Source organism: Perognathus longimembris, chromosome 1, assembly GCF_023159225.1.
Source record: "Perognathus longimembris pacificus isolate PPM17 chromosome 1, ASM2315922v1, whole genome shotgun sequence".
In the NCBI taxonomy this organism is placed as follows: domain Eukaryota; kingdom Metazoa; phylum Chordata; class Mammalia; order Rodentia; family Heteromyidae; genus Perognathus; species Perognathus longimembris.
Genome location: NC_063161.1, coordinates 5,474,635 through 5,527,161, shown reverse-complemented (window position 1 = coordinate 5,527,161; position 52,527 = coordinate 5,474,635). Strand labels below are relative to the sequence as shown.

General features: G+C 55.3%; 2 protein-coding genes across 4 annotated transcripts; one reads left to right on the top strand and one right to left on the bottom strand.

Moving 5' to 3' along the window:
- The first annotated feature begins 223 nt into the window (after positions 1 to 223).
- Positions 224 to 27,578, top strand: Tef (TEF transcription factor, PAR bZIP family member). Of its 2 annotated transcripts, none has more exons than XM_048354794.1 (4): positions 224 to 399; positions 14,729 to 15,046; positions 22,942 to 23,162; positions 24,497 to 27,578. In XM_048354794.1, the coding sequence occupies exons 1-4, from the start codon at positions 297 to 299 to the stop codon at positions 24,710 to 24,712; spliced, it is 858 nt and encodes a 285-aa protein (XP_048210751.1). In that variant the 5' UTR covers positions 224 to 296; the 3' UTR covers positions 24,713 to 27,578. The 2 variants fall into 2 exon arrangements, with proteins under 2 accessions (XP_048210751.1, XP_048210743.1); XM_048354786.1 differs by lacking the exon at positions 224 to 399 and adding an exon at positions 9,538 to 10,072.
- Positions 27,579 to 39,627: 12,049 nt separating this feature from the next.
- Positions 39,628 to 43,097, bottom strand: Tob2 (transducer of ERBB2, 2). 2 transcript variants are annotated; one of them, XM_048354733.1, is made up of 2 exons: positions 42,374 to 43,097; positions 39,628 to 42,331 (listed from the first exon to the last, which is right to left on the bottom strand). In XM_048354733.1, exons 1-2 carry the CDS (start codon positions 43,035 to 43,037, stop codon positions 41,934 to 41,936), a joined length of 1,062 nt encoding a protein of 353 aa, XP_048210690.1. In that variant the 5' UTR covers positions 43,038 to 43,097; the 3' UTR covers positions 39,628 to 41,933. The 2 variants fall into 2 exon arrangements, with proteins under 2 accessions (XP_048210690.1, XP_048210682.1); XM_048354725.1 differs by having other exon boundaries at positions 39,628 to 43,097.
- Positions 43,098 to 52,527: the final 9,430 nt, after the last annotated feature.

Below are 52,527 nucleotides of genomic sequence, written 5' to 3'. Positions count from 1 at the left end.
CAGGCTGGGAGCTCTGTCAGAGGATTGGAGCGGCGGCTCCACGTGCTGCGGCTGGCACGGGGCCAGGTCCGCCCTGCCAGGCAGCGGGAAGGGAAGGCCTGGCTGCAGCCGGGGAGCTGGCGGGAGGCCGAGCTGGGGGTGGACGGGCGGGCCGGGGCCGGGGCCGCCCATTGGCTGCCTCGGGGCTCCCACCCCGCCTGCCTCGCCTCGCGCTAGCCTGCGGCTCCCCAGCCAGCCCCGGCCCCGGCCGCTCCAGCTGCTTCCAAACTCCCAGAGCAAGCACCTCCTGCCGGGCCATGTCTAGCTGCGACCGGATCGGAGTGGCCCCTGCCATGGACATGCCCGAGGTCCTCAAGTCGCTGCTGGAGCACACTCTGCCTTGGCCAGAAAAGAGGGCAGGTAGGAGCGCAGGTGGTCTGCACCTGGCAAGCTGCCCAAGGGGTGGGGGCAGGCTCAGGGCAGTAGAGGCCGGGCTGGGCAGGGTCCCCCCCCCAGCAGGGGGTCGACCCATCCTGAATAGAGGAAGGGGTGCCCCGTGCAGAGACAAGGACACAGGCCAGTGTGTGGGTGTCACACCAACTCTGGGGCTTACCCCCCTAGGCCTGCTGGCTTTGGGGAGCGTGGTGGTGTGCAGCCGGTGACAGGTGCCGTGCGCGTGTGGGACAAGGACAGGACAAGAGTGCTTGTTGGAAGAATCCAGCGGTGCGCAGCTGGCTGGCCGAGTGCCCTCCCTCTTCCCGCCGGGGTGGGCAGCGGAGCGGCGGCGGCGGCGGGTTTGGAGAGGTTTTTCCCTGCTCGCCGCTCGCTGGCTGGCTTGCTGCTGGAGGGCTGAACTCAAGTCCCGGCCGGGCTGGGAGCTGTTATGTAACAGGACCACAAGGCTGGAAGCTGGTGTTCCTAGGATACCACAGCAAAGCAATGGAGGAGGGCGGGGAAGGAACGAGAGGCAGCCATCCTGCCTGGGGAGCCTGGGGGCCCAAACACTGCGTGTGAGGAATGCTCCTGCCAAGTCCTCATGGCTCAACGGCCTTCCTGCCTTTATCAAATGGGTGTTCTCTTCTGGTGGGGCTGGAGATGGAGTCCAGGCCTCGCCCGTGCCTCAGACAGAGCGAACCCTGGCCGCCTTGTTGCAGGAGGGGCCCAGCTGTTCTCGGCTGCCTAGGTGCGCCGGGGGGCTCAGGGACAGGGCTTCTCTCAGGACCCTTCCAGATCCCTGCCTCCTTTTGCTGTGCTGGTCCCTCGTAGAGCTCATCACTCGGTCCTCCCTCCCCGGGACCCTTAGCTCATTCCCAAACTTTGGAGCCAGAGGACAAGCTCTGGCCCCCCTCTTGGCAGGTCAGGAAAGGGGTGGCAGCGAGCTCTGCTCCCGAAGAGACACCCCACACCTGTGGTAGGGTACAGCGGGCTCGCACGGGCCTCAGGGCCCACAGCCCCCTGTGTTTTGTGTGTTTGTTTCCTCTCTTCCAGCTGAGGGCCTCATGCTTGTTAGGCAGGTGCTTTACCATTTGAACCATGCCCACCACCTTTTTATTGTTTTGGTTCTTCTTCAGGAAGGTTTTCAGTTTTCCCCCAGGTCTGGCTTCTGAGTGATTCTTTCACTAATGCCTGCTATGCAGCTGGGATCGGATGTGAGCCTGGCTTTTTGGTTAAGATGGGCTCTCGCTAACCTTTTGCCTGGCCTGACCTCAAGCTACAATAGTCCTGATCTCCATCTCCTGAGTAGCGAGGATTACAGACATGAGCATCACGACTGGTTTGCAGCTAGCTATAGTTTCCAATGCGGGGGCATTTCAGCGGCCCTTCCAGGCTGGCTCCCGAGGAACCGCCCCTCTAGCCCACGAGATAGATACCTCGCCAGCAGCCAGCACGTAAGACCCCAGCTGCTTACTGGGACAGGCCAGTCTTCTTGCGGTTGGCCCGCGGTACGAGCCCCTGCTAGAGTCCACGTCCATAAACTGGCCGTCTCGCTCTGACTTTTGTATCTCTGGGTGCCCAGGGCGGGCAGAGCCAGCTGGCAAGCTTTCCAAAAGTTAAGGTAGAGTATTCTCGTCCTGATCTAGGCATGGGGAAGGCGGGCACAGCTCCGTCCTGGCCCTCCCCCTGTGTCCCGGGACGCTCCCCGTGCTGCAGGCAGGGCCAGCGCCCAGCTGGGCAGGAAAGGGTTTCTGAGGGCGCCTTAGGGCACGGCTCCTCAGAGGAGGCTAGCGAGGGCTTGGAGGTATGCAGCAGCTGCTGGTCACTGGCTCCCCCCACCCCGCTGGTCTGCCGAGCCCTGGACAGCTGAAGAGTCCCTGCCCCTCACCACCCCCGGACAGCCAGGGCTCCGCGCGGAGGGAACCCGCCCAGGCTTTCAGGCTGAATGGTGCCAGCACCTGGACAGCCCTGTAGGTCAGAGGGACGCAGCGACGGTCTAAGGTCATCTCCCGTCCCTGCATCTAGTCACCCACTGCAGCCAACGCGAGAGAGGAGAGTGAGGGGAAGCGTGGGGAAGAGCCCAAGGCAGCTCGGGGCTCCCATCCACTTCCCGGCCCTCTGCACGATGCCTGCCTGGGGAGATAGCCGGAGTGGACTTACCATGCCCAGCCAGTTTTCTGAGCTGACCTGTGGCAAGCACTTCATATGCTTCGTTTTGTTTGGTGGTTATCTGGAGATAGGAGTCTCAAAGACTTTCTTGCCCCAGCTGGTCTCAAACCTTTGATCCTCAGAACTCAGTCTCCAGAATAGCTAGCATTTTTATTTTTTTTGCCAGCACTGACCCTGGCTTCTTTGTGCTCAAGGCTAGCACTCTGCCACTTGGGGCACAGCGCCACTTCTGGCTTTTTCTGTTTATGAGGTACTGAGGAATCGAACCCAGAGCTTTGTGCATACTAGACAAGCACTCTACCGCTAAGCCACATTCCCAGCCCTGCTCCAGGCATTTCACGTGTTCTTATACAGCTTCTCTCCCCACCAATCTGGTGTTGGCCTTGGTGGCGTTGGCCTGGGCAGCCCCGTTGCCCTGCGCCTCGGGGTAAGGAAGTGGGCTTTCCCCACGGACCTTGCAAACGTCCCCTTCTTTCTCCAGCACGGTTAGGTCATGTACAGGGAGTTTCTGGGCTCCGGTGGGAAGGAATTTCGGCGTGAGAAGTTCCAGGTGTGCTCCTGAGACGGCTCTCCCTACAGCCGCACGTTCCATTTTCTAGTTCTGAGACCTGTGCGGGTCCCCCATGTGGGGTCCCAGCCCCTCACCCCTCTAGCTGCTCCTGGGCCCTGCCCAAACCTCTGTCTCCTTCCTGTCCTTGGAAAAGCAGACTTCCTTTAGCAGCGCAGACCAGACCTAAGACCCACACTTAAGCTTCCTGGCGGCCCTCACCCTGGGCCGCAGAGCAACCAATCTCCCACGGCCAACGAACGAGTGGGTCTGGGCCCCGAGCCCTAGTGAGCTGTTTCCCTTCTCTGCTCTGGGCCCTGATCTCTAAAGCCTACTCTTATTATCACTGCGCCTGCATTTGCCCCAGTGTCCGTGCCAGGTGCGGGGATCTCTTCCCGTGCTCGCCCCATCCCCCCACTTCTTTCCCCCCCCCTCACCCCACTTCTGGAAAGGCCCTGCATCTCTGAACCCATGGGCTCTAAGCCACAAAGCCAGCAACCCCGCCCCTCCGATTTAAAGAACTGGAAGTTGGCGGGATGTGGTGGTCCGCCTCTGTAATGCCAGCTACTTTGGAGGCAGAGAATGGGAGGATAGCAGTTGGAGGCCAGCGTGAGCAAAAGGCTGGCGTCTTCATCTCTGTGAGTAGATGTGGTGGGGGTACACCTGTGATCCCATCCATGTGGGACGCCCAAGGTAGAAAGATTGAGGTGAGACCCCACTGAAAAATAACTAAGCCCCAAAAGGGGTTGTGGTTCAAGTGGCAGAATTCCTGCCTAGTGAGTGTAAGATCCTGAGTTCTAACCCCAGGACTGCCAAACAAACCCAAACAAAAACAGAAAGAAGTGGATGCCTGGCGGGCACTGGCGGCTCACACCTGTAATCCTAGCTACTCAGGAAGCTGAGATCTGAGGATCGCTGTTCAAAGCCAGCCTGGGCAGGAAAGTCTGGAAGGCTCTTGCCTTTCATGAACCCCCAAGGAATGAGAAGTGGCGCTGTGGCTCAGAGTGGTAGAGCGCTAGCCTTGAGAAAGAGCTCAGGGACAGTGCCCCAGCCCCGAGTTCAAGCCCCATGACCGACAAAAATTTCTTGGGGCATGGTATGGCGGCCTGGGGAACCCGTGCAGAAGTCACGTCTGCTTTCAGAGGGGAGGAAAGGGGCCCAGGCTGCCTGGGGGCCAGTGGGCTGTCTCCTTACTCCTCACTCCGGCCTGCTCAGGGATGGATTTGCTCCATTTGAACTCAGAGCTTGGTTTCCCTCGGGGGCCCCTGGGAAGGCCAGCCCCTTCTCCTCATGGCTACACCCCCACCCCACCCCACCCCCTGCCCCGTCTCAGGGGCCTAGTCCTCTCTACCTGTGCCGCTGGCTGCCTCCCAAGCGGGAACTTGGGAAGCCCACATTCACCAGCTGCCAGCTGCTGATGGCAAAGTCAAGAGCGGCCCTTCCACCCGGCTCCCGCCAGGCCAGACCCAAAGCTAGATGGCGAGAGGAACGAACGGCCTGTGCCGCGCGCTCGGCCTCGTGGGCCGGGGAGGCAGATGCGCAGAGACGGAGAGGCCGCGGGCGTCCTCCCTGGATGCTGTGCCTCTTGGTCATCCAGTCGTTTGTTATTGGTTAACTGAGCAGCTGCTACACTTGTGGCTGAAGCACCAATGCAACAAACGCTGCCCTTGACAGTCAGCAGTCAGGGAAGCAGGGCCAGGGGTGACATTTAAGCTGAAGCCCAGAGGGTGAGGAACAGACGGCTACACAGGGGACTTTCTGGCTAGGAGGGCAGTGCCTGCAAAGGCCTTGGTGTGATGCGGGAGAGAACTAATGTATCAGAGGAATAAGAGGCCGCTGGAGGACCGGGGGCGGGGAGCACGGTTCAGGCAACCCCAATGCCTTGGGTTCAAATCCCAGTTATCGTCAATCAAATTAAATAAATGTGAGATTACATAAAGTAACCTGGGTGCTGGTGGTTCACACCTGGAATCCTAGCTCCTCAGGAGGCTGAGATCTGAGGACAGTGGTTTGAAGCCAGCCTGCGCAGAAACATCTGTAATGGTCTTATCTCCAAATAACCAGCAAAACGCCAGAAGTGGCTCAACTGGTAAAGCATTAGCCTGCAGTGAAAAAGACAAACAAATAAGTAAGTTGGGTGCCAGTGGCTCATGACTGTAATCCTAGCTATTCAGGAGGTTGAGATCTGAGGATTACAGTTCAAAACCAGCCTAGGCAAGAAAGTCCATGAGACTCTTTTCTCCGATTAACTACCAAAGAGCTGGAGGCGGAGCAGTAGCTCAAGTAGTAGCGTGCTAGCCTTGAGCTAAGTCCTGAGTTCAAGCCCCAGGATCAGCACGGGAAAGGAAAAAGTAGCCAAGTAAGAGTGCAGGCCTAGATTCAAAGCTCTAATGCCAGCAGCACATGCACACACACACAGAGTAAATAAACAAGTAAACAAAGGCCAGGAAGAGTAAGGGGGGAGAGGCAGGGTTAAGGAGTCAATGGTTAGGAAGAATGAGGCGGAGACACCCCGGGTCCCTATTGAGGAACGGTGGGGAAGAAGAAGTTCCCGGAACAACCCGAAGTAGACTCATAGTAGGAGTTCACGTTAACTGAGCACCGGGCACTGTCCTCAGCACTGCCAAACTGACTTGGACTTCCCACACTCCGGTACGGAGATATAAGGAAGTGTGGCAGCAAGAACCCGGTGCTGCAGCTGGGCTCTGAGCCTGAGCCCCGCCCCCCCAGCCTCACCACCCGCACGGGCGGGAGGTGGCTGTACCTGCAGAGGCTGGGGAGGTGGAGGAGGTATCTGGAAATGGCACTCCTGGGCCAGCTCCTCTGTAATCCAAACCCTGAGAGTGCATGGGATGCGAGCCAAGCAGGAAGCTGGTACTCCAGAGAGTGCTGAAGAGATGGGCGAGAATTTACAAGGGGCCTCCACCCAGCACTTCTCCCCTGGAGCACGCTGACACCCAGGGACAAACCGCAGAGCCGGACTCAGGTATGCAGGCGAGAAAGGAGCGCGGCTGGCCAGGCCCAGTGCCCGGGAACTTGCCATAAGCACGGGTCATGCTTGTTATTCCGGATTCCGCGCGGAGTCCAACACAATAACTGTTATTTAGCGTTACCAATGCTCCAAATGTATGGGAGTTGGCTCTGAGGTTTTCTTAAGCCTTCTAGCAGCGCCAACCAAAACAAGCAAGCCAACAAATATTTACTGAGTTACTACTCTGAACAAAGCCTTGTGCTTGCCTGACCTCGGTACTGAAGGAGTTCACAGATGGCTGGGCTTCGTCAGAACTCAATGGCAGCCTTAATGTCATCTTGCTCTCAACATCCCAGGCTCAAGTCCCATTAGAGGCTGATGGTATAGCCAAAGGTATCATTGTGGGTTATCTGGTCAGTGACTCCCATGCGAGAGAAAAATCTGCATATGGTTACTTTAATCAAGTTTTTAGTTAGCAGATCTCTGGACTATAAAGTCAGCTCAGTTGTGCAAAATGGACATTTCTCAACCCATTCTGGCTTTAACTTCAGATTCTATAACCCATCCTTGGGTCCTCACACCCAAAAGAATCCAAGTCTTGATCCATCATCATAACCTGTAGCACCAAGGTGCCCACCTGCTCCATCCGGTGTAGTGCTGTTCTAGGCTGGCACCTGAGGCTGCTTATCTCAATCACTGCCACCTGGTGTAGTAGATGGCTTCACCTGTTTCCAAGAGGAAACTAGCTGAGGCTTGGATGTCATTTGCTCAAGTGCTTCAGGGCTGGTTAGCAGTGAAAGGAGACTCTCCCAGACTTGCATCCCAAGTCACACTGCCCCAGGACCCATCTGAGGTCTTAATCAAGCAATACCTTCTTCTTATGGTGTTTCTCTCTTTGGGGTGCTCATACACTGTAGAAATTAGCTAACTAGCCAGGCACTGGGGGCTCACGCCTGCAATCCTAGCTACTGAGGAGCCTTAGATAGGAGGATTGCAGTTTGAAATCAGTTGGGGCAGGAGAGTCTGTGAGACTCTTATTTCCAATTAACCACCAACAAGCCAGGAGTAGAGCTGTGGCTCAAGTGGTGGAGGACCACCCTTGAACCAAAAAAGCTCAGGGACAGCATCCAGGCCCTGCGTTCAAGCCCTAGGAACAGCACACCTGTGCGTGAACATACGTGTACACACATACACACAATTTAGCTAATTATTTCTCATAATTACTCCTCTCCTAAGAGAAGAGCCACAGAGTTACTCTTACATTACTGACACAAGGCAAGGATAGAGGGAAGACCCTGGAGATTCTTCTGGGGTCAGCTGGAGGAGGAAGAAAATCATGGCCCCACGAAAGTCTGGGTGTAGTTCTCTCTACAGCTGTGAGACACAAGAGGGAACATGTTCGTGATGTCTCCACACACCAGCCAGCCTTGGGTGATGCAGGGGAAAATCCCCTCTCAGCGGAGTGTCAGTACATGTTCAGTCTCCGACCCAAACTGCTAACTTCACATCTCCCCAGGGTCACTTGTTCTTTCAGTGATCTGCTCCAGGTGAATGGGTGGAATGGTGATTTTTGAGTGAATCTGCACCTTTACTTCCACTCCCTATAATCCACCTTTGTCATAAGACAAGTACCTTGCTATTCTCATGTTATCATTGATCCTCCTCCACTGGCTTCCAAATCATATTCTCTCTATCATATTAGCTAGGAAAGTGTGCATTTAACACAAGCCCAGAAAGCCCCATCATGGCCACATTTGCCATTATGAAAAAAAGAAAAGCTTCCTTAAGTCCCTTTGGAATGCCCTTTGCAATTTGTTTCTAGAAAGATCTAATTGAGTTTCTCCTAAAGGTACATTCATTTAGCCATGTATGGAATTCTCACCAACAATTTTGCAATCTGGGTTTTCTGTACACACAGATTTGCTCTTGCCAAGGTGGATTTGTGCATTTACACACATTGGTTCATGGAAACGCCACAAGGTAGATCCTGCCCTCTCTCCATCTGACCTAGGAAGAGGAGTCAGGATTTACCACATTCAGAGAAAGACCAAAGTTTAATTATTGCAGCAGGAAGAGCTTCAATTTTGGAGTCACACTCGAATTATCTCGTCCCTTTCATCATCCAGAGTCTTTCAAATATCTTGCTTTCTAGGCTTAGCAGCTATTCAACTTCTTTGTCTTCTACTCCTAGGAAAATTCTGATTCCAACTTTTGGGATTAAAACCAAGAGAGCTGAGTATTGTTAGGTTTTGAGGCAGAGTCTATTTGGTATTATAAGAGTTACAAACTTGTTTTTTGTCCCAGACCAGGACTCCAACTCGGTATTTGATGCTTTTACTCATTGGCTGGCACTCTTACCACCTGAGATGCAAACTTCTGACCACCCAGGGCAACTTCCATATGTGCACACTGCCATGTTTTCAAACCTAAGGAACAAACAGGGAGTGCGTAACTTTTAAGAGAAGGGGTGGTTCTCACACAAAACGTGAGGCTCCACGCCTGTAATCACAGCTGAATCCTGAGATGTGAACTCTTATCTCCAATTAACCAGAAAGCAGGAAGCCGAGCTGTAAGAGGGCCAGCCTTGAGCAGAAAAACCTCAGGGATGGCGCCTGGGGGGCCTTGTGTTCAAACCCCAAGGCGCCCCCCCACCCTGAAAAAAAGTGAGATTGGGGCCTTGTATAAAGGAGAATATATGTGTGTATATATATGTGTGTGTGTGTGTGTGTACATATGTATGTACGTTTATATGTATGTGTATGTATATATATATATGTATACATATTTCTAAGGAGGAGAATTCAGAGTTGTTTGGGGGCTGGCTGGAAAGCGGAGGACCCGGACTTTCCCAAGGTCGCTGGCTACAGTGGGGGCAGGGGGAGACGGAAATGTGGATCCGGGCTCCGAACCGCCCCCCCCCCCCCCCCCGCCCGTCCACGCCACTGTTGGCCCTGACAGCCGGGCCAGCTCCAGAGCCCGGGATCAGTGGGCAACCTGACACCGGCCGAGCCCGCTCCGGCCCTGGCCGCGACCCGGCCCAGCCGGCGGGCCTGCCCTCGGCCAACCTCTGGGGCGCGTGGGAGGAGAGCGGGCCGGGCCCGGTGTCCCCGTCCCACGACCTAGGGCAGAGTCCCCGGAACCAGAAGGCCCGCCCTCCCCCGGCGTACGCACGTGCGAAGCCTCGTGCCGGACGCTGGCCCCGCCCCCGCCCCCCATTGGCTGCCCCGCGCTTTTCCCCCCACCCCCTCCCCACTCGGCTAGACTCGGCTGCGGCTCCACGTGACCCGCGGGGCCCGCCGCCGCTCCCAGCTCCGCCTCCCTCTAGCGGCCGCGTCCCGGAGGGGCTGAGAGTGGGGCCAAAGGGAAAGGAGGCCTCGGGGGTCCGGAAAAAGCCGGGTTGGGAAGGGAGGCGAAAGGGGACGTCAGCCGGCTGCTGCCGCCGAGGAAGGCCTAGCGCCCACAAACCCAGCCCGGGCCAATCACGAGCCTAGCGCGGGCGGGGCCGCGCTCCTCACCTGGCTCCGCACGTGTCTCGCTCGCCCGGCTCCTGGGCCAATCCCGCCTCGCGGAACTGTGCCCGCCTCGCACAGAACGGACCAATCGGAAGCCACGCTCCGGGGCCGCCAGCCGGGCCTCATGAATAATGGACGCCCCGGAGCCAGTCAGCGGGCGGGGCGCGAAGGAAGCGAGGCGGGGGTGCGGCGGCGCGCTTGCGCAGTGCCGCTCGCGTCGGCAGCTGCGGCAGGTCGCTCGACTCCGGCCCGTCTCGGGGGGCGGGCGGGGGAGGCGAGGCGGGCGGGCGAGCCGGGCACGGGGCACGATGTCCGACGCGGGCGGCGGGAAGAAGCCGCCTGTGGAGCCGCAGGCGGGACCGGGCCCGGGGCGCTCAGCTGGGGATCGGGGCCTGCCAGGGTCCTTCCCTCTGGTCCTGAAGAAGCTGATGGAGAACCCCCCGCGCGAGGCGCGCCTGGGTGAGGCGGGGGTGGGGGTGGGGCGGCGGTCCGCGCGCGCCTGGGGGCGGGGCCTCCGCAGGGGCGGGGCCCGGAGGGCGGGGCGGGGCAGAGGTCTGGGTGGAGTGGTCCCGCCCGGAGGGGATGGGGGTCCGGGGGTGACGGGGGCGGTGGGTGGGGTGGGGCGGGCAGCCGACTAGACTTGGGGCTGGGGGTGAGGCAGTCGGGTGGGGGGGGCGAGCTGGAGTGAGCGGGTCAGGCGGGAGAGGATGGACCGGTGGCGTGAGGTGTTGCTGGGGGGTGGGGGGCTCTCGGGAGGAGGGGGGGGGAATCGGTGGAGCGGCCGCTTCCAGGGCTCCCCTCCTGGGGCTGCTGGCATCCGAATCCCCGGGATGCCTGGCTGGGCCCCACCCTGTCTGCGGATCCCGAGACTGGACGGTGCCTTTGAAGGAGCACCTGGCCTTCATTCCCCCCACCCCACCCCCCCTTTTGGTTTCAAAGTCCATCAAAGTTTGTGAGGCTCTGGCCTTGGGTAGCAGATGGGTTTTGGATGTGGCCTTGTCCTCAGCTAGGGGAGTGCGGTTCTGGCTCTCTGGATGCCAGGGATCCAGCTTCTAGGTCTGCGCTGGAGCTTTTTTTTTTTTTCTTTTTTGGAAATGTGTCTGGGCTGGTGCTTGAGGTGCATCTGGTGGGGGGGGGGCATGTTGGGCGAGGGATGGGAGTGCCCTTTAGGGAGATGGGTTCGGGCCAGGTCAGGTAGGAGGAAAGCAGGAAGGAGACTGCTGAAGCCCTTTCCCCGGCTGGTTTGGGCCACATTGACTGCACTGAACTTCATCGTACAGCCCAGGCCAAAGGGTCCCTGGGGCCTATGTGGAAAGCAGCTTTGGCTTTGGTGTTTGGCAGAGGAGATGAGGATCAGGCAGCAGCAGGAGTGCCACCTATTGTGGAGTTTGAGGTATACTGAGGTATACTGAGATCTGGGAATTTGCAGGAGCTGCCCTTTAACCCAAAGACTTGGGAAGGGATGGGCCTGCGAATTGTCTGGCCTGGGGGAGTTAATTTCTTTTTTTTTTCTTAATGCCATCTTCTTTTCCTGGTGTATTCTGAAGCTCCCATTGGTTGTTGCTGTGGGATTATAAATAGCTTCAACAATAAGGTGAGCAACAAGCTCCCCTCCTGCTTCAGGATCTCCTGTGCACAGACCTTCATTTGTTTTTTAAGGCGAAGCTTTGTCTCAAATATGAGACGAAGACCAGCTGCAAGTATTCACATTTGGCAGGTTCTTGGTTAAGATTATCGGCAAGTAGTATCCATAACAGTCATTCTGCCTTAAATTTGCAGGGTGTCACAAAGCATGTTCACATAATCTTATTTTATTTTGACTTCTACAACAGCCCTCTAGGATATTATCCCCACTCCTCAGCTGCGGAAAGTTAAGGGTCAGAGAACTTTTACAAGGTCACACATGTCAGCCTTATGGCTCTCAATTAGGTGCTCTTTCTAGTGTCACACTGGCACCACTAGACCTTGTGCTCTGAGTAATGAACAGGTCCTTGAGCTCTTAAAATTAAAACTGCACCTTACAGGGGCTGGGGATATGGCCTAGTGGGGCAAGAGTGCTTGCCTCATATACATGAAGCCCTGAGTTCAATTCCCCAGCCCCACATATATAGAAAATGGCCACAAGTGGCGCTGTGGCTCAAGTGGCACAGTGCTAGCCTTGAGCAAAAAGAAGCCAGGGACAGTGCTCAGGTCCTGAGTCCAAGGCCCAGGACTGGCAAAAAAAAAAAAAAAAAAAAAAAAAAAAACTGCACCTTACAAAAACATGGATCTTAAAAATATCTTTAAGGGCTTGGAAGATGGCTTAGTGGTAGAGTGCTTGCCTAGCATACATGAAGCCCTGGGTTCAGTTCCTCAGTACCACATAAACAGATAAGACTGGAAGTGCGCTGTGGCTCAAGTGGGAGAGCGCTAGCCTTGAACACAGGCTTAGGGACAGTGCTCAGGCCCTGAGTTCAAGCCTAGGAGAGGGAGGTGGGGCGGGAGGGCGAAATAACACAGCCTAATTGCTTAGTCCAGGTAATACCTGGAACTTATTTGTTGCTTGTCCTTGAGTATGGCTGCTTTTTTGTTCCCTCCCCTTCTGTTTCCTTTGAACACTGATGACCCCATCTAGCAAAGATCAGTTCATTTGGGAACAGAATGTGGAGTCTGGATGTCTTGGGAGTAGACCAAGAAGTCTATCTGACCTACAAAGCCCACAAACATGGCTTTTTAGTCCCCAGTGGTTTTTAAAGCCTGGTACAAAGTTAGCTATAGACTTCGTTTATTCCAGTTAGTCATGTCCAAGTTTTGTTGTCAAACCTCCCCCTTCTTTTTTTCTTTCTTTTTGGTGCTGGCACTGGGGCTTGAACTTAGTACCTGGGTACTGCTCCTTTAGCTGTTTTGTGCTCAAGGCTGGCACTCTCCCACTTGAGCTACAGCTCCGTTTCTGGCTTTTTGCTGGTTAATTGGAGATAGAGTCACAGACTTTCCTGTCCAGTCCTCAGATCTCAGCTTCCTGAATAGCTAAGGTTATAGGTGTGAGCACCTAGCTAAAACCTCTATCTTTTTTTTGATTGTTGTTATTGGTCCTGGGGCTTGGACCTCAGGGCTTGGGTGCTGTCCCTAAGGTCTTTTTCCTCAAGGCTAGAGCTCTACCACTTGGAGCCACATCTGGTTTTCTGGTGGTTAATTGGGAGATAAAAATCTTATAGACTGGGCTGGGAATATGGCCTAGTGGCAGGAGTGCTTGCCTCGTATACATGAAGCCCTAGGTTCGATTCCCCACATATATAGAAAAGACCAGAAGTGGAGCTGTGGCTCAAGTGGCAGAGTGCTCACCTTGAGCAAAAAGAAGCCAGGGGGGCTGGGGATATGGCCTAGTGGCAAGAGAGCTTGCCTCGTATACATGAGGCCCTGGGTTCAATTCCCCAGCACCACATATAGAGAAAACGGCCAGAAGTGGCGCTGTGGCTTAAGTGGCAGAGTGCTAGCCTTGAGCAAAAAGAAGCCAGGGACAGTGCTCAGGCCCTGAGTTCAAGGCCCAGGACTGGCCAAAAAAAAAAAAAAAAAAAGAAGAAGCCAGGGACAGTGCTCAGGCCCCGAGTTCAAGCCTCAGGAGTGGCAAAAAATAAACAACAACAAAAACATTATGAACTTGTCATGATCTTCCCTACCACTCCTCTGATTAGCATCCCTGTCACTCTGACACCCTTCCCATAGTGTCACATCTCTCAGTTGCCTTTTTTCTTCTTAATCACCCTTCCTTGGATATCCATGTCCATAACTTTTTGTATGTGTGTGCTGGGGCTGGGGCTTTAACTCAATGCTTGGGATTGGTCTGCCTGGGCTGGCCCTGAGTGGAGATCATCAGATGTCAGCTTCCTGAGCAGCTAGGATTCTAGGGCCAGCTAGGACAATAAGGTGGGCACCGGTCCTGGTTAATTGATAACTAATCACAACTTGCCTTGGAATTGGAGCATTCTTCAGCTCCACCCTTTCCTGCTTTCTGAAAAACTTGCCTTCACTTTTTTCCGTTGATTCAGGGAGAAAGGTTTTCTGAAGTGATGGCTCTGACCAGGGGCCTGGCTCCAGGTCTTCTCCACTACAGTCCACTACAGTGAAGCCGTTTGCAAATCCAGTGTGCTCTACTCATTCACATTTATTATCTTCCCACCTCTTTGATGTTCCCTGTGCTTTAGAAATGAATCAGACACAGAACTTGACCGCAGTATGCTTCCTTCCTAGTATGCACCAGCTCACTCTCAAATGGTCTCTGTGATCACAAAAGAGGTGGTTTTAGAAGTGGTGCTGTGGCCCAAGTGGTAGAGCACTAGCCTTGAGCTGAAGAGCTGAGGGACAAAGGCCACACCCAGAATTCAAGCCCCACAACTGATTAAAATAAAATAAATATTTTAAAAAAGCACCATTAGGGCTGGGAATATGGCCTAGTGGCAAGAGTGCTTGCCTCGAATACATGAAACCCTGGGTTCGATTCCTCAGCACCACATATATAGAAAAGGCCAGAAGTGGCGCTGTGGCTCAAGTGATAGAGTGCTAGCCTTGAGCAAAAAGAAGCCAGGGACAGTGCTCAGGCCCTGAGTTCAAAAAACAGGACTGGCAAAAAAAAAAAAAGGTGGTTTTATCCTTATTTACAATGAAAGACTGGAGCTCAGTTTAAGTAACAACTAATGACTAGCTGAGTGGAGATTGGACTGATAGTGGCAACCCTGGGTTGCTAAGGAGACGTCTAACTAGAGAGAATAAGACTGAAAACAACATTTCTTGGCCTGAGAACCTCACTCCTTTCTACACTAAGGTTTCAGGACAGATAACACGAATTCATTTTCCTTCTTGTAGCCCCTCTCCGGCAGGTGCGAACCCACAGCCTAGTCCACATTAGCCTGGAACCATATCAGGGTGCTAACCTGTGGCTAGAATTCGAGAAATACCAAGTATGGAAGGGCCCGCCAGTCAGCCTGTTGAAGCAGCAGCTTATTACCAGAGCACAGGGTCCGTGAGATGGGCATGGAATCAGGCCTCCACGAAAGCTGGGTCTGCCCTGAGGCTCACTGCCCACCTCCTGGGACAGAGTTCTGCTCTTGTGTGGTATCTCACCTGAGGTTTTGTTTGCAGATAAGGAAAAGGGGAAGGAAAAGCTGGAAGAGGACGAGGTGGCCGCAGCCAGCACCATGGCTGTCTCGGCCTCCCTCATGCCACCCATCTGGGACAAGACTATCCCCTACGATGGCGAGTCTTTCCACCTGGAGTACATGGACCTGGACGAGTTCCTGCTGGAGAATGGCATCCCTGCCAGCCCCACCCACCTGGCCCAGAACCTGCTGCTGCCTGTGGCCGAGCTAGAGGGGAAGGAGTCGGCCAGCTCTTCCGCAGCCTCGCCGCCATCCTCCTCCACCGCCATCTTTCAGTCCTCTGAAACCGTGTCCAGCACAGGTGGGTGGCAGGCCTTTGGGAAGGCCCACCTGTCCCATCCACAGACTCTGTTCCCCATCAAAGGTGGCCGTGTTCATTCTCCCAGTGAGCCCCTTCTCTAAGGGGAAGCCCCGGTGGGCTGCAGGTAGGGAACCCCTCAGCATAGTCCTCCGAGGCCAGAAGGTGGCATAGTAGTCACACGAGCCTTGCTGTCGTTGGCATGCTGCAGATCTGGTCTGCGGGGGAGAAATCCCATTCTCCAGTTGCTCCCTGCCGAGCTTTTACAAACCCCTCACCTGTATGTTGGGAAGAGTATTGGAAAGCTCAGGCAGTACTTACTAATGCCATTAGTACCGTTATTTCAAGTGCTTACATTTCCTTAGCACTTGTTTTGTGCCAGGATTTCATACCAATTCACCAAAATAACCTTATTAGATGAGTGCTGTTATACTTAGTGTGAAGTAAGGAAAATGAAGTACTGGAGTTGGAAGTATGACTCCATTGGTAGAGTACCAGTCAGTGAATGAAATCGTCGGGTACTGAGTTCAAGTCCAAGCCTCAGATCTAACAAAAGAAAAAGGAAAGGGAAGTACAGAGAAGTAATCTGTTTAGGTCACACAGCTGTAGGTACTGGAGAGAGCACCTGAGCCCAGGTGGTCTGTCTCCATGGTCAGGAGCTGCTACACACTGACATAGAGAAGGCAGTCCCACTGCCCAGAAGACATCTTCAAGATTTGACCTTTATCCTCTTTTTCTTTGTTTGCCTCTGTTGTTTGTTTGTTATCTGTTTTTGTGCCCCCCTAGACATTAACCTACCAGGGGAAACAGGAAACATGGCTTCTTTCTTAGCAGGCTCTGTAAAGCTTTGGGCAGGCTCAGAGTCCTAAAAAGCTAGTGTTTGCTGGTTTACCTCTCAACCTACACTTAAATAACTCTCATATAGTTCTCTCTCTCTCTCTCTCTCTCTCTCTCTCTCTCTCTCTGTGTGTGTGTGTGTGTGTGTGTGTGTGTGTGTGTATCTATCTCAGGATCAGGGTACTATCCCTTAGCTTTTCACTCAAGACTATCATTTTACCACTTGAACCATAGCTCCATGTGCACCTTTTTGATGTTTAATTAGAGATAAGTCTCATGAACTTTCCTGGACAGGCTTAGCCTACTGAGTAGTTAAGATTACAAGCATGAGCTACTGATGCCCAACTTTTTTTAAAAACTTTAATATAGGAAAAGTTTTAAGCAAAAACAAAAGTGCATGTTAATGGTAGACCATATAGAGGCTCTGGGTTCAAAAATATAAAACACCCTCTAGCCATCCCCCAGCTTATGCCAGCCATTATTCTTGTTTTGTTTTTATGTGCCACTTCCAGTTCTGGGGCTTGAACCCAGGGCCTGGGTGCTATTTCTTATCTTTTTCATTCAAGGCTGGCACTCTACCACTTGAGCCACCTGTCCACTTGAGCCACGGTTCCACTCCCACCTTTTGCTGGTTAATTGGAAATAAGAATCTCACAGAATTTCCTACCTAGGCTGACTTTGAGTTGCAATCCTCAAATCTCAGCCTCCTAAGTAGCTAAGGTTACAGATGTGAGTTACTAGCTCCTCGCTCAGCTTCTACAGTTCTTTTTTTCTTTTTTTTGGCCAGTCCTGGGCTTTGGACTCAGGGCCTGAGCACTGTCCCTGGCTTGTTTTTGCTCAAGGCTAGCACTCTGCCAATTGAGCCACAGCGCCACTTCTGGCCATTTTCTGTATATGTGGTGCTGGGGAATTGAACCTAGGACCTCCTGTATACGAGGCGAGCACTCTTGCCACTAGGCCATATCCCCAGCCCTTCTACAGTTCTTAATTCATAACTCAGTATTTTCCATCAAGCCTAGATGAAATCACATTTCATCTATAAACATTTGAATGTATATCTAAACTATAAGAGTCTTTTCTTTTAAAAAAAATCTGGTGCCATGGGTGTGTACCTGTAATCCTAGGGTATTCTGATTGCTGAGGAAGGAAGATCAGGAGTTCAAGGCCAGCCTATGCAGCATAGCAAGACTCCCATCTCAAATTAATCCAACAAACCATTTACATGTGAAATTGACAGTAAGTCCATCAATGTTCAAATGTCTAAAGTCTCATACATTTCACTGTTTTGCTGGGCACCGGTGGCTCGTACCTGTAATGCTAGCCACTTAGGAGGCTGAGATCTGAGGATTGTGGTTTGAAGCCATCCAGGGCAGAAAAGTCCACAAGACACCTATCTACTTAACCAGAAAAAAAACCCACAAAAATGGAGCTGTGACTCAAGTGGTAAAGCACCAACCTTGAGCAAAAAGCTAAGACACAGCACTTAGACCCTCAGTTCAATCCCTAGTACCAGTACACACACACACACACACACACACAAATAAATAAATAAAATAAATTGAAAAATAAACGTTATTGTCTTATATTTTGTTTGAATTAAGATCCATACAAAGCCCACAAATTGCATTTGGTTTATATGTTTCTTAAATTACTTGTAGTCCTTAGGCTCCCCTTTCCTTTTTGAATTATCAGTAACAATTTGTTAATGAAACAGAATCATATGTCCTCCAGAGTTTGAAAAGTAGATTTTGCCATTTAATATATTCCTATAGACTGGTTAGATATAGAAGCTTCAGTAAATTTCCAGAGTTCTTCCTTTTCTTTTGCAGCACTGGGGATTAAACTCAAGGCTTTGTGCATACTAAGCAACATTCTACCACTGGAACCACACCCTTGTCATTTATATTTTTGTTGGAGGCTGGCCTCAAACTCTGCCTTTTCTTGCCTCTACCCCTTGAGTGGCTGCAATTACAAGTGTACACCACCACACCCAGCCAGAATGCTCACTTTTGTGTGAATTGTCCTAGAAGGATGGTTCCATAGATAAGTAATAGAGCCAGTCTGTATCTTAGGCCACATGGGTGACACCTAATTTGGTTGGTTTTTTTTTTTGTTTTTTGTTTTGTGCTGATATTGGGGCTTGGACTCAGGGCCTGCTTACAGTCCCATAGTTTGTTTGCTCAAGGCTAACACTCTAGACTTTAAGCCACAGCTCTACATCTGGTTTTCTGGTGATTAATTGGAGAAGAGAGTCGCATGGAAGCCGCGCACCAGTGTCCTGTCATCCTAGCTACTCAGGACACAGATCCTCAAATCTCAGTTCAAAGCCAGCAAAGTCCATGAGCCTCTTATCTCCAATTAACCACCAGAAAACTGGAAGTGGTGCTGTGGCTCAAGTGGTAAGAGTGCTAGTCTTGAGCAAAGAAGCCAGGGACAGTGTTCAAGCCCTGAGTTCAAGCCCTAGGACTGGCAAAAGAAAAAAAAGAATCTTTTGGGTTTTTCTGTCCAGACTGGCGTCAAATCTCAATCCTTAAATAGCACCCTCCTGAGTACCCGGGCTTACAGGTGTGAGCTACCAGTGCCTGGCTGTATGTACTTTTTGTGTGTGTCTGGCTTCTTTTGCTCAACTTTTATTTGTGAAAATTATCCATGTTGATGCTTGTGGCAGTGATTAATTTATTTTCATTGCTGAATAGTATTCCACTGTGTGAGCATACCACCATTTATTAATTCTGCAGTGGAAGGGCAGTTTGGGTTATGAATACTGCTGCTGTGAACACTTACGTAGGTGTCTTAGCAAACGTGTACACGTTTTTCTTGGGTATTTAAGTAGGAATAGACTGCTGGGCTAGTGGACACGCATATGTTCACTTTTGCAGGTGCTTCCAAATAGTGTACAAAGTGCTTGTATCCACCAGCAAGATATGGGTATTCTACGTTGCTTGTGTTGGATCTGAATGTATTTTATTTTTTACTGATACCAGGGTTTAAACTTGGGCCTCACATTTATTCTGCACCCCTACCACTTGAGCTACACTCAGCCTGCCCTTTTTCTAGTTATTTTGGAGATAGAGTTTTGTGGACTTTTCTGCCTGGGCTAGGCTCAAACCCTGGTCCTCTGGATCTTAGCCTGGCTGCTTGGGAAAAGCTACGATTGCAGGTGTGGTTCACCAGTGCCCAACTTCGTTTATTTTTTGTGTGTTGGTACTGGGGCTTGAACTCAGGGTCTGGGTGCCGTCCCTTAGCTTTTTCACTCAAGGCTGGAGCTCTATCACTTGAACTCTGCTTTTAGTGGTTAGAGATAAGAGTCTTACAGACTTTTCCTGTCCAGATTGTCTTTGAACTGTGACTCCGGCATCTCAGTTCCTTGAGTAGCTAGGATTTCAGGCATGAGCCACCAGTGCCTGGCTCCAACTTAGTTTTCAATGTTTTGTCATGGCGGGGCTCAGAGTAGACTGTTTCAAGGCAAATTCAAGTAGACCTGGGACCCTTCTCTCTCCTTCCAGCAGTAATTTTAAGGTTTTATAGTAACTAGGAAGAATTTGTTCACAGAGCTATCCACAGGGAAGGAAAGTTCTTCAACATCCACGTTTTTTTTTTTTTTTTTTTTTTTTTTTTGGCCAGTCCTGGGCCTTGGACTCAGGGCCTGAGCACTGTCCCTGGCTTCTTCCCGCTCAAGGCTAGCACTCTGCCACTTGAGCCACAGCGCCGCTTCTGGCCGTTTTCTGTATATGTGGTGCTGGGGAATCGAACCTAGGGCCTCGTGTATCCGAGGCAGGCACTCTTGCCACTAGGCTATATCCCCAGCCCCAACATCCACGTTTTTATGCAGTCTTTGGCTGTTATCTTCTGTCATGTCGTTGGGCTCTCTCTTGTTCATGAAGCTTAATCACACATTGGCATTTGGTTGCTGCTGAGGGGCATCTAGACATGATGTCCTTGGGGCATAAGTTCCATGTAGTGGGGCTCTTGGCTGTTTGTCTGACAGATCAGAGGTTTGGGGGCCCCTGTGTTCCCACGGTTACCACATGGGTCCCTGTGTATTTGCACCTCTACCCCTTAGACCTCTGACTTCATCTCCTCTGTGACGGTTACCAAGAGTTTATGTGCATGACCTGGCGCAGAGACCTCCAGCGCTCGCTGCCCAAGAGAAAAGGCCAGATGAGCACCATCCAGACTTGAAGTAGATGACTTGTTGCTGTGTCTGGAGAAAGGTCTTTGTGTATCGTTTGTGTTGTAGGGTGTTGAGCGTCCTCCTTGGGCTCTAGCCGCCCGATGGCAGTAGCTCTTCCCCGCGGCCTGACACTTCCACACAGCCCCTCAGGATGGAACAGCCCCCGTGGAGAACCTTAGTTTTGTTGGGATTAAAGATGCAGCGTTTTCTGTTCCACACCCAGTTACTCCCCCACAGTTCACCCCCACCCCGCTCTGGCCTTGACAGTCACACTTCCTGAAAGGCCCCTCACCCGTGTATCTACATAGGATCTAACTTATCATAGATTTTTAAAAATTTGCACCGCGCGCTCACGCCCATCATCCTAGCTACTCAAGAGGCTGAGATCTGAGGATCATGGTTCTAAGCCATCCCAAGTAGGAAAGTCTGTGAAATTCTTCCATTAATCACAAAAAAGCCAAAAGTGGAGCTGTGGCTCAAGTGATAGAGCATCAGTCTTGAGCGGAAAAAGCTAAGGGACAGCGCCCAGGCCTTGACTTCAAGCCCTACTACTGACACACACAAAAACAAAATTAGTAAAAATGGGGGTTGGGAATATGGCCTGGTGGCAAGAGTGCTTGCCTCATATATATGAAGCCCTGGGTTCGATTCCTCAGCACCACATATACAGAAAAGGCCAGAAGCGGCGCTGAGGCTCAAGTAGTAGAGTGCTAGCCTTGAGCAAAAAGAAGCCAGAAACAGTGCTCAGGCCCTGAGTCCAAGCCCCAGGACTGGCAAAAAAAAAAAAAAAAGTAAAAATGTGTGTAATGCTGCCCACTAGGGAAGCATTCTGTGAAGGGGTGGGAGGGGTATTTGTCTGTTATACTGCGTGCCGTCAGTACTCAGTGAATGTTGGCTGAATGTTTTGTGTATTCCTATCAGGAACGTTGGACAAGGCCAAAGGTTCAGTTTTTAAAACATATAGCTCTTATGTTTAACGATATGCAACCTTTGAACTCTAAAATCGACTTTAATCCAGTGTTCACTGTAAAACGGCAAGGAAAAACAAAGAATAATCAACCAGACCAGGAGTCAGGTTGTAGTTCGGTCCTTTATCTGTGTGACCCTGGGAAACCGTTGCATTCTTCTGAGCCTTACTGTCCCTGTCTGTAAATAAATACCCCTCAGAGTTGTCCTAAAACTCAGCTGAACGCAGATACTGCAAAGCGATGAGCGTGTCTTAGGCACCCAACAGCAGAACTCAAAGCCAGGGTCCGATGGCTCTCACCTAAAATCCTAGCTGTGGGGGAGGCTGAAAACAGGAGGACTGGGGTTCAGAGCCATCCCAGGACGAAGGCGTCACCCCAACGCTGGCGTCGGTAGCATGTCCCTGTCTTCCGGTCTCCGTGCGTGGCTGGGGTGGGGACGTGATGATGCCAGGCCAGCCCAGGCAGACAGGCTTTTGGTTTTTTTTTCTTGTGCCTATCCTGGGGCTTGAACTCAGGGCCTAAGTGCTATCCTCTGAGTTTTTGTGCTGAAGGCTAGCCCTCTACCACTTGAGCCACAGCTCCATTTCTGGCTTCTTGGGTGGTTAATTGGAGATGAGAGTCTCATGGACTTTCCTGCCCAGGCTGGCTTTGAACCATGATCCTCAGATCTCGGCTTCCCGAGTAGCTAGGATTGCAAGTGTGAGCTGGCACCCAAACAGGCAGAAAGGTTTTGGAGACTGTCTCCATGATAGGGAAGCCGAACATGGTGGCACACCCCTGTGATCCCAGCTACAACATGAGGCCTAAAAGGAGGTAGATTGATGCTTAGGCACAAGCCATAGCAGGAAGTGAACTCAGTCCTAAAAATAACCAGTGTGTATGAGGGCGAGAGGAAACAGAGCTGGTAGCCAGTGCCGGTGGCTCAGGCCTGTAATCCTAGCTGCTCCAGAGGCTGAGAGCTGAGGATTGCAGTTTGAAGCCAGCCTGAGCAGACAAATCCAAGAAAACACTATCTCCAGTTAATGCACAAAAAGCCAGAACTGGGGCTGGGAATGTGATCTAGTGGCAAGAGTGCTCGCCTCGTATACATGAAGCCCTGGGTTCGATTCCTCAGCACCACATATATAGAAAAGGCCAGAAGTGGCGCTGTGGCTCAAGTGGCAGAGTGCTAGCCTTGAGCGGGAAGAAGCCAGGGACAGTGCTCAGGCCCTGAGTTCAAGCCCCTGGCAAAAAAGAAAAAAAGCCAGAACTGAAAAGGTAGTTCAAGTGGTGGAGTGCCAGCTATGGGCAAAAAAGCTAAGCGAGAGTAAGAGGCCCTGAGTTCAAGCCCCAGTTCTACCACACATAACACACACACACACACACACACACACACACACACACACACACAGAAAGAAAAAAAAAACCCACAGGGCTGGAGGTATGTCTCAGGGTTATGGCATCAACCTACCGACCACAAGGTTCTGAGTTCAAATCCCCAGTACTGGGAGGGAGGGAGGAGAGGGATCAGATCATGACATTTCTAAGTCCTGTCCTTAGCCCATTGAAGGCCAGAGATTGAGCTGTTTTTGATTAATTGCAGGCTTGAGACACAGGAAGCTAAGGAGTGTAAAGATTTAAGATTTTGCTTCACATTTCTGGGGAAGAAGAAGAGCACCTGGGAAACGGTTTTTATGGCCTTTGTTTCCAAGCATCCTTGGGCTCCGCGCCGTCGCTTCGCGGTGGGGCGCATGCTCTGTGTGCGCGCGGCACCAGCAAGTGAAGGCTCCCTCTGGTTATGGCCTTGAGCCATGGCGTGCTGCGCCTCTGTCCGCCTTAAGGACTGCACTGCTGTGGCAGGTTGAGCTTAAAGCCGGAGGCCGGTGACAGGGGTTTCCTCCGGCCTGTGAGCTGCTTCCAGAACCCTGTCTGTCTTTCAGAATCTTCCCTGGAGAAGGAGAGGGAGACTCCCAGTCCCATTGACCCCAACTGTGTGGAGGTGGATGTGAACTTCAATCCCGACCCTGCCGACCTGGTCCTCTCCAGCGTGCCCGGCGGGGAGCTCTTCAACCCTCGGAAGCACAAGTTTGCAGAGGAGGACCTGAAGCCTCAGCCCATGATCAAAAAGGCCAAGAAGGTCTTTGTCCCTGATGAACAGAAGGTAACCCGGAGCCCTGATCGGTACAGGGCTGTGGGCAGGGGACTCGGGGACAGAGGGCTTGCTTACCACAGGCCAGGACCTGAACTCCAGCATGTGCATGCATGCCCGTGCACGCACACGCACACGCACCCCCCCCCCTCTCGTGTACAGAGACACACAGAACCTAGGGATTGCACATGGGATTTGATCTTCCTCCTTGTGGACACCAGGTAGAAAGGCATGAGTTCAGTGTGTGGAGCAACACACTGCCACCATTTGGTAAAAATAAAGGCAGTCAACTATCGTTTGGCCCTGTCACCTCTAAGTTTCTCCCTCCTTCCCACGGCCTCTGATTATGTTGATGTCCTCCCTCTCTGGCTTGAGCCAAACCATGAGGCAAGAGCTCACGAGGCTGAAGGAGCTGGGCTTGAAAGAGCCCCTGTTTTGAAGGGCAAAAGACAGCTTATCTGTGGCCATCTCCAGGGACGCGCAAGCAGCTCTCAGCCCAATGACTCTGCAGGAAGTGAAGGGAAAAGGAAACTCATGGCTTTTCCATCCTTTCTAGAAAAACACACGGGAAGGCTGTGTGCTGGTGGTTCACACCTGTCCTAGCTATTCAGGAGCCTGGGCAGGAAAGTCCATGAGACTCTTTATTTCCAGCTGACCAGCAAAATGCTGAAAGTGTAGTTTGTGGCTCAAATGATAGAGTGCCAGCCTTACATAAGCAAGAGTGCAAGGCCCAGTACTGGAAAAGCAGAGAGAGAGAGAGGACTTTTCAGCATAGCTATAGAGACAAAGCCGACTTGGGTGCAGACCCCACCTTCCCACCCTTGATCTTTGTGTGCCTTGGGCTCTTCATCTTGGGAAGTTTGTGAGACCGATGGTGGCTGGCAAGTGTTTCTATGGTCCTTATCGCAGGCCAGGCACTGGATGAGCCTGTGTGACGCTCCTCCTCAGCCCCGAGGTCATTGGTGCTATTCTTTCCTGCTGTTGTTTCATCCTGAGGGATGGCGCCTTGGAGATTGGATGTGGGTGGGTAAGGAATTCACATATTCCACTGCCAACAATCTTGCAGGACTGAGATGTTAAGCTCTGGGAACTGGCCCCAGATTTCAGGCCTTCAACCACAACCAGCCCGTCTAGAAGAGGCCAGGGCCCAAGTGGCACTGCATGCAGGAGCCGCCCATAGACGGCTGCCCGCCAGCCCGGGGAAGTGCTTCCCTCTGCATGGCGCGCGCCGGCCGCAGGCCAGGGCAGTGCCCCGCGGGGCTCCGTCCCCACGGCCCAGCTTAAGTGCATGAGGAGAGGGAAAGATTGGGGAAAATGAGAGCCCCACAGGAGGCCCCTTCCCGCAGGACGAGAAGTACTGGACGAGGCGCAAGAAGAACAACGTGGCGGCGAAGCGCTCGCGGGACGCCCGGCGCCTGAAGGAGAACCAGATCACCATCCGGGCGGCCTTCCTGGAGAAGGAGAACACGGCCCTGCGGACGGAGGTGGCCGAGCTGCGCAAGGAGGTGGGCAAGTGCAAGACCATCGTGTCCAAGTATGAGACCAAGTACGGGCCCTTGTAACCCGCACCCCTGCCCGGGCAGGGCACTGCCTGCACCTCAGACCTCTGCCTGGGGCTCCCCGGACCCCACGCACGCGTGGAGACTTAGGACTCGTCGTGGGCACGTGGCAGTACCCTGCCCTGTGGGCGTCCACGTCTCAGCTTCATTATGACACGGCCAGTGCCCACGCGGGGCGACTTCCCTGGGGAGGCGGCCTCCTGTCGGAAGGGGAGCGTGAGGAGAATCCATGTAGACGGGGGAACGGCCGGCCCTCCTGTCCCCCGACGTCTCGGCCGAGTCGGAGGGGGCCCTCCTGAGTCCGGTTCTCTGCTTTCATAGGGCGCTCAGGCTCCCCCGGCCCCGCAGAGGGCTTTCTCTGCAGAATGCGTCCCGGTCGCCTCACCCTTACGTCGTCTCAGGTAGCAGGTGCATTTCCACTGGGGTGCGTCTGTCGTGCACCCCCCTTCCCCCAGAAAGTCTCTGCAAGAAGCATCCATTCCCATCTTCCTTGGAGCTAGCTGATGCGGGTGCAGCCGCGGGGCAGAGTCGGGGCCTAAGGCCAGCAGGAGAAGTATCCCCACTTGTTCTTCGTCCCCACACCCCATTTCTCTGAAGCCAGAGGAGCGAGGCCCTGGCTCCCGCCTCTGTGTCTTCCCTGCAACGGAGGAGAGACTCCAGCATGGTGGGTCTCGGGGCCCCACTGACCGGTGCCAAGGGAGGAGAGGGAGCCCTTCCGCCTCCTGTCCAGCCAGGCCCGGGAGCCCCGAGAACCTTTTGTTTATCCCGGGGCCTGGCCTCCTCGCGGGCCCCCTCCACCCAGTAACCACCCTCAGACCTTGGATTTGAAAAGGAAGTGTTGGCTTCCTGCACCCCAGGCACCTCCCCCTGGCAGTATTTGGGCAACTGGCCGCCACAGCCCCCCTATTCTGTGGGCACCGGGGCCGGGGCTGTTTCCTGAGAAGCTCCATTGTTTTCTTGCTCTGCCCACCAGTGTGGCCCAGGCCGAAGCCTGCTGCCCCTGGGTGCAGAAAAGGGCTTCTCAGCCCTGGTCCCGGGCCCCTCGTGGGGGGCTGCCCGGAGCGGCCAGCAAGGGAGGGCACCTCCGGAGTTGCCAAGGGCACCGCGACTCACTGGACATTCTTACAGCCCTAGAACCCCCCTCTGGCCGGCCCTCGGGGGCCACCGCACAGGCCAGGCCACGCCAGGCCACGCAGTGGAACGGTGTCCACACCTGTGGCCGTGTCTTTTTCTTGTGTTCCACTGGACGGGAGAGAGTAACTGAGGCAATTTGTGGAAGCTCCCCCCTGCTCCTTCGAGTCTGGAGGGGGGGGCCCCCCTGGCGGCCACCGTGAGGAAGACGGAGGAGACCGAGGCACTTTGTCACGCTTAACACTGGCTTTATTTACAGCGGTGGCTCACCAGGAAAAGACTCTTCACCGGGGCGGGGAGGCGGGGCGGAGCCACCCGCCGGCCACGCCCTCCAGGACTGCACACCCGCCTCTCCAGGGACTTGCCCCCCCCCCTTTGACCTCGTGGTTCTGTGGAAACCATGTGCACACACCTCCACTGTGTCGTACCCCGGGGCGGTTGCATCCCGCATGTCCCTGTCCGCCCGGCCCCTCGCCTCCGGAGGGCTGTTCACCAGAGGCGCTTCTCCTTGTCATTTTTCTATGGTGGACAAGCCTCGAGCTGAAAAGCTCTTTATTTTCTTCGGCTAGAAAATGTAAAGGTTTGTGATTTTTTCCTTTTCACTTTTGTGTTTTTTAAGGGGCTGACCCCCTCATCTCTGGAGGGCGTCTTGTGTTCTGACCCCAGAGGATGGGGGGGCAGGCTTGACGTCTCACCCCCTTAGGGGCTCCCCCTTCCTTCCGCCTGTGCAATGCCCCCCTCCTTCTTCTCCCAGGCAGGGGTGTCTGGTTCCTTCCCAAAGCGCTCAGTTGGAAAGAGTGTGGCTGCCGGCCGGCCGGCCTTGGCCCCGGCAGGAAGGGGGAGGCCGGCGCTGGGGGGGGGGTGCTCAGGTGAGCCGGGCCCCCTCCCCGGCTTTCGGAATGGAGGCCTTGCCGAGAGGATTGGTGCCTGCCCGTGTGTGTCCGTGGGGCCCGGGGCCTCCTCCTCCGGGCTTCCCTCCCGCAGCCAGAGCTCGGGAAGCTGATTTGGGTTTGGCTCTTCGTGGGTTCCCTTTGGGCTGGGGTGTTCTTGCCTCATCACAGCCACGGAACAGACAAATCATGAATAAGCTAGAATACTGCAAAAAAAAATGTACACATGAGAAACGTCTAGATAGACAAATACCTATCTAGAGATCAAGCAGCCTTGCGGAGTCCCGGATGTCCGGACCCTTGGCAAAGGATGAGCTCTGCCCGACTGGTTCCTGTGAGGGGCAAGGCCCTGGGCAGCGCCCCCTGCCCAGAGCCAGGCTGAGCCCCTCCAGCCCGGCGGCTCCGCACACGGCCCCGCAGGGGGCCCAGGAGCTCCTGGTTTTCATGGCAAAGCTCCTCTACCATCTGTTAATTAAGTGCAATAATTTTTTTTTCTAGAAAATGGCAAAGATGACTTCCAGGTAGAGATCGCGATCTTTTGCTGTTGTTGGGGATGCCAGAACACTACTTGGGTTTATTTTTCTAAGTGCATGTGTTGAGACGGGGCGTGGCCTCTGCCCTTCCCGGAAGCCAGCTTTCCGGCGGCCCCTGTCTCCCTTACTTTTGCCAGGGGAAGGAGGCCAGGAGAAATCCCTTCTTCCTGCGCGGAGCGGGTAGGGGCAGAGCACAGCCCATTGGCCTTATGTGAGCGTGTGCGTGCGAGTGGATCACTGCTGGCGGCCCGAGTGACGGGAGGGGAGCCGGGAATGTATGTATCCTTTTCAAAAGAAAAGTAAATATTTTGAGAAAAAAAAAACACGTGTGTGATGGAACCTTCTTGTTATTACCCTCCGCCCCTTGTAGACTGAGTCAAGTCACGAAACTGTCTCAGAATCCCATCCTAGGCACCCCTGCTAGTCAACAGGCAAATGCCCTAGGCCAGTGGTGCCTCCGTTTCTTCATCTGTCAGAGAAAGGAATTCTTGCCGTTTATATTGGGGAAGGACACATACCAGACCAAAAGTAGTAGATGGTAGACTACTTATGAAATGTGTTCTCAGACACCCGATGGCAACCATGGGGCCAAAGGAAGAAAGAAAGGCAAGCTGGGCACCAGTGCCTCATGCGTATAATCCTAGCTACTCAGGAGGCGGAGATCTGAGGGTCACGATCCAAAGCCAGCCCAGGCAGAAAAGTTCGTGAGATTCTTATCTCCAACCAACCGCCAGAAAACCAGATGTGTCACTGTGGCTCAAAGTGGTAGAGTGCTAGCCTTGAGCACAAGAGCTCAGGGAGAATTTCCAGGCCTGAGTCGAAGCCCTAGGACAAACAAACAAAAGGCAGGTCGCGGTGGTGTACACTGAAGCCAGCTATTTGGGAAGCCAAGCCAAGGTGGGAGACCACCTAGGGTGACCCAAGTCGAATGCTAACCTGGGCAACAGTGAAAATGCGTCTCAAAAAAAAAAAAAATTCCTAGTGATGGGGCTGTAAGAGTTTGCCTTTTTGGCCACAGGAAAAGTCTGTGAGACTTTATCTCCAATTAACCTCCAAGAAGCCATAGGTGGAGCTGTGGCTCAAGTGCTAGATCATTTGAGCACAAAAGCTCAGGGAGAGCACCAGAGCCCAGAGTTCAAGCCCCACCACTGGCCCCCGCCCCCCCAAAAATGAAGGGGAAAATGTATTTGAAGTTAAGCAACATGGCTGGCCAGTTGGATTGTTTTGTGCTAGTTTTGGAGCTTGTACTGTCCCTGAGCTTTTTTGCTCTAAGCCAGCCTGGCTTAATAGGAAAGCCTATTAGATACTTATCTCCAGTTAACCACTAAAAAAGAATTGAAGCTGTGGCTAGAGTGGTAGAGTGATAGCCTTGAACAAAAGAGCTCAGGGACAGTGCCCAGGCCCTGAGTTAAAATCCCAGGACCAGGCTGGGGATATGGCCTAGTGTCAAGAGTGCTTGCCTTGCACGCATGAAGCCCTGGGTTCGATTCCTCAGCACCACATATATAGAAAAAGCCAGAAGTGGTGCTGTGGCTCAAGAGGTAGAGTGCTTGAGCAAAAAGAAGCCAGGGACAGTGCTCAGGCCCTGAGTTCAAACCCCAGGACTGGCAAAAAAATAAACAGGACCCTCCCCCCCACCCACCCACACACAGAAATTACTAGGGAATCCAACACAATGAACCCAAAGCTCCGACCTCCCCTCCCTGAAGTGGCAAACAGGACTTCAAACAGCTGAGTGAGGCAAAGCCTTTGGCTCCTCCACCTTTGGACAAAGATCTCACTCGGCCTGGTCGCCCCCCCAGAGTCCATCCCTCGGTGCCATCTGAACCTAGCCACAGCAACTCAGTCGGGGCAAGTATGTGACGCAGAGGGCGGAAGAAGCTGTTCCTGAGACTGATTACCCTGCATCTCCCCGGGGGGCGGGGGGACCCACTCTAACCCATTGGGTTTTCAGCTCTGCATCCCAACTACTGCAAGCAGAGATTTGGGCAACACAGGAAGGGCAGGGCTGTGGGCCTGGACTATGAGAGCGATCAAGAACACTGGCTTCAGAGTATTGGGTCTGACATCACTCCCTCAACTGTTTATCAGGGCCGAGTCCCTTCCCCTTTCTGGTCTTCCATGTTCTCATCTACGGAGTGGGACATCAGTCTTGGAAGGCAGGTGCAAGGCTTGCCTGGAAGGTCTAGAAGGTACTCATCACTGAGGTGATCACCCCCAAGCCTAGCACCTGCCGCCCATCTTGGAGGGGTGCAGCCAAGATCCGACCACCTTTTGCCTCACTGCTCTTCCTTTGCAGCCTGAGTTGCGGCACCTGCCAATCTGCGTGCCTCCAGGGCCCCCCCCCCCCAATCCTGCCCAGCCCCTCTCCCTTCGCAGTGCCTCATCCTCCAGAAAATGACAGCAACTAGGCCCTGATGTGGCAGCTGTCACCACGCTACCACTAGGTGGTGCTGCAGACACAGCCCGGGCACCTGACCTCAGCAAGGCTTCGCTGGGCTTTCCTGGCTGCTGGTGGGGCGGAGCATCAGGTGACCTGGTCCCGTGACCTGGTCCCTGCCCCCATCTGCTCTCAATGGCCGCTGCCAGGGAGCGCGTGGTAGCTACCTCTCACTGCCTGAACTTCTGGCTCTCTCTGGGGGAAGGGCTGGCAGATCAACCCCAAAGGTGGGATGGAAGGAACAGAGATGGTTAGCGTGTGCGTGCCTGTGTACGTGCACACCCAGGGGCCAGAGGGAGCCGTGCCCAGAGCTCCCTTACTCGCGTGAGATGTGCTTGCACTTGCACTCAGACGTCTCCCTGCCTTACGTTTCCCTTCCGAGGGGGGCAGGGCAGCTGACCTCCACTCCGGCCGCCTTGTCCAACCGGAGGAGAACTACTCTCCTATAGGGAAGGGGGTCTCATGGTCGAAAACAGATGGTTCCAGCCCCTGGCCTTCCACGATCAGAGACTCGATCATCTCCATGGATGTTGAGCAATTACTTTGCACGTGTGTGTGTGTGTGTGTGTGTGTTACTGGCACCCACATCACCTGTTGATTTCTTATGGATGTGTTCATTCTTACAGCTTCCCTTTGAGTTATCTTTTATTTATTATTTATTCTCAGTACTGAGGATTAACCCCCATGTTGGGGTTACAGGTATATGCCACTATACCTGGCTATGGCTTTTTGTTGGTGGTGGTGGTGGTTGTGAGGCTTGAACTCATGGCCTGGGCACTGTCCCTGAGCATTTTCATTCACGGCTAGCGCTCTACCACTTTGAGCCACAGCTCCATTTCCAGTTTTCTGGTGGTTAATTGGAGATACGACTCAGCACGTTCCTGCCTGGGCTGGCTTTGGAACCCAATTCTCAGTTCTCAGCCTCCTGAGTAGCTACAATTATAGGCGTAAACTACCAGCTCTCAGCTTAAAACTATTAAAAAAAAAAATGAGGGGCTGGGGATATAGCCTAGTGGCAAGAGTGCCTGCCTCGGATACACGAGGCCCTAGGTTCGATTCCCCAGCACCACATATACGGAAAACGGCCAGAAGCGGCGCTGTGGCTCAAGTGGCAGAGTGCTAGCCTTGAGCGGGAAGAAGCCAGGGACAGTGCTCAGGCCGAGTCCAAGGCCCAGGACTGGCCAAAAAAAAAAAAAAAAAAAAAAAAAATGAACCCAAGAGCAAGGTATCCGTTGTTCCCACCTGTCATCCTACTTACTCAGGAGTCTGAGATCTAAGGATTGCAGTTCTAAGCCAGCCCAGGCAGGAAAGTCCTGGAGACGCGCTCTCTCTTTTTTTTCTTGCCAGTCCTGGGCCTTGGACTCAGGGCCTGAGCACTGTCCCTGGCTTCTTTTTGCTCAAGGCTAGCACTCTGCCACTTGAGCCACAGCGCCGCGTCTGGCTTTTTCTATATATGTGGTGCTGAGGAATCGAACCCAGGGCTTCATGTATATGAGGCAAGCTCTCTTGCCACTCGGCCATATTCCCAGCCCCCTGGAGACTCTTATCTCCAACCAACCACCAAAAAACAGGAAGTGGAGCTGTGGCTTCAGTGGCAGAGTGCTAGCCTTGAGCAACAAAGCTCAAGAACAGGTGCCCTGGCCAAGTTCAAGCCACAGAACTAGCAGCGCGCACGTGTGTGCATGCGCACGCCTACGCGTGCCCGCGCGCGCACGCACACACACAAATGAACCAAAGGGAGCAGAGCATGATGGCACCTTATTGTTCACCCATGTGGACCTGTCTTAAAAGAACAAGGGCTGGTTTGTAGCTCGATAGCAGAGCTCTTGGTTGGCATGCACAAAGCCCTGGGTTGGATCCTGGGAGCAAATCAAGCTTTGTCAGCAGCATTAAGGCGCCACCAGGAGGTCCAGCCATGTAGAGGGCTCACCCGATGACAACACGCACCTCCCGCAGTGCACCCCTGGCCAAGCCCTTTGTACTTCCTAGGCTTCCGCACGGAAAGCACTGGGAGGGGAGGCGGCTCCTCCTCCCGAGGCCCATCTGTTTACTTGGCCTCGTCCCTAACCTGAGTCTCGCCCTAGGACTCGCCTAGGGCTCTGCTGCGATGTGTGAAATAGAGCAGGGAGCGGCAGGTGGGGTAGGACGAGCTGGGGGCAAGAACGGAGCCAGGCCTGAGTTTAAAAATAAATCCTGACAGCGACAGTCTGGGCTGGCGGGGCCCAGGGACACGGCTGGGGCACAGGATGTCCCTGGCAGGGGCTGGTGGTGGCAGAGGGGGGCGCAGTGGTGGTTGGGAGGGACGGGTCCTCATCTGTCCTTTTGAGCCCGGGAGCCATCTGGGGTTCTGGGGTCCGGAGAAGGCCTTGCCTGGGTTGTCCTGGGGCTAAGGGACCCACCAACCTCCCTCCCTCAACACACGGGCTCATCCCATTTTGCATCAAAGGAACTGAGGTCCCCGGGGAAGATTGTGACATGCCTGTGGCCCCGCTTTGAGAGCTTTGGCAAGCCAGAGAACACAAGCCAGCGGTGCCTGGCTCAGGGGTGGTTCTGGAAGCGTCCAGTGCATGGTTGGGAGGCTGACTATTTGAAATAGAAGGAAAGGCCCCTAGAATGGAAGGCAGGGGAGTCACCACAGGTTGTAGAGTGCCGGCCTTTAGTGAGAAAGCTAAGCAAGCCCGGCGCCGGTGGCTCCCAGCTGTCATCCTTGCTCCTCGGGAGGCTGCGACCTGAGGCTCGAGATGCAAAGCCAGCCTGGGTAGGAAAGTCCGTGAGACTCTTATTTATCTCCAATTAATAACTCAAAAACCGGAAGTGGTGCTGTGGCTCAAATTGGTAGAGTGCTACTAGCCTTGAGTAAAAGGAGTTCAGGGACAGCGCCCAGGCCTCGAGTTCAAGCCCCAGTTTCTGCACACACACAATGGTGGTGGAGGGGTAGATGGAATCTTATACCTCTATTCCTCTGGCCTCCTTCCCATCCCTGCCCCTCCAACCCCTTACACCCCCTCTGTGTTCAGGACAAAGTCTGGCCCCTTTGGCCCAGACTCTGAGCAGTGACCCTGCAAGCTTTAAGCCTCAGCCTCACCCAGTGCTCCTTGGTCCCTAACGCACTTGCTATTTTGGGCCCCTGAGCCGCTGAACAAGCTGTTCCTGGTACGTGCTAAGGAAACTCCCATTCATCCTTCAAATTTCAGCTCTGAGCCGATGCTGCTCGTCACAGTGACATTATGACGATTGTTGATTGCCACTTTCTGCTGTCTCTTCCTGTGTCGACAGTTTTCTTAGGGTGGGAACTGTATTTTGTTGGCTCTCCAATACCCAGGATGTACTTAGAATCTGCATAAAGGAATTGAGTCTTGATCTTTGTCCCAACCTCATCCCTCTCTGAGCCTTAGAAAACAAGGTCCACTTTGCAGGGTTATAGGAGGCTGAGTGAGATCCTCTGTTCTTGTTTTTATTTTTTGGTCCTAGTGGTGGGACTTGAACCCAGGGCCTAGGCAATGTCCCTTAGTTTTATTTTTTTTCCCCCCCATTCAAGGCTGGTGGCTCTACCACGTGAACCAGTCTTCCACTGCTGGCTTTTGGGTGGTTAACTGGGAATGAGCAGCTCAAGGACTTTCCTGCCCCGGATGAGTTCAAACCTCCATCCTCAGATCCCAGCCTTCTGAGTCGCTAGGACGGCAGGTGTGAGCCACCGGGTGGCCTATTCAGAGAGCTCTGCCTTGGGGATGGGGGTGCGGGGCGCTATGGAGCCAATATGGGGACGCCATTTAGCCAAGGCCCCTGAAGTCTTCTCCCAGGCCTTCCCGTTTTTGCCCCGACCCCTCACCTCTGCTCTGACTTTCAGTCCTGCCCGAGAAATCAGAGCAGGCTGGCATCCCTGCCCGCGCGGCCCTAACCCTGAGGGGCCCTCGGGAGCGCGCTTCACTGCACGGGCACAGGCCGGGCTCGGCAGCCTCCAGGGGCCAGGACGGGGCTCAGGGCCCGGGCCCCCTGTGCTCTCCCCCAGGGTGAGGAGACCCGGCCAGGAACGGGGCTACATGGGCGCCCGGGCCCGCCTCCCCCGGCTCCCCGCGCGCCCTCGCCATCGCGCGCCTCCCCCGGCTCCGCGCGCGCCCTCGCCATCGCGCGCCTCCCCCGGCTCCCCGCGCCCTCGCCATCGCGCGCCTCCCCCGGCTCCCCGCGCCCTCGCCATCGCGCGCCTCCCCCGGCTCCCCGCGCCCTCGCCATCGCGCGCCTCCCCCGGCTCCCCGCGCCCTCGCCATCGCGCGCCTCCCCCGGCTCCCCGCGCCCTCGCCATCGCGCGCCTCCCCCGGCTCCCCGCGCCCTCGCCATCGCGCGCCTCCCCCGGCTCCCCGCGCCCTCGCCATCGCCCGCCTCCCCCGGCTCCGCGCGCGCCCTCGCCCTCGCGCGCCTCCCCCGGCTCCCCGCGCGCGTCCTCGCCACCGCCCGCCTCCCCGGGATCCCCGCGCCCTCGCCCTCTGGCCCCCGCCATGCGCGGGCCCTCAGACCCGCCTCGGAAGAAGGCGCGGGTGAAGTCCTGGCGGGGAGCCGGGCGGGAACGGCCGCGGGGCCGCGAGCCGGGCTCAGCTCCCGGGCGGGGCAAGGGGTCCGCAGAGCCGCCGGCCGGAGCGGAGCGGAGAGGAGAGGAGCCGGGGCGCTGCAGCCCCGGCCCTGGGGGACAAACGACCCGGTGTGCCGGGAGAGGGGACCTGAGCCCCTCTGCGCCGGGTCTCCCGGGTGCCCTCCCCCTACTCCCCCAGGTGCCCTCCCCACCCTCCCTCCCCCTCCCAGGTGCCCTCCCCCTCCATCCCAGGTGCCCTCCCCCCTCTCCCGGGTGCCCTCCTCCTACTCCCCCAGGTGCCCTCCCCCCTCTCCCGGGTGCCCTCCCCCTACTCCCCCAGGTGCCCTCCCCACCCCCCCTCCGCGGGCCAGGCGGGCGGCGTCACGCGGCTGCACACCCAGGCTATTCCCCCGAGGGCCGCCCCGCCCCGCCCGCCCGCCTCCGTTATGTAACCGCGCCCCTCGCGGGCTCACAGCGGGGTGGGCGTCGGAGGGACGCGGTGGGGAGCGCCGGGATTCTCCCGGCGGCCTCAGCTCAGCTCCACCTGCGGCTGTGGACGGCGCGGCCGAGGGTGGGGCTAACCCGGCTTCCGTGGCCGCTTTCCCAGCCCCGTGGTATGGGATGAGAAGGCCGGGGGGGCCTCGCCCCTGGCCGCCCTGCCCTCCACCACCCCCCCCTCCACGCGCCCCGCGTCCTCGTGTGCCGGCCCCTCCTCACCGCCCCAGCTATCCTAGTGGAGAGACCAAGAGCTGAGCACCAAGGCTGGAAGCCAGCCTGGGAAGAAAAAGCCCGTCCGCCAGCACAAAGCTGGAAGCGGCGCTGTGGCTCAAGTGGCAGAGTGCTAGCCTTGAGCAAAAGGAAGCCAGGGACAGTGCTCAGGCCCCGAGTTCAAGCCCCAGGACTGGCAAAAAAAATAAAATAAAATAAAAATGTTCTGTTTGAGCCCTGGTGTCTGGATTCAGCTGCTGTGTTCTAAGGACCCCCAAGGTCTCTTTTGATTCAGCTTCAGCCTTTGGAAAACATCAGGATCTACTCAAATGGCCTTCTGACCCCCGGGGAGGCTGGGGACCCACAGGAGGGGGGAGGGGGGAGTGGGGAGGGGGGGGAACCTCCTCAGCCTCTTATGTCAGCTCCATGACTTTACGTCTGAAAAATGACCACCATGAGACTGTTGTTGGCTTTTGGGACGATGCAGATAAAGCTCTTGGCCCAGAGGAGCCATTAATAAAAGTTATCGGTGCTCATTTGATGTGGCGACAGTAGCAAACATCAAGTGCTTTCTCTGAGAGGGACAGGATCTTACATGCTATCCGTGCATTCCCACCCGAAGAGGGAGGTGAAAAGCCGGGTTTCGGAGAGCGTATGACCTGCTCAAGGTCAGACAACTAGAAAAGGGGGACTGGCCCGCATTTGTGAGGCTCTGCCCTCTTCTAGAACTTAGCTCAAAGGATGGCTGTTGTGGGGTGATAGGGGGAGACAGACAGGTAGAGAGGGATTGCCAAGGTCGGTCCCTACAGAGTGTCTCTCGGGAGCTGGCGCTCTCCTTGCCTGAGGTGGTGGGGGACAGGTTGTAGGAACGAGCCGTTTGCTCAGCTTGGCTGCCGCCCCCCCCCCCCCCCGTCGGCCAGCTGCCCGTGTGCTCTGCCAGCCACTGTTCCCTGGGGAGCAGTCTAGGACATTGTGTCCAGAGAGAGGTCCTAGCACCCCCCCCCCCCCGTCCCTGACCAACCCATGGCACTGACCTGGCCCTCCCCCTCCCTCCCCCGGGCTTTGGGCCAATCTAGCATGAACAAGAGGTCAGAGCTGTCCTCAGAGACCAGCGCAGCCCTGCAGCTACCTCTAGCACCCCGCTTCCAGTGCTGCTGAGCAGGGGTGCCCCGCTCCAATGCACGCCCCTTGCCCCAAGAGTCCCCCTGGGACAGGCTGGGGGGGGCACCCCCTGGGTTCCTCCTGCTTTCCTGCCTTTGGCTTTTTTCCCCTCTTGTTGTGCTAATGTCAGCTGACCCAAGGTGAGAGGCCTGCTCAGGGGCCTCGTGCCCTCAAATGACAGAGCCACGCGTGTCCCAAGCTGCGACTCCACAGGCTCAAACAGGAAGGGGCAGGTCCCCGCGGAACTGCCTCCTCTCGGCCCGTGGGGAAGGGGCGCTTCCGCCCCTCCCTTCCCTCAGAACCCCAAGCTCCAGACGGGGCTCTTCCTTCCATTATCATACCCTTGCTTGTCTCATCAGCTACAGTCGGTAAGCTTAGCAAGGCGCGGGCAGGGCCAGCGGCCCGAGTGCAGCAGGCGGCCGGAGGATTTGCTGGAATGCCTAACTGAATACTGTCTGGGTCTTTCCATCCATCAGGCATTTCCGCTTGTTCATTTGAACCCAGGGCCTTCCACGGACTAAGCATGCACTGCATTGCAAGGTGGAGTTCTAACCCCTCCTTCTTTATTTTAATGAATTAGTGAACGTATTTATTGGGGCTGGGGCTTGAACTCAGGGCTTGAACTCTGCTCAAGACTGGTACTCTACCACTTGACCCACACTTCCGCTTCTGGCGTTTTGCTCCTTCATTGGAGATAAGTCTTACAGATTTTCCCCAGGTTGGCTTTGAACCACGATTCTCACATCTCAGCTGCTTGAGTAGCTAGGATTACAGGTATGAATCACAAACACTGGGCTACCCCCTAGCCTTTTGCTTTTAAATTTTATTTTTTTTTCCAAAGTTTTAGGGAGGATTGATTTTAGTATAACAGAGTTAAAAGAGGGAAAAGTAGGAAAAGAGAAACACTTGCTGCCACCTTTCAGGGCAGGTGAGTTGAAGATCCCTGTTAATTGTCTCACTTTGTCTGAGGGCTGGGATTATAAACAGGTACCTCCCCCCCTCCCCCCCCCCCCCCGGGGCTCCTCACTCCTCTGACCTGGAGACTCATTCCCCTTCCACCTCCCCGTGACCCCTGGGACCTCTCTGTGCCAGCTTGCCCTGCAGCTCCCTCCTTCTTCAGACCTTTCCCCCACAGGCTTCTACCAACGCTCTGGAAAGTTCTGGGGCTGGATGGGAGCCTTCCCTAGATGCTGATTGCTCTTTGGACATCCTTTTTTTTTTTTTTTTTTTTTTTGGCCAGTCCTGGGCCTTGGACTCAGGGCCTGAGCACTGTCCCTGGCTTCTTTTTGCTCAAGGCTAGCACTCTGCCACTTGAGCCACAGAGCCGCTTCTGGCCATTTTCCATATATGTGGTGCTGGGGAATCGAACCCAGGGCTTCATGTATACGAGGCAAGTGCTCTTGCCACTAGGCCATATTCCCAGCCCCTCTTTGGACATCCTTTTATCATGGTCCCATTGGGTGTTGAAGTCAGGATGACCTGGCTTAGATTTCCATCCCATTCCACTACCACTAGAACCTTCTACTTCTTCCCCACCGTCTGGGTCTATTCCTCTGGCCAGTCCATACCTGCAGTCTAGCTCAGGGTCTGGCACAAAGGAGGGACTCTGGAAGTTTGATGATCGAATAGAGGAGATAAACTCTCCCTCCACTAAGGAAGCAACTAGAGGATAAAAATCTCACTCACCCCCATGGGGGTGGAAAGGCCCATGCTATAGCCCTGCCTAGCTCCTCAAGGATTTTTTTTTTTGTCATTTGTGGGGCTCCAACTCAGAGCCTGGGCACTACCCCTGAACTCTTTTGCTCAAGGCTAGCACTCTACCACTTGACCCACAGAGCCACTCCCAGCCTTTTCTGTGTATGTGGTGCTGCGGAATCGAACCCAGGGCTTCATGCAGGCTAGGCAAGCACTATACTGCTAAGCCACATGCCCAGCCTCTCAAGGTTATCTTACGCTGCTGGCTTGGGCATACCATGTCATTTTCTCTCCCCTTCGTTCTCTTGGTCCCGCTCCCTCTCTTGTGATAGTAGGGATTGAGGTTAAGGCTTTCCACATGCTAGGTGAGGCGAGGGCTCTGCCAGCGAGCTTCATCCTCAGCCCAGGCCCCCTTGAGTGCGGGATATGGCGTGTGGACCAACGGTGGAGCTGGAAGAACCCGGGTGTCCGGGTCCACTCTGTGGCCTTTGATTTTGCTCAGATTCCCCTAACCCAGCCACATCCCAGCACAATTTGAGTATGTTCTTGTGGTACATTCGAGGGGCTCTGCCCAGGGCCCGGCCCGTCACTTCCTCCCTTCTCCCTAGGGAAGGCGTGACAGCACCTAGGGCCTTCCTGGGGTGCTCCCAAGGGCAAGAAGAGGTGCTGGCTTAGGAAATGACCAAATGACCTAACTGGACAAGGGCCTAGCCCCACGTTCCTTGTTGTCTACATGAATGTCAAGATTTCAAGGTGACACGGTAAGTTGGCAGCTTTGAAGATGTAGAACCTATTTCTTTTGCTGGTATGAAATTCCCCTAAATTAAAACCCCGAGGATGAGCAGACTCATTGCTCAGTCTTAGAAGCTTCCCAGCCAGGGCCCAGCTGCCCACAGGCCCTGTCGGAGGCAGGGATTGGCTGAGCTGGCCAGGTAGGAAAGGAAGAGCGTGCCATCCACCCCAATCTCTCCCTGGAGGGGCGCCAGACACAGTGGGACCCCCTGGCCCCAGGGCACTGACTCAGGCAGGCCCTGGAGGGGGGGGGAAGGGAGGGGGGAGTTGCTGTGACTCACCCCACCTGCCCGTCTCGGCCCCCGGCTGTGCTTGGAGAATGCAGTTTTCTTCTCCACCCCAGCCAGTCCTGCTGCTGGCTGGCTTGGGGTTTGGTCCTATCTGCTGATGCAGGGGAGTGGACCGGTCGGGGCTGACCAAGTGGCGCTTGATAATGAAAACGATACTGTCCTGTTTATTCCAGAACCACCCGTGTGCTCAGCGTTTTCCACTCGTAATTTCATTCTGTGTTCACAAGGATGTACAATTACCCCCACTTTAGAGATGAGGAAATGAGATATCAGAGTAGGCGGAATGAAGCTGGGTGCCAGTGGCTCACGCCTGCAATCCTGGTTACTCAGGAAGGAGGTTGAGATCTGAGGATTGTGGTTCGAAGCCAGCCCAGGCAGGAAAGTCTGTGAGACTCTCATCTGCAACTAATGACCAGAAAATTGCAAGTGGAGCTGTGGCTCAAGTGATAGAGCACCAGCCTCCAACAAAATAACTAAGGGACAACAAACACCTAGGCCTCCTCAGCAGCTAGGATTATAGGCATGAGCCACTGGTGCCCGGTGCACAGGGGGCTTCTAAATGAGCCAGATACCCTCGTAGCGAAGGACCAAGCTAGTGGGCACACTAATGGCCAATTTGTGCAGTCACTGTGAGGCTGAGATCACCTGAAACCACGGGGGCTGGGCCGCAACTAAGAGACCCCGGAAACCACATAAACCAGGAACAAGCCGAAGGCTATTATATATCATGCTTTTAATACAAACTTAAAAAAATCTGGAACAATATAAACTGTACAGATTTGATCAATCTTTTTGTGTTTTTTAAATCTCTACGCACACCAATGTCCCATTCCAAAATATTGCACAACATTCTGAATACAAAACGTGGGATTGTATTCCTCCTTCACTAAAGAAAAACAGGTCATTTCCCAGCCCCCCTCCCCAGCTCCTCTCTGCGGCTGCCTCAATACCCCCCTTCCCACCCCGGAAGAGACTCAAGGATCTAGAGCATTCTGCACTGCAGAAAAGCCACCATTCGGAACCCACAGCAGTAACATTTCTTTACAAAATAACACACTTGCTCCTGGGGAAGAACAGACACAGAGGATAGGAAAAGGGGAGAAAATGATTCTATTCTCCTCTTTTTTTTATTTTAAAGTTTGTTTTTCCTGAAAAAATATCGGTTCATCTCCTTTTTAAGAAAAAATCTTGAAAAGAAAAAAAATTACGTTTCTTACGTTAGAAATATACATATATTATATATACCTCTTACATTTTACAAATGTAGCAAATTATCAATACAAACGGACACCAAGAAATGTAGAAAATAAAAAAAAGCCCTACGAAACCAGGTAAATTGTAGTGCAGAGTTGTGTTGTTGTTTTTTCTTTAAAAAAAAAAATAAAGTTGAAGCAAAAATGCCTAGATTTGAGACAAGACAGACTGGACCGGGCACGGAGGCCGGGCTGGAGTCATGCAAAGGGGCTCGGCTCCCCCCAGGTGCGGTGGGGTGGGTGTGTAGGGGACGGGAGGAGGGGATAAGGCAGCACCCTACCTGTCCCAGAGAGAAGCCATCTGCCTGGGGCCTGTCACCTGGGAGTCAGCCAAGGCTAAGGGAGGGGGCGGGCTGGCCTGGCCCTGAGGCTGAGGGGGGCAGATGGTGCCCGGCCGGGAGCAGGCTCTGCCCCGCTGGGGAGGTAGTGCTGGTGTCCGCCGCAGGGACAGGAGGCTGGCAATGTCTGTCTGGGCCCTAGCCACTGGAACGGAACTTTCCACTTGGGGCCCCTGGGGGTGGGCGTGGGGTGGGGGGTGCCGAGGATCTTGGTGCTGTCTGGTGATGGGTCCTGGTGCTAAGTGCCCAGGCCAAAGCATCGTGGTTTGGAGCTGCTTTTGGGTCGGAGAAAAGCCCTCCCACTTATACAGTGGCAGGGGAAGGAGGGCACTGCTGTACTCCAGGGCCACAAGGAGACCAGGACTCACAGGGTCAAAGCCCCGAGATGGGGCGGCAAGTCAGAAGCTCTTGGGCAGGACACAAGTGTGTGCAACGGCCACTCGCTGCACACCAGGCACCCCTCGGCACTCCAGCCCCGCCTCCCTGGGCAGCCCCCCCCCAAGTCACATGACAGGGTCAGTGGAGTCCCTGGAGGCTGGGGTATTTATTCTCCCACCCCACAGAGCAGACTTTAAAAAAAATTTTTTTTTTGGTCAAAAACAAACCAAAGTGCAGATCTCTCTGCAGCGTGGACAGCAGTTGCTATTGCAGTGTTTCTCCTGGGAGTGTCTTGGGCTCAGGCACACAATCACCCCGCCACCTGGCCAGCCCTGCGGGGGGGGGGGGGGGGCAGGGGGGGGCGGTGAGGGGGGCTGACACCTCACCCCGACCCAGGCCCCCCGCTTTGTAGTCACATCCAGAGGGGAAGCCCACGTGGCGGGGGATCCTTTAGCACGCGCACGCACGGGAGAGCAAACACACACAGACACACACTCGACCCCCCACGCCCACCCCGCAGCCTCGGCGTGCATCAACAGGCGCATCTCCAGGGCCAGGAGGGAATGGTGGGATGAGAGGATCTCCAGGAGACCAAGTGCCACCTTCCCTGCCTGCCTGGAGGGACATCAGCTTTCGGGGGGGATGGTGTCCAGTGGCCCCGAGACGACGACGACGGGGGGGGGGGGGGGGGGGGGGGGAAGCGAAGACAGCTTCTCCCTCCCTGCCCTGGGGGCTGGAACACACTGATCACCGCAGGGGTGTGCAGGAAGGAGGGAGGGAGGGAGCGGCCACACGCCCACCGTTCTTAGCACAGGAAGCCACTGATTACAGGACAACTATGGGGGGGGGGAGAAAAATGCAAAACCTGAATCGACCAAGGAAACCAGAGGCCGGCAGGAAACCGTCAGGCGGTGGTGGGTGGGTGGGGGTGGAACCCCGAGGCGGAGTGGGGGCGCTCTGGAGCCCTTCTCGAAGCTTCCCGTGTGGTCCGGCGCGGGGGCCCGATCCGATGGGGACACACGTGCGTGCGCGTGCGTGCGTGCGTGCGGTGTCAGTTGGCCAGCACCACGGGCTGGAATGGCTGGCTGGGGTACTGCATGCTGTTCAGGTTGTAGCTGAGGCCTTCCACGAAGGGCGTCTTCTCCAGGAAGAGGCTGTTGGCGTTGCCGCCGCCGCCGCCGCCGCCTCCGAGCACCTGGGCCACGTCGAAGCCGCCGCCGGTGCCGGTGCCGCCGGCCGCCCCGTCGAAGAGGAGGCCGGGCGAGGAGGAGCCGCCGCGGCCGCCGCTGTAGACGAACTCCTTGGCGTTGGGCGAGAGCTGGGACTGCGGGGCGGCGCCGGCCGCGAGGAGGCTCAGCGGGTGCACCGACAGGGCGAGGCCCTGGGGCTTGGGCGGGCTGGCGGGGGGCGAGCGCGCCGCGGAGGCGGCGGCGGCGGCGGCGCGCGGGGCAGGCTGGGGCGGCGCGGGCTGCGTGCCGCCGGCCCCGCCCCCGACCCCGCCCCCTCCGGCGGAGGCCCCGCCCCCGGCCCCGCCCTTCTTCATCTTGGTGGAGCCGAACTTGGTGGCGGCGAAGGAGGCGGTGGTGAAGGTGAGGGGCTGGGAGGCGCGGGGCAGGAAGGTGGGGCTCGGGGAGCGGCCGAAGGGCGGCGACGGGGAGCTGGTCAGGGAGCGGCTCTGGCTGCCGATGGGCACGAACACCTGGGCGTCGGGGTTGAAGCTGCTGCGGGCCTCCTTGTCCGGCTCCGGGGCCCCGCCGCCGCCGCCGGCCCCGCCGCCCTCCCCGCCGCCGCCGCCGCCCCCGGGCCCGTCGCCCACGTACAGCACCTTGACGGCGCCCTTCTCCCCGATCTGGTAGGACACCTCGAAGGGGTCGATCCAGACGCTCAGCTCCTCGGGCACGTTGGCGCGCACGTCCTCGGCCGCCAGGCCGCTCCGCCGGGCCGCCAGCTCCACCACGGGGTCCACCAGCTCCCCGATGTGCACGCAGCGGAAGCCCGAGCCCTTGAGGGGCCGGTCCGGGTACCAGTGGCCCTCGTACTTCTTCTTCAGGAGGCGCTCGAGCTCCTCCCCGAACAGGTCGGCGCGGCGGCGGGGCAGCTTGTTGTACAGGTAGGAGATGATGAAGTGCAGGGCCACTTTGATCTCCAGCTGCATGGTCCCCTCCGGGGCTCGCGGGTCAGCGGCAGGGGGCAGGGGGCGGCCGGGCCCCGGCTCCGGGCTCCGGGGAGTCCTGGCAAGCCAGAAAGTAGAGAGGCGTCAGTCACGTCACGGACACACGTGCCAGGAGAGAGGTGTTCGTGCTGATGGACGGACGCCAGGGCGGAGGAGCGACCGGGGCGGATCTTGGCCACTCGAGAGCCTGAGGGGTGAGGATCATGGCAAACAAATCCCGCAAGGACACTCATCTCCAGCTAACTGGCAAAAAGCCCGGAGTGGAGGCATGACTGAGGGTGGGGGGCTCAGCCTGGGGCAAAAAAGGATGAGAGGTCCCGAGTTCAGGCCCCAGTATGGGTACATACCCACTTCTCCCCACCAACAAAAAGAGGAGATTAGGACAATGCTAACTTTGGATCACACAGACCCCGGGGACAGTTTCTGCTCCACTAGTGTCTCCTCATCGGTAACAAGAGGCTTACATCAGAGACAAAGCCAGCCGCTCAACTTGGCAATTAGTAGGCGCTTGATAAACCTGGAAATTATAAGTAGGGCTGGGTGCCGTGGCTCTATAAGCCCAGCTACTCAGAAGGCCCCCGAGATCTGAGGATTGTGGTTCGAAGCTGGCCAGCCCTGGCTATCAAGTCTGTGCGATTCTTTTATCTCCAATAAACCACCAGAAAACCACAAGAGAAGCTGTGGCTCAAGTGGTAGAGCGCTAGCCTTGAGCACAGCACAAAACTCCCAGCCAGGGACAGCGCCCATGCCCAGAGTTCAAGCCCCACAAATGACAGGAAAAAAAAAAAAAGAGAGGGGGGAGGGGGAATGAGGGAGGAGGTAACAAACAGTACAAGAAATGTATCCAGTGCCTAATGTATGAAACTGTAACTGCTCTGTATATCAGCTTGACAATAAAAATTAAAAAGAGATTGTATTTTTTGGCTATTTTTATATTTCAAGTTATGAATGATACTACCTGTCAAAAAACATTCTACAATGACTCGGTAAAGTTCTGCCCCCAAACTGTCACAGACCAAGATGCAAGTTTAAAATCTTGAGCCGTCCTCGTTAAATGGGAAGGGACACGGGTCACTGAGGAGGGAGCACTGCCAGCACCGCTGGGGCGTGGGCTCCGGTCACATCCATCTGCCACCCTCAGCCCCATGCGTTTGCGGGCTCTGGATTCAGTGTGGGTTTACAGAACTGATTTAGGGATTCCAAGCCAGGCACTTGGTGGCTCACACCTGAAATCCTAGCTACTCAGGAGGCTGACACCTGAGGATCTTGGTTCAAAGCCAGCCTGGGCAGGAAAGTTTGTGAGACTCTGACCTCCAATTAACCACCAGAAAACCGGAAGTGACACTGTGTCTCCAGTGGTAGAGCTGAAGAGCTCAGGGACAGCACCCAGGCCCTGAGTTCAAGCCTCACGCCCCATGACCGAAAAAAAAAAAAAAAGAAAAGAAAAAAAAGTACAAAGCCAGTCCAAGCAGGAAAATCCATGAGTCCTTTTTTTTTTTTTTTCTTTGCCACTTTTGGGGCTTAAATTCAGAGCCTGGGCACTGTCCTTCAGCTTCTTTTGCTCACTCTACAACTTGACCCATAGCACCAGTTCCACTTCTTGTTTATATGGTACTAAGAAACCCAAGCCGGGGCTTGGTGCATGCTTGGCAAGCACTCTACTACTAAACCACATTCCCAGCCCCCCCCCCCATGAGACTCTTCTCTCCAATAAAATGCCAAAAAAGCTGGAAGTGGAGCTGTGGCTCAGGTGGTGGAGCACACGCCTTGAGCAAAAGAAGCTTGGGGATAGCACCCAGCTCCTGAGTTCGAGACCCAGCGCAAAAAACAAAAGTCATAGAATTCCATAGTCTGGCTAAAGCTTAATAAGCACTTCCATCCGGAGAGCCTCTAAGAATGGGGACCATGATCACCAGGAAAGCGACCACGAGGAAATCCCGCAGCAGGGGGCTCCCCCAGGGAGGCAGAGGAAAGGAACCGGAAGCAAGGTGCTTCGGGTCAGTGGGGTCAAGAGCGCCAGTCCTGTGGCCCACAGGAATCCCTGAGGTTCCTAAGTGATGAGGATGGCAGAAGGAAGAAACTTGCCCCTGGCCTCCAGCCGGGGACCCCAACATCACCCCGTCTCCCGGGGGCTGTCTGACCACCTATGGGTGCATTTGGAACGGCCTGCAGTGGGGGCAGTCCAAGCTAAGCATTGCGATTCTTATTCTGGAGTTCTCTCGCAGCCAGATCCCTCTGAGGTCAGAAAGGGTTGCTTGGGAGGCGTCCTGTTTCAGGAAGATGACCTGTGAGGTCCCGAGGGCCAGTGAACCAGTCATCACCATCCCATGTTCTCTTAGACTCATGTCCGGGGAGAAACTGAAGTGAGAAAGGCCATGTCTGAGGGCCGCAGGGATCAGAGTGTGTCCCCTAACCAGCTCCGCCTCTGAGCTCCGCAGAGACGGGGCTCATCTCCCCAAGGTCATCTTCTGTCCTGGGAAGACTCAGCTCAGCACATTTTTTTTTTTTTTTTTTTGGCCAGTCCTGGGCCTTGGACTCAGGGCCTGAGCACTGTCCCTGGCTTCCTTTTGCTCTGCCACTTGAGCCACAGTGCCACTTCTGGCCGTTTTCTGTATATGTGGTGCTGGGGAATCGAACCCAGGGCCTCATGTATACGAGGCAAGCGCTCTTGCCACTAGGCCATATCCCCAGCCCCCCTGGCTTCTTTTTGCCCAAAGCTAGCACTCTACCACTCGAGCCCCAGCGCCACTTCCGGCTTTTTCTGTTTATGGGGTGCTGAGGAATCAAACCCAGGGCTTTGTGCACGCAAGGCAAGCGCACTACCACTAAGCCACATTCCCAGCCCAGCACATGATTTTTGATGACAATTGCTTCTGGGGCCAGTAGAAAGTATTCAGGTACTAATTCCAGACCTGGAGATCTCCAGGATTTTGAAGACCTGCCCTAACACATTTCTGTATTAAGTTTCAGACCTGGGCCAGTGTTTCCTAGGGGCACTTTTAGGACTGACTGTAGACAACGACTTCTGACGTGGATTGACAGAGAAGATACACAGGGCAATTGAATGCTATAGAGTAGCATAAGACAGTGGCTGGGGGCTGGGAATGTGGCTTAGTGGTAGAGAGCTTGCCTTGCATGCATGAAGCCCTGGGTTCGATTCCTCAGCACCACACAAACAGAAAAGCCGAAAGTGGCGCTGTGGTTCAAGTGGTAGAGTGCTAGCCTTGAGCAAAAGAAGCTCAGGGACAGTGCCCAGGTCCTGAGTTCAAGTCCCAGGACCGGCCAAAAAAAAAGGACAGTGTTTGGATCCTTGGAGGCAGAGGGGGAGACGGGGGAAGTGAGCACAAGTGTGGTGGCTGCAGCCCTCCCCAAGCCTGCCACAAGCGCTCCGCATTCAGGAAATCCGGATTCCCTTCCCATCCCAGTGTCTAACACAGACTTGCTCTTCAGAGTTCTTCAGATGTCCATTCACGATTAAGACTGATCAGTTTCAGGATCATTTTACACTTAAGGAGAAGAATGCTTTTTTTTAAAAAGGGGGACTGGGGGCTGGGGATATGGCCTAGTGGCAAGAGTGCTTGCTTTGTATACATGAAGCCCTGGGTTCGATTCCCCAGCACCACATATATAGAAAACGGCCAGAAGTGGCGCTGTGGCTCAAGTGGCAGAGTGCTAGCCTTGAGCAAAAAGAAGCCAGGGACAGTGCTCAGGCCCTGAGTCCAAGACCCAGGACTGCACCCCCCCAAAAAAGGGGGGGAGGGAACTATCTATTTTGATGACTGGTTCATCACTAGCTGCAAAGTTGGCTACTAGACCACAGGTATCCCAAGAATAAAATCTTTATGGGGGAATGAGGGCTAGGAGGTAAAGCTTAGTCAGGGTCATGCTATGGCTTCAAATTCCCAAAGAATGGAGATTTTAAAGGGCCATGGCGGTCTACTAGAAGTGTCTACCATGTTGAAGCTGAAAGAAGTTGCAAAGAAAGTTTTGTATCAGTTCCCAAGAATAGTCCTGGAACTAAAAACACAGTGTACATACTTTTTTTTTTTATCTCTCTCTCTCTCTCTCTCTCTGCTTAGTTGCTGAAAGCTGGTTCCCCTGTTGCTTGATTCATACCTACAGCTCTACTTTTTACTAGCTGTTTTAAAGATGGCTTTAAATTGAGATACTCTGGATCTCAAGCTTCTGAGTTGCCAGGTTTACAGACACAAGTCACAAGCACTAAGTCCTAAGTGCTTTAAAAATAAAATTGAGCCAGGCACCAGTGGCTCACGCCTGTAAACCTTGCTACTCTGAGGTTCATGGTTGGAATCCAGCCCAGGCAAAAGTCCTTAAGAATCTTATATCCAATAAACTACTGAGAAAAAGCTGGAAGTGGTGCTGTGGCTCAAGTGGTAGAGCGCTACTCTTGAACCCAAAGAGGCTCAGCGATGGCGCCCGGGCCCTGCGTTTAAGCCCCAGCACCAGCAAATAAGACAAAATAAAATAAAACTGATGTGTATGTGTGTGTGTGTGTGTGTGTGTGTGTGTGTGTGTGTACTGGGGCTTGAACTCAGGATCTTGTACTCTCATTTGCTCTTTTCAACTCATCGATGGTCTTCTAATACTCATCCATGCATCTAGTCAAGTAAAATACACCCCAATCCTTTTTTTTTTTTGCTGGTCTCAGGGCTTGAACTCTGGGTCCGGGTGCTGCCCCTGAGCTTCTTTTGCTCAAGGATGATGTTCTGCCACTTGAACCACATCAACATTGGCAGTTTTTTTCTGAGTAGTTTGTTGGAGATAAGTCTCATGAACTTGGGCTGGGAATGTGACTCAGTGGTAGAATGCTTGCTTGCATGCATGAAGCCCTGGGTTCTATTCCTTAGTGCCACACACACAGAAAAAGCCAGATGTGGCATGGTAGCTCAGTGCTAGACTTGAGCAATAAAAACCCAGGGATGGTGCCCAGGCCCTGAGTTCACAGCCCTAGGACTGCCCCCCCCCCAAAAAAAAAAATGGCTCATGGACTTTCTTGTCCAGGTTGGCTTTGAACTGTGATCCTCAGATGTCAGCTCCCTGAATAGCTAGGATTACAGGCATGAGTCACTGGCACCCAGCAAGTAAAATATAGACCTAAGTCAGTATATGACACTTAATATTCCAAGGCACTTACGAATGCACCAAAACTGAAAGGCTTCTACACTTTTCCAGGTCTCCCCAAACTTTGCTGTATAACTTGCCTCCTAAGTTAACAGCCTCTGAACAGTACAGCCTCAAAATGGGATCATTTTAAATGTAGGCTGAAGTCTTTGGGAAATAACCCTCCCACCCCAAATACAATAGAAGCTCTGTCATCAGCCCTGCCTAGAGAGCCATTTTCTGCAGCATAAGCAACTAGAACTGCACACCGGTTTACACTTCAGCGATGCTGCTGCATAAAGAAGGAAACAGAATGCCACCTTTGCTTCTTCAATTGCAGAACAGGCTAGGCCACGCAGTTAGGAGGTGCAGCCCTACAAAACTGCCAGACAACTAGGATGGGATTTTGTGCTCTCTCAGCTCAAGCTCTAATTTTGACTTCAAGAAGCTTATGGAGTTGAGGATTTAGCACCTGGGTGCTGCTGTCTTGTCTTCAAGTAAAGATAGGGGTGAACCACTGGGATGAGTTCATTCGTTGTTTAGAAAGTGACAAGACAGGTTCTAAAGCTTACATAGAAAATCTTTATGGAAGCGAAGGAAGACTTTAAAAAGCTTAGAAATAACTACCTTTTTCTTTCTTTCTTTTTAGTGCCAGTCCTGGGGCTTGAACTCAGGGCCTGGGCTCTGTTCCTGAGATTCTTTTTTTTCAAGGCTAGGGATCAACCACTTGAGCCACAGAGCCACTTTCAGCTTTTTCTGAGAAGTTTATTGGGGTCTCATGGGCAGATCTGCCCATGCTGGCTTCCAACTGTGATCCTTAGATCTCAGCCTCCTGCGTAGGGAGGGTTATATAGGATTAAGCCACCAGCACCTGGCTAGAAATAACAATCTTTAATAATAAAGAGAAACAATTAGACTTATTAAACAGCTGCAGAGGACTCTTCAGATCTCCTCCAGCCAGAAAGCCATAAAAAAGAAAAAAAAAAAAGACAGTGTTGGACTGGGAATGTGGCTTAGTAATAGGGTGTTTGCTTAGCATGCATGAAGCCCTGGGTTCGATTCCTCAGCACCACATAAACAGAAAAAGCCCAAAGTGGCACTGTGGCTCGGGTGGTAGAGTGCTAGCCTTGAGCAACAGGGAATAGTGCTCAGGCTGTGAGTTCAAGCCCCCTAACTGGTAAAAATAGTAGTGTTTAACAATATCAAAGTCTCCTCTCTGTCAATGAGTTACAAAAAGAAAGTATCTTCTGAAATGGAGGGAATGATTTTATTGTTAAAGTACATAGACTTGGTAAGCTATGTAGCATAGAATGGTAATTTTCATCATTGTGAAAGTTAAAATGTAAAAAAAGAAAGTTGCAAGTGTAAATTGGGTCCTATTTCATTGGTAACTTTAGTCATCACTAGTTTACTTGTGGCCAAAGTTAGATCCGGTTTGGGATGCCTTGTGTAGACTTATGTTTTAGGACAGGGGGAGAAAGCGGACCTCGGTCAATCTCCAAAACACAAAGCACCATTTTTAAGGAAAAAGATGACTGTGTTGTCAAAAGGGAAAGGAGAGTTATTAGGGAAGGCATCTACTGGGTCCCAAGCCTACACAAATACTCAGATAACTTCCAACCCTTCGCACCCAGGCCACCCTACAATCAGGCTCTCCTGGCTTCAAATGCGGTGTGGGCAGGGGCGGGTGTCCCAGCAGGGCGGACCTGCAGTTGCTACCCGGCCAGGAGAGCGAGGGCCAGGCCCCCTCCCACCCGCTCCCACCCCGGTGTCCTGGAGGCCCAGGCTTGGGCGAAGCAGGCAGGCTTGCAGCACCCGGCTGGGGACGCAGGGAGTGGTGTCCGCCTTCCTCCGTGCTCTGCACCGGGAGGGGGGGGCCCTGCACCCAGGGTGCCGTGTCCCCCCACACCCCCTCGCCACCCCGCCGCGCGTGACCTACTTTCGGTGCCCGCTCCGCTTTCCCGCGCACTGCGCATGCCCGGCAGGGGGACCCAGCCGAGGGTCGGAGCCGAGGAAAAGTTTCCGACGCACATGCGCACTGGGGCCGCGGGCGGGTTGTTTCCTCCCCCACCTCCGAGGACACTGGGTTCCAACCCGCCGGCGAGTCGTACCGGGCCTGCCGGGGGGCCCGGGTTTCCCGAGGGCCTGGACTCCCCGCCCCGCCCCGCAAGCGTGCCGCCCTAGGGATCTGCCCCGAAGGCGTTTCCGTGTCCCCCCCCCCCGGGATCCGAACCCCCGCGAGCCGTCCCGGGCTGGCTGCAGGCGGGGCGCCGTGGGCTCGGCTCCTGCACCCCACGGACGCGCAGGAATCGGACCCGGCTCTCGCGGCCTCCGCGAGGTCGCCAGACCCGGGCTGGAGAAAGGGGTGACCGCGTCCAGGCCGCGAAGGGAACCCCGACCCCGCACCCCCCCCCCCACGACTAGACAGACTCCCCAGGTCCCCGGCACGGCAAGCTCCCCGCAGGGGTGTTAAACCTCCCCAATCCTTCCTCCCACACAGGCTGCTTCCGCCAGCGCTGGAGAGACAAATGGGGGGGGGGCAGGCAGGCGCCCCAAAAAGCAATACTAGGGGTGTTTTTCTGGGGGGGCATCGAGGGGGAAGGAGAAACACGCACACGCGCGCGCGCGCAGACAGACACACAGGTCAGCGGCCGTCCAGGCACTGGGAAGCCTGCCCCGCGGGTCCCCAAGTTCCTCCCAGGGGAGGGGAGAGGGGAGGGGGGTCCGGCAAGCCGTCCCCGCCCGGCCTTCCCGGGATCCGTGGCCGAGCGCGCCAGCCCCGCCCCGGGACCGGAGGGAAGGGCTAGGCCCCGTTCCCCTCCGCGCCTCACCGGGATCGGAAGCGACGCCGACTCCCCGGCCCGGCTCGGCGAGGACCGTACACTTTTGTTGTTGTTTTGTGTTATTTTTGTGTGTTTTTTTTTCCGCCCAGCGTTCCCTCGAAGCACAGAAGAGGATAAAGAGAGCTCCAGCTGAAACGAGCTCCGGACCCCCGGGGCAGTTCCACCCCCGGGTCCCCTCGCCCAGCACGGGGTAGATCGGACCGCCCCCCCCCCTCCCTTCATCCCTCTGGTTCCAGCGGACCAGACCGAACTCACCACCACCACCACCACCACCCCACCCCACCCCACCTCCCGTTCCCCGCCTGCACACGGGAAAAGAAGCAGAAAAACCAGGCCTGGACGCCCCCCCCTCCCCCGACCTTCCTTCCCCGGATTCATGGCGGGGCGGAGGGAGTTCGCTTTCGGTGCCTAGCAAGGACTCTCCAGCGAGTATTCCGGAGAGCTGGGAGGGGAGGAAACGAACCCCACTCCGGAGGGGGGGGCACTCTCGGGACTGGGAGAGCAGGGGGCTCGTGTGGGTACCCAGGACCCGGGAGAGGCGCACGGGGGAGAGCCGGGGGGGGGGTGGCCGCCGGGCGGTGGGGGGGGGGGGCGGCCGCGCCGTGGAGCCGGCGTGGGGCGGGGCGGGGTGGGGAGGCGGCCGGCAGGTGGGTGTCAGGGTGCCCCCCCCACCCCCGCACGTTCCCGCACTCACTCGGGTGTCCGCGACGGCGGCGGCGGGGCGGCTTCTCCGGCCGGCCAGGGTGGTCCTGAGCGCGGGGCGCACGCCGACGGCTCAGAGCCGGGGTTCGCGGGAAGGTCCTCCCAGTGGCTGAGAGTTGGGGACGGGAAGGGGGGCTCGGGGCTCCCGGGGTAATTCTCTCGGCTTTCGGGAGGGCGGGCGGTGGACCGGGGATGGCGGACCCCGAGGGTGGTTGGCGGCGAGGAGCCGGGGACGGAAGGGCTCAGCCGGCCGGCGGGTCCTGCCTTTCTGGCCACGCGTCGCCGGGGCCACCACGCCGACTCCGGCCGGAGACCCGCTCGTCCCCGCGCCCCGGCCCGAAGTGAGCAAAGTCAATGAAAACTTTCACCCTTAGCAACCCCGCGCAGGGATCCGGCTTCCCCGCCCCGGCGTGATGCGTCCCTCCGCCCGGCCGGGGCGGGGCCGGCCGGAACTACTTGCCGGCCGGCGTCCGCTTAACCCTTGGCGCGCGGGTGTGGGGCCGCCCCGGGGGGGGGCCAGGGGCGCCCGGGACCGTCCGACCCCGCCCTGGGGCCGCCCTCCCGGCGCCTCCGTGCCGCCGCCGGCGAGGCTTTCCCCTTTCCCGTCCTCTCACGGAGGGCTGCTGGGCCTTCTCCAGACCCCCAGGCTCCACGATAGCTGCTTCCCCAGGAGGCCCGAGCTCGGAGAGGGCCGGGGCCGTCCAGGGGCGCAGTGGGCGATCGGGGGCCGTCCAGGGGCGCCGTGGCCATTGCCCTGGCCGCATTGGAGGGGGTGAATGTCGTGGGGGCCATCTCCGCCCCGCACA

Coding starts and splice junctions, on each gene's coding strand:
- Tef (XM_048354786.1), top strand. CDS start 9,745: ATGGACGCCCCGGAGCCAGTCAGCGGGCGGGGCGCGAAGGAAGCGAGG. Junction 15,047..22,941: donor TGAAACCGTGTCCAGCACAG/GTGGGTGGCAGG, acceptor TCTGTCTTTCAG/AATCTTCCCTGGAGAAGGAG. Junction 23,163..24,496: donor TTGTCCCTGATGAACAGAAG/GTAACCCGGAGC, acceptor CCCTTCCCGCAG/GACGAGAAGTACTGGACGAG.
- Tob2 (XM_048354725.1), bottom strand. CDS start 43,037: ATGCAGCTGGAGATCAAAGTGGCCCTGCACTTCATCATCTCCTACCTG.